This window comes from Aptenodytes patagonicus, chromosome 16 (assembly GCF_965638725.1).
Source record: "Aptenodytes patagonicus chromosome 16, bAptPat1.pri.cur, whole genome shotgun sequence".
Classification (NCBI taxonomy): domain Eukaryota; kingdom Metazoa; phylum Chordata; class Aves; order Sphenisciformes; family Spheniscidae; genus Aptenodytes; species Aptenodytes patagonicus.
In genome coordinates this window covers 36,214-97,161 of record NC_134964.1, presented here as the reverse complement: position 1 = coordinate 97,161, position 60,948 = coordinate 36,214, and the positions used below count along the sequence as shown (strand labels likewise).

General features: G+C 43.0%; 1 protein-coding gene across 12 annotated transcripts; it reads left to right on the top strand.

Annotated features, from left to right (window-relative positions):
• The first annotated feature begins 553 nt into the window (after positions 1 to 553).
• On the top strand, positions 554 to 34,408 carry LLGL2 (LLGL scribble cell polarity complex component 2). Of its 12 annotated transcripts, none has more exons than XM_076354065.1 (27): positions 554 to 631; positions 8,112 to 8,219; positions 14,626 to 14,723; positions 15,713 to 15,794; positions 17,055 to 17,170; positions 17,786 to 17,944; positions 18,742 to 18,904; positions 19,076 to 19,208; positions 20,005 to 20,059; positions 20,252 to 20,406; positions 23,747 to 23,964; positions 24,461 to 24,528; positions 25,554 to 25,707; positions 25,816 to 25,920; positions 26,215 to 26,507; positions 26,766 to 26,919; positions 27,258 to 27,408; positions 28,102 to 28,218; positions 28,739 to 28,905; positions 29,648 to 29,912; positions 30,627 to 30,780; positions 31,452 to 31,489; positions 31,917 to 31,964; positions 32,506 to 32,548; positions 32,786 to 32,840; positions 33,276 to 33,337; positions 33,731 to 34,408. In XM_076354065.1, the coding sequence occupies exons 2-26, from the start codon at positions 8,145 to 8,147 to the stop codon at positions 33,327 to 33,329; spliced, it is 3,120 nt and encodes a 1,039-aa protein (XP_076210180.1). In that variant the 5' UTR covers positions 554 to 631; positions 8,112 to 8,144; the 3' UTR covers positions 33,330 to 33,337; positions 33,731 to 34,408. The 12 variants fall into 12 exon arrangements, with proteins under 12 accessions (XP_076210180.1, XP_076210178.1, XP_076210168.1 ...); XM_076354063.1 differs by having other exon boundaries at positions 32,783 to 32,840; XM_076354053.1 differs by lacking the exon at positions 554 to 631 and adding an exon at positions 6,997 to 7,254 and having other exon boundaries at positions 32,783 to 32,840; positions 33,734 to 34,408.
• The last annotated feature ends 26,540 nt before the right edge of the window (positions 34,409 to 60,948 follow it).

Sequence of the window (60,948 nt, the reverse complement as noted above, 5' to 3'; positions counted from 1 at the left end):
CTGCAGCAGGGGACAGGCTGTCTGCAGCCGAGCTGTGTAGCAAGATAGCGGCAGCTGTGTGGCACTTTCCACCTAAGGCTTCAACTTTCTGTTAAGTCTTTCCATCTCTTTCTTTTTTGCAACTGACAGGTTGGCACCTTCCCTCGGCTTCATGCTAAGTCCCTGCCCCTCGCGGGGCTGGTGGACGAACAGAGCCGGAAGGAGGGGTCCTGACACGGCACGGGAGCCGGTTTTCCCGGCTCGCTACCCCGGCCTTGGCCGGTGCTCGGTGTCCGGCTCTCCCCAGGGCGGGCGAGGCTCGGGGTGGGGGGCCGCGGCGAGCCCTATCGGAGCCAGGCAGCGGGGGGCGGTAGCTGCTTTCTGATTGGCTCCAAGAGAGCGGAGTCCTGAATTATTCATGACCGCGGCGGATGAAAGGGAGGAGAGGCCGCAGCTCAAGTTAATTTGTATGCCATGCCCCGCCCCAGGAGGGTAGTCTACATATGCGGGGCACCGCCCCGCGGGGACGATTTGCATGCGAGGACCCGCCCCGCCGCGCCCCTCCCGGAGGCGCCCAGGGAGGGAGGCTGCTGCCGCGCAGGCGAGGGGAGAGCGGAGCGAGGCCGGGGCGGCCCGGCTCCAGGCCCCGCAGGTGAGTGCGGTTCGCTGGGGCTGTGCGGGGGGTGCAGGACCGGGGTCGGCCTGGCCGGATAGGCTCCGAGGAGGGGGTCCTGGCGGGGGGCCCGGCCAGCGCGGCCCCGGCAGGGCGGCACCCGCCCCTCCCGGGCTTTGCGGCTCCCCGCGGGCTTGCTCCCGGAATCCCTCTGGCGGGGCTGGCAGGTGCTCGCCGGTCCCCCCCGGTCCCCCCGCCCCCGGGGGGTCCACTTCGCCGGGTGCCCGGGCCTTCCGCGCTGTCCTGCTCCGACGAGCCCGGCTGCCGGCACCGGCCCGGACGCATTGGGGCTGCCCACACCTGAAGCCCCCGTGCCCCAGCGCACCCCGGGACACCAGCCTTGGCTTGCCCGTAAAACTTGAAGCACTGACGTTGAGGGGTTGGGTTTGTTCAGGGATTTTGTTTGCTTTTTTCTGTTTGTTTGTTTGGCTTATCGGGTTTGATGTATTGTGTGTGTTCTGGCCGGGGCGTGTAGCTGAGGGGTGCCGCGCGGGAGCTTTACATCCTGGGATTTTCTCGCGGAGGTCGCGGCTGTGGCCGCTTGCTCCGCAACTTCCTGGTGTAGCCCTCGGCGCGAGTGGGGCCGGGCTGGGGCCGCTCCCGGGGCGCTAAGCCGCCTTGGGGGGCTGCTGGGAACGGCCCCGCGGCGGAAGATCCCGCAAGAGCCGCGGCCGCTCGGGAGCCGTCCCGGAGCGGTCCCTCGTACTGCTTCTGCCTCGTCCTGCGATGGGAGATGTCCCTGCCCACAACCTGGCCTTGTAGGTCTCCGTCTGCTACGACTGGCTCGAAGCAGATGCGATTAATGAGAATAGCAATGTCTCCTTTGGGACGCTCTGTTAGCATTTTCTTTTTTTTTTTTTTCCCTTCAAACCCCTGCCCATATTAAATATATCATGTTTGTGGTGGTTTTTTTTTCCCCTCCCCAAAGTTGTAAGATCTTGATGGGTGAGGGAGCGTGTTACTTCTAACAGACAGTGAGAACGTGAAGCAAGTTGTTTAGCCTTTGTCTCATGTTGCCCTGCAGTTGTGGCATGGGAACAAGCTGGTCACTGACATCTCCTCTTCTGGAGGTGAGGCTTAACCTTAGCTTTGGAGAAAGTTTTGTGTGTTTATATTTAGGGTTGTTAATGGTGTAGAGCAGTTGAAGTAGACTTCTGGGTCGGTGTTTTTGCACTGTAGTGGCACAAAGCTTTACACTCGTGAGGATAGTGACAAGACAGGACAGCTTCACAGACATGATAAAAGTTGTCCGTTGTAATGTGTTACTTGATGGGGAATGCTGCTTTTTGTAGTCCTCTGAGAGCACGTCAGTCATCTGGCATATCTTGCTTTATCAAGTCCCAGGTGAAACTGTATGCCCAAAGCAGCTGCCTGGTGATTTTAGCTTTGATTTGGGAAGCTGGCACTTCTGGTGAGCGGAATGCAAAGTGGTGGTACATCCCAAGGCTTCTCCGTGCATCCTGACACGTTCCTTGTAAAGACAGCAAGGATGATCTGTGCAAGTCCCTAATCCTGCTCAGTGCTGCTTGTAGCCACTTTTGAGGGGCTCCATTTAGTTTATGGTATTGAAAAGGGCAAAGGATTCTCAAACATATTCATAGGATGGTGCTGAGGAACATCTTTTATTTGGTTTTGAACAAATTGCATCTGCTGTAACTACTGACTGAAGAAAATTATTGGAGGAGTTAAACCAGTTGAGAGTCCTACATCTTCTAGTGGCTTTTTGGTACAGTAATGTGATTATTACTGGGAATTGTTTATGGAAGAGGTATGTTTTTTTGTTGGCTGACATAGAGGCTTGAGAGATGTCAAAGAGTTAGAGGTTTTAAACATATATAATGTAATGCAGTTAGTACATGGCGATAAAAGTATGTGATACTACTAGTAGCATGATCTTTCTTTAAAATAATTTATCGAAGGAGGGACTGGTGGTAGCTAAAAGTTTGATTTCTGTGCAGAAACTATGGAAACTCCAATTCTCAGCTAAAAGTTTCTTTTAGCTAGATCTCTTTGTGTTGCTTTAAGAAGCAAACGCTTTCGTGGTTTACTCCATTGACCCACTATGTTTGGTGTAAAATGCTGTTCCAAAGTTACAAGCCGCTTTTCCATTTGAATCATGCTTCTTAGTAGAAGCGTACAAAGAGTTTTGCATCATGTGCAATAATGTTGTTCAGTGCAAAGACTTTGTTCTGCTGTAGCATTTTGAAACTTCATGTTGTCATGCTCCCATGACAAGGAGAACACAATAGGAGTCATAATGACACACAAGGTTTGCACAATTAGTAAATTCATTGCAAGTGGGCGGTCCCTGGTAACTCCAAGCACAACGCTGTGAAAGTACATGAACTTGCTTGATTTGTATGATTGGTTCTTAATTATTTTCCAAGAGTTCTTGGGGAATCTATCTCTGATCTTTTATTTAATATTTTCTGTGTTTTGGGAGGGTGGCCACCTGCACATAGTGTTCACACAGTCTGTTCAGTTGTTCATTTAACTGTCTCTCCAGGTTCACAAAAATAAATCATTTTTACAGGAGGATCTTTTTGGTTTACCCTTCTGCTAGTGCCTGACTACTGCATGCAAGGTGCATCTGAACACTCTCCTGTTATAAAACTGCGAGTGCTGGGGGACTAGCAGTTGATCAGCAGTTGTGTTGTGTAAGGGAGATCTCTGCATGGGCTCATTAAACTATGAGATTAATGTTGTTAGAGCATCTTCCCAGTGAAGCCTTATCCTGGGAAAAGGCAGTGGTATTTTACACTTCCAAAATTTCCACATACTGCAACTGTTCCTTCTCTTGCTCTAGCTGTTCTGCTTGGCTTGTGCTTTCTTCCCGAGTATCTGTCCTGATAGTGTGTTGCAGCCGAACACAATGGTAGAGATGAACTTTACAGTGACAGCCCAGTTAAAGAATAGCTAGGGGTTGTTTCATCGACTTCAAGCTAAAAGTGTTCTTAAACTTGTAATTTCACAGAGAGTCATGTCTGATGAGTCTGATGGCTCCTGTAATCGATAAACTTGATAAGACTAGTATTTAAATGATGCTTTGATCATTTTTGTTGTTGTGAGATCATTGGTGCTAAGGAATAGCTTTTTCCTGTGCAATTGATCCGGCCTCTGTTCTGTTGCTGCTGACTATGTTGGTAACAGGAACAAGGCAAACTTATGGGTGCAGGAGGAAACCTAGTTCAGACAAGGCCATGGCGGTGACTGTTTGTTATAGGAGCACTGCTTGTAGTTCAAACAAAGCTTGTTGATAAGGCCTCTTTTATTTTAGCAGGGTTCATAAAGTATTATCAGATGCATACATAGAAGTTCTCCCTTTAAGGACCTGTAAGCAGGAAGGGGTGATGAGGAAGGAATGAAAAGGACATCTAAAGCAAGGCAAGATCTAAGAGTTCTTGAGATACTTGATGGCATTTTGAAAAGAAAGCTGTTGGACCTTATCCCATTGAAAACCTGTTCAAGTTGAGTAAAGGTTGCCTAGGAAGCACACAGATGGTACCTTGCAACTCTCCTACATGAGCAAAATAAACTCATTATGGGTATGTTTTTGTTGTGGGGTTAACTCTGGACCATATCCACACTTAATACTGTCTATGTAGTAAAAACTTCTGACCTGGGCTTCCTCATCTTGTAAGACTGGATTAACTTGTGTGATTGGGATTTACAACATTGGTTCTTTTCTACTTTTGGCTGGAAATTCCACTATCATGGGTGGACATAAGCAAAAATTGCAACAAATTTCTACAAAGGGTAGTTCCCCCCATGCCTAGTTGATGGAGAAAATCCAGAGTGTCTCAGCAAGCTGTGCATGGGCATCAAGACACATTACTGTGTGCAAAAGCAATGAAGATAAAGCAAAACGTGGAGCTCTAATGGGATTGCTGACACAGAGCAGTGAGGAATAATTAATGCTTCTCCTAGGAAGAAGCATTTGGCCTTCTATTGAATATGGGTCTGTTGTGAGACGTGGCATGTGTACTTGCCATAAATCTCAACATCTAAAATGGACGGAGCTGAGCCAAGGAAGCCAGAATGAAATCTGGTTTCGACGTTAACTGCTCCTTAGTCTGTGATTGGAAATAGGATCATCTTGCAACTCATGCTTTCATTGCCTTTCTATATGAATAGTGAAGAGCTTTTGTTTTGTGGCTGGATCTAATCAAATGAGGTGAAAAAGGGTACCTCATCATATTTAGCTAAGCATTCAGCTAATGAAGCAGCAGGAGCTCAATGTACAGGGCACTCTGAGCTTTGCTGTCAGGTGTCCATGTTCTGAATATGAGCAAAATTGGGACTGACTCAGCCTGGGGCTATTGCCTATAAACAGCTGACCTCAATGAATCTTAGAAGAAGAGAATGTTGCACATAGTTTCTGGTAAAAGGCTCATCTTTGAAAGCCTAAAGAATTGTTTCCCTGGAAAATAAGAACATTAGATACATGCAGACCTGGCATAGCTTCAGAGGCTACTGGAGAATTCCTCTCTGGCTACTGGTAGCCGCAACTGTTACCATATGGTTGTAAATGCTGACTGGCAGATAACTGCAGAGCACATGGGATTGGAGTTTTATGTAAGACACCGAAGGTGTCTGAGAGAGAAACTGGTCTGCTAATATGTAAATGTGCATCTGGAAGATAAGATTATACAGATTGTGGAATCTTTTTGTTTTTCTAGAATTGGAAAAGGCACTTGCTTATTGTACTAAAAAGAAAATTCTTCTCGTTGACAAGAGTCTTGTAAACTTGTGATAATAATTCCTCTTGGACAACCTGTGCTACAGTGGATGCCATTCTCTTTGCTGTTCCTTCTTTGTCTTTGCTCAAAACTGCTTTGCCTCTTATCTCCTCCCATACTGTGACACTCGGGAATTCTTTGGCCAGGCATGAAACCCTGGTACAAGTCAATGAGAGATGACTTTTGTAGCATGCCTTCTCTGATCGTAATGGACACATCAGCTTGCCAGGATGACGTTTCTTCAAGTGAGTTACTGCTTGGTTCTGAACTACTATGCTCCTTAGCCAGTTGAGCAAGTTGTTGTGGGCTGGAGCGTGAATGCTAGATCTCTTGCATAAACAGGTAAAAACAGCATGCTTCTAGATGCAATTAATATTTCAGGATAAAACATTCTAGCAGGGTGTTAAATATAAAGTTGTGTGTCTCTCAAATCAAACCCACTTTTCTCCTTACTTTGCTTGTAACAGTGAGTTTGTCTCTGCTGTCACAGCTGAGGAGGTCTCTTTTCTAAAGTGGGGAGGATAATTAGTAGAGTTTCTCTGTGGGTTTGCCTAGTTTAACAGGTCCAGGATATTGATTGACAGTGGGAAAGGGTGCGTCTCTTTGGCACTTTCCTTTCCTTGTCTGGCTAAGGGCAAACTGTGTGTTAAACATGGGTGTGATATGCTCTCCTTGCATAGCACAGCAGCTTGTCACTGCTCTGTAGCTTTTGCTAACTTAGAGTAAATATAGCCTTGTGTAAATATGTCCGTCTTTCTCTCAGGAGTGTCTGGTGAAAGAAGACTTATGATCTGATACAACTTTTGAAATTTCAGTTCAAGTACCTAAATCATTGTAGAAGGATATACTTTCCAAGTAAACTACACTTTTATTCTTCCTCTCTTTTTTGGGGTCCCCTGCTGTATGTATTTCTGTGCATATTCTTCATCCCTGCATGTGCTGATGGTACAGTTCACGAACACAGATGCCTGTAGCTGCCTGCTCAGAGCCACTTTTCTCCGTGGTGAGTGGAGATGCTAGTGATTCTAGGTGGGGACCAAGTGACTCAGACTCTTGGTGCTGATGTGATCTCCTGGTCCTCTGAACCAGGACTGCATTGCAGTCCTCTTAGTGAGCTCTGGACAGTACTGCGTAGGTGGCTGGAGATTTTGGAGTGTGAGCAGGAAAGGTAAAAGAGGACTAATGCAACAAAGGGGTACAAGTTCTGGTTCAGGGAGTTTCTAAAGGGACTTGTCAAAATATGGCTATGGAGTATCCTGTTTATAATACCATTTCCTTTTTTTGGTCCTTCACAGCTGGTATAAGGCCTTGCTAGAAACCATGTGAAAAACAATTCAAGCTCCTCAGGAATGGCTGTCTGATTTAAGTCATTAACCAAAGACCATCGTTATTGGCAGGAGCACACAGATAGCCACTTTGTTTGCCAGCTCTGCTATTCCCATCTGTACAGATGGACTGCGAAAGCTCTCTTCCCTCAATCACCATCCAGCCCCACAGTGTGAACAAGGGCCCAAGGCCCTCTGTTCACTTGACAGTCCCTTTGGTGCTCCTGGTCCCTCTCCTTCTCTTGCGACACTAGCCTTCTCCCCCCTGCTCCCCACCTTGCTGTACGTGTGTATGTACGTCTTCTGATGACGGTTTACTGCTGATTCTTCATTGCACCTCAGAATTTCTGGCCCCCACTGTGCACATGTGTTGTGTACAGAGTAGCTGGTAAATTGCTATAATTTCCTGTCCAACAAATTAAAATAAGATACCGACTGGAGTGTCCTGTAGCTGCTTCATGAACAGCTGAGCTATCTGTACAGTGGAAACTGGAGCTTGTGAAAGATGGCCAGGGCAGGCAGGAGCTCTTATGCCAAGGTAAGTTGTCGGGATGCAATTCAAACCTTTGTTCTTGAGTTGGCAGAGTTTTACTTGCCACTTAGCACCTCTGCAGAGGGGAGATGTGACAAAGAAATCTCTTGAGCTGTACAGAATATGAGGATGTAGCCTGGTATCCCCAGTGTGATTGCTAGGTTGCAAGTCAGGTCTAATTTGTCCTGCTTGGATCCTCCTGCTACTGAGAGAGACACAAGGCAGTGAGATATACTGAAAGGCTTGTGCTTCTAGCTGCACATTGAACTGCAGGTGCAAGATTTCCTTCCCCTACCCCCACCTTGAGCAGGGAGTTAGGCTTGATATTTTACAAAAGCAAGTTAATAATTAATGCAGCTACCCTGCAGGCAGCACAGTGCCCTTTCTGCCGTACCCATGGAGCGAGCTGAAAATGTGATTCTTTCTCTTTTTAGCTTCAATAGCTGGAGGGTTACCTGGGGTGAAAACTGATACTAGTCAATAATGCCTGTGAGCCTGGGAGTTAGCCTTTAGATTGGGTTTGTCTAAATGTTTATGCAAATGCTGCAGTTTTGCTTGCCTCTTCTTTGGATAAGGTCAACTGAAGTGATTGCAAAATGGCCAAGTGTAAAAACTTCTAAAATCCTCTTGGCTTATCTGTACTGGTTTGCTCTAGAAATGTGAAAATGGTATTGTGTAAGTCCTGCACCAGAGATGCCGCTCTGTGGTGGTATCAGGTTTTAGTTACTCGATAGCGATGTTGTCTCATTTTGCTCTGGCTGATTTGTGTTACCTGCTAAACCAAAATAAATAATCTACTTCTGCTTGCTTCTCTTCTCGGCTGCTTTTGTTTATATGGCTTTGTTTGGTTTTTTTTTTGTTAGGATTTTTGGTGCCAAGATACTACAGTGAGGAAAATGAGAAGGTTTTTAAGACCCGGACACGATCCAGTGAGAGAGAGGCTTAAACGTGATCTTTTCCAGTTTAACAAGGTACAGTGCTTTCCTCAAGCTTCAAGGCATATGTGTGCAAGGCAAATCTATCCTGAGCCACTGCACAGTGTAAAGGGAAGGAAAAACTACTTGAGTGTGGGTGGAAAAGTTAAAATTATGAGAGGTGGTTTGTTCTCTTTTTCAATTCTGTCCTTTTTTTCCCCAATGTGCCTGACTAGTTGTCTTTAAGCTCATGAGCATGTTCTCAATTCTGGCTTTCGTTTTTAAGAAAAAGGATATTATCACGCTGTTGAGTGGCACTTGCTGAAAGAAGAGATCTTCGCAGCAGCTTTTATATACTCTGAGTGTTCTGTAGTTTGCCCTGCTATGTGCTGTGACTACTTATGTTATAGGTAGTCTTTGCAGTACCACTGTGAAAGTAAACATTTTTCTAAAGATACACAGGAGGACACAGCTTATGATGCAGCTGAAGCCAGAGTACTTTGTCCGTGATTATACTTCGGGTTTATTAGTATAGCTCTGTTCTTTAAAAGTGAATTTAAAAGTCTGTGGTAGAAATGTGGTAGCACCTAGGAAGCACAGTGGCCATTAACAATGAACTTGCTATTATCTTACTGTGTATCTAGTTTTTTTCCTTCCCTCTGTGAAGAGGGAATGGCAATGGCTGTGCTATCTATCCAACACTCTGGGCATTTTCTTTTGAGCCCTGGCCAGGAACATAGTGCTTTCATCTTTGTAAATGCCTAGTATTAATTCATTGCTAGGCTAATGGCTACTTACAAACACCTTCACTGGGTATCAAAAATATATTTGTAGGTTTTGTATTTCCAAGGCTTAAATGGAATTTTGCTGAAAAGTGTAATGGATAAATGAAGTCAGCCTAGGAAATAACCTCCTTGATTCATTAAAATTCTAGCGTAGATATATACTTAAAGTGGAACTGTGGATATTTGAGATGAATGATTTAATGTAATTTGGTATTAAACCACACCATTTCCATGCATACCTCCCTCCCATTGGGGAGACAAAAAGAACTCAAGAGTGCTTCAGGCTTATTTTCTGCTTGCTACCATGAGAAAACGCTAGGGCAGACGAAGTAAAAAGTTCAGTAAATGAAGACCAGGATTGAGTTGCTTGCATTTAGCTGAATGCAATATCAGCTTCGGGAGACATCCCAGGGATGGGTCAGAATTGCTTATAAGCATATAAAATTGTATATACCTTGGAAAAACCATTGCTATTTCAGGGATGTCACTTCCTTGAATATGCCTTTCTCTTATGAGAATGTTTGGCCAAACTTTACCTGCCAGAGAGAGACTAATTTGGATGATGCAAAACAGGGTTGAAAGAACCTGCTTTTGCAGCAGAGGGAACCTTCCAAATATATTAGAAGTTGGCATCAGGATTTCTGACTCCATTTGATTCAGTCCTGAAGGTAAAAATTGCATCTTGTTTCTAGGGAGGCGAGTGCTTTGGACGCTTCCTAATGGTTTACTCTCGTTAACAACTTGGTAATTAAAGACCTTGCAAAATGCATTTACGCTTTTAAGCCACAGTAACTCGTTCTTTTCTAACAAGAATTGGAAAGGGAATAAACATTATACCGTTACGTTATAGCAGAATCTTTTACATTATACTTTTCTCTTGCATAAAGTTTTTTTTTTCCCAAGTCTTGTGTGTCCCATTCCAGTATTTCCAGAGATAATGGATCATTTGAAAGCCTCTGCCCTTTGATACAATAAACATCTACTCACAGCTAGGTAGACTGAGAAGATCTGGGAAGGTCAGACCTTAATTCTGGCCTGTTGAAGGTTGTGGCTTCAAGGAGCCAAGAAACATAGTACTTTCTGTGCCAAGACTGTCCTTGTCTAATGTGCTAGTAAAGCAAGCACATTAGCGCCGGTAAGCAAGTTTTTAAACACTTGTTATTGGAGGTCTTTGAAACACTTCTGGTTAAGAACCTGCTTGGGAAATATTTTGTGGGACTAGAAAGTTGCTGATCAGAGAAATTGCATGGTGTATTTGCACCTCTTTGGTGTGTGACTACCTGTGGTGCTGGTAGTGACTAAATGGAAGGTCTGTACCTTAAAAGTGCTGGGGATTCCTGCCCTCATTTTATTGTTTACACTGAAGTTGAATATGAACGCATGATGCCACACAAGTTTAGTGTTAATATAGTGGAATGTATTTGGCCATACTGACCTAGTAATGGACTTCAATTAAAAAAGTCTTTTTAGTTGGTGGTGGTGGATTTTTTTCTTTGTTTGTTTACTCCCTTAAGTATAAATAGGTTTCGATGTTTTTACTGTTTCCCTCTTGCTTTTCTGTTCCAGATAAGAGGTGGTCCAGATGGTTTTAAAGGACTGATTGACCACTGGACTAGCTCTTCAAACTGTCCTCAAACTTGTGTTTGTTTCAACAAACACCTTCCTAAATTCTGCTAGTCACTTAGCTTTGCATATCTGTTTCTCTGTATGAGTAAGAACTTCCCATACTTGTGTGTACCTGTTGCAAGAATCTGTTTTTAGCTCAGTGGATAGAATGAAGGATAAGGTATGCGGACTTGGCAGTCTACTTCTTTAAGTTTATCCTGCTTTTGGAAGTACTATTTGGATGCCTTTGGCTCAGTCCAAGCCCTGAAGAACAAACATGTTCAGGCTGGCATTGTCAGACTAGATGATGGGTAACACACAGGTGAACCAGCCTGTCTTACAGCTGAATGTTACCAAACTGGGAACATTGCATTTAATTTATGGCTTTGTGTGTTTTCCCCTCTTTTCAGTCTTCCTAACCCTTTGCTAATGGGTGTGATGGATAGCTTACCTTAAACACTGAACTAGTGTCTATGCAAAGTAGATTTAACACATACAGGCTTCATTGTTTCTTCAGAAGACACATTAACAAAGGTACAGGGTTTGTATTGCCGGTGGTTGGCTTTGTCTCTGCTTTGTCATAAAACAATCCGAGAGGAGAAGCAGAGAGAAATGGAAGGAAGAAGACAGCACTGAATTTCATCTGCACAGCTTTAGTGTGGGCTGGGAACAACTGTTAAGTTTGGCTGCATTTTTCCTCCAGTAAATATGACTGACATAAAGCATTTCTGTTAGTTAATGCTGCTGACATCGGGTTTACTTTTACTGAGTCTGAAAAATCTGTGGTCTGAGGAAAATGAAAACGAAAGCTCCTACCTTTCCTCAAAGATACAGAGGCCCTTTTGAGGAGAGAGGGCACGTTGTGGGCACTCTAGTTTCTTATTTCAGCTCTGCTGAAAGGCTCCATTGTAACCTCTCCTGCCTTCTGCCCCCCTCACTCCCCCTTGCTGGGTTTACCTGCTGAGCAGGTGAAAGGATTGGCTGATGAAAGCTGCCCGAGAGAGGGGAGGAAAGGAGGCCAGCTGAAAAGCTGACTTGATGTGATTTAACAACTGGGTGTAAATAAATGCAAGAAAAAGATCTGGGTAATCGGTACAGTGAATGTGAATGCCTGGCCCTGGTGGTGTCAAATACAGCCAAAAAGCCACCCCAGTGCCTTCCTGCCTGGCTGTGGGCTGTGAAAACAAATGAACAACATAGGAGGGAGATACCTTCATTACATCTTACGGGCATCTTGGTTGAAGATTCAAAGCTCTCAGAAACCGTTAGTACATTTACTTTACTGCATAAGCAGTTGTGTAACGCTGTGGTTGTTACTGATACTCTCTTCTTGTGCTTCTGCATGTGGTACTATTTTCTGCAGTGGCCTTCTGTTACTTACAGTTTACTCCTGGATGTAATAGTTACTGTAGCTTTTGCAAATTTGTTTATGGGATGGGAGGGTACTTCAAATTTTCTATTGAAGGAAAACCCAGGGAAAAAATTACCCTCCTCTTCTTAGGACTGAATGGTACACACTCGGTTACGCAGTTCATAGGTCTCATACTTGAAAATTAAAGCTTTTATTGACTTGTCTAATGTGTTTACAAATTAACACATCAAAACCAAGATACAATTAGGCCAATATTAAGGCTAGTATTGACAGCATCCTAACAGGCAGTACAGTATTGTGTAAGTCATGGTTTTCTGTTATAAGAACTATGGCTAAAGCCTTATCTTCTGGGCTGGAAGAAATCTCAGAATAAACAGTTTCTAATTGATGTTCATTGAAAATGGCACCTAGTTGTGCTGATGACGTGACAGCACAGCGACTGTGAACAAGTTGAAACTAAAACTAACAGTGGAATTATACTGGTGTCTCCCTAAAAAGTTCCTCACTGTTTCGGGGGAGAGTGGCGTGGTGTCTGTTGCCCATGGTACACCTTATTCAATTTTAAATGTCTGATTTGTTGTTAAGATAACTTGTTATGTTGAGTCTTCTTCCCAGAATTGTATACCATGGCTTCATACTCCTACAGCTTTGACAACTAGGAAGCTTTTCTGTGTTGTCTCAGTAGCTATCATGGTACAGAGAAATTCCTCTTTGACTGTGCTGGATTAGAAAACCGCCCTGTTTCAATTCTGAGTCCATAGATAAGTTCCTAATTTCATACAGTCTCCTCTAGGAAGTTTTATATGTGCAGCTAAGCAAAGGTTGGTAAGCAACGACTTCAAGGGTGACATTAAAAAGATTGACTTCTCAAAATGTGTTTTTAATGATACAAACTTAACACTTAAATTACCCTTAGAATATAAATAAGTAAGGCTGGAGATTAAGTTATCATAAAGGGAAATAAACTCAGTAGTCTTAGAGCCAGTAGTACTAATCTTAATTTACTACATATAAAAGGTTAAAAGTTAGTAACTTAATTACTCCTTTGCCCATATGAGTTGGCAAGCAGAAAATTGGGAAATGCTCCATTTTCCAATTTTATGTCTTCTGAAATGGCTCATCTTCCCCTAATAGGCCTCAGACTGGCGTAACTGATGATTTAGAGGAAGGAGGTCTATTTTTAAAATTTAGGAATTGTGATCAAATGGCTAAAACTGAAGCAATCTGGCAGACTATGGAGTCAGCCGTATCCTCCTATGCCTGTGTCTTTGAGCAGGAACAGAAAAAGGGCGTTAAACTACTTTGTAGCAGCTGGGAGCACCTCAGGCTAATGGCATGACCGCAGAAATGAAACTGGCTTTATTTGATTCTCCTGCAAGGGATTGAGTTGGGAAATCACTACGCAGGAAATAAAGTCCAGGTGTTACTTTTGGGTTGAATAAACCATAAAGCCAAGTGATGTGGTAGCTCTGTCTCAAAGACATGATGGAAATGACGATGGGAGTGAGGTGCAAGTGCTTACTGTAGATGGAGGGTCCTCTGCTTACTCTTTTTTTTTTTTTTTTTTTTTTGCGTAAGTGGTCCTCAGGCTGTTTTGTAACAAATTCCTACTCTGTAGCTGACCAGCTTGCCTTAGAAGAACATATTTTCCAGAAGCTGGGACTGTAAGGATAACAGTGTTTTCCAGGAAGTAGCCCTATTAATCTTTGGGCACACAAATCCCTCTTCACATGTTATTGAACACTCATGCATATTTGTTTTGTCTAAACAATGATAATAGCTGTACATTAGCACTTCTAAAAACTTGACTGAGCTATTTTACAAGCAGCTTGGTTGCATCCTCTAAGTATGGCAGAATATTATTCCATAGTGTGTAAATGCATCGACCATGCTAAGTGTGGTGTGTACAACATGCTCCAAATCTTCCTCTTGGTGCAGCGTAGATTGTACTTTAGGGAAGCCACTAAGGCCAAGCAACATACTGCTCCCCACGATAGTGACTGACATCTTTTTATTACCAAATGGCTTTGAAGTAGTCTGAGGTGGCCTAGCAGGCTCCTGCTCTCATTAAATTCCAATGTTCCTTGTGATACCTCTGGAAAATGGATATCAGTTACTTGAGTTTTCCTGACTACCCCATATGAAATCTGTTTAGTTTTCTTGATGAGCACTGATGTTCACTCAGTAGTTCTTCATAGCTTTGCACCATTTCTTGATGTCAGTCAACAAGAGCAGGTCATGAAGGCTGACCTGTGTGGAATTTGGCAGATAAAGCTGACCTTACAATACGCAGTATTTGTGTCAGACTTTGAAATTGTGCTGAGCAGTTGGTTTACAGAAGTAAAGTTGATGTGGAGTGATGGAGTGTATTGTGGTGACTGAGTAAGCTGTGCTTATGCAGAGTTATTTATAATCTTAACATAAAGAGCTGCTTGGGTTGCTGTTTTCAGAATATTTCTCTTTCATTTCTGTTACACTTCTGCATATCCTGGCTGCAGAGCCAGGGGTTCTTGGAATAGATTCGTCCTTAGGCTATTGTTCAGCAAATCTAACCTGTGTTTGAACACTTTTCAACAGAAAAAGCTGCCATTAAGTGCTGTAGTTCAAAATGCCATGCCATATTTATCTTTTGTTTTTTATCTGTATACAACAATGCCCATGAAGCATGCTGTTGATCATGATTTTTCTTTCTCTCTACCAGACCGTGGAACATGGATTTCCCCATCAACCCAGTGCACTGGGCTATAGCCCATTTCTCCGCCTTATGGCCATTGGAACGCGATCAGGAGCCATCAAACTGTATTCTTTTGAACAATTTTGGCTAGATTTCTCTGACCATATCAGAATGTGCAACTTTGAAGACACTGTAAAAAGTTAGACTAAGTATAAATTTGCAAGCAAGGGTTACTGGAACATTGGAACAGTTTGCCTAGGTTTGAAGTGATTTTGGTCTGAACAGAATGGGATTATCTTGCCAAGAGCTGAACTATAGCTCAAACAGAAGCTGAGCTGATGCAGATATTAGACAAGACTCTCTGCTCAGAAAGCCAGACTAGATCTGGCCTAAGTTTAGCAATCCTTCATGTTGTAAATTCCAGGGTGGTTTAAATATTTGGGGCAGGGTTCCTTTTTTTTTTTTTTTTTTAAGCAATTCTATTTCAAAGGTTAAAACTGAAGTCAGAAACACTTTCAGCTTCCCGAGTTTTTGACCATCCAGGCATTAAAGACCTAAACATTGAAGGTGGTGACTTTTTTTTAGCTAATGATGTCCAGTCTCATTTTTGTGTATACACAAGGCACTGAGGTGATTCCCATGGCACAGTACCAGCTAGGCAAGCTGTAAAACAGGCATATCACTCAGCCCAGAAAGGAAAAGTTGGTGCGCTCTCTGCCTGCTTAATCATTCATTCCTGGTGGTGTTTGTGTTCAGAGGCTGGACTCCACATGCAGGCGGTAGCCATCTGTCTCTTGGTTACAAATTAGTTAAGCAGGATTGCAGTGTCTGGGAAACCACGAAACAACTCTGAGAAAAAACAAGGTCCAGGCACCTCTTCTGCATATGCTCAAAGGATGAAGTTAACTTGCATGTTCTCCTGTAGTGTGTGTAACCTGCCACAAGCATATGAAATCAAAGTAGATTTGCATTGGTTCTTTTCAGTCCAGGTCACTAACGGTAAAACATGGTTTCAAACTAATCTCTTTTCGTCTTGCTTGCTAGCAAGCTTCTTATCAATTAATTATAACTGTGGGTCATCTTAAATACTGTAGATCCTCAACAAACTCTTCAGATACGGTGCTCCTGGGGTGGAGTTCATGGGTTTACATGAAGAAAACAATACTGTAATGCAAATTCGCTTTATACCTGATCAGGTGAGTGTATTTCCAGTACCTCTGCGGCTTATGTAGACCTCTCTTAAACAGGTGTTGAGTTTGTTCCAGGCAACTGGGCTCCTATTACCTAGTATATTCAAATGCTGCTTGGTCGGGAATGCTTATCCCAGTGCATTTTGTGCTCTCAGCAGCACTTGTTGCTGTGGAGATGCTTGGTAAAACTTGAGAGTAGCTTTATTGTTTGTAACTGTTGGTCATTTATCTCAAGCAACATATTGGGAAAGGTAATAAGGCCAGAATACTTTAGGCAATCTGTTGCAGAAGCGAGAACTTCCTTTTCCAGCCCCTGTTCTTTCAGTAGGACTGGGTGGTGTTTCTTCTGCAGAACAAATAGAACAGTAGCTGCTGCTGAACTGATTTAATTATTTTCAGGAGTTCAAAACAGTACTGCTAACCTCGCCTGCTGTTAAGCTTGTTGCCTTTGTGTTTTGGGGTATAGAATCTTGCTCCTGGGGATCGCTGAACAGTTATTGCCACAAACTAAAAATAGGAAGGCAGAATTTTCCAAATGTCTGGTGGCTGTCTAACCACTTCCCTTCCCTTGACTGGCAGACTGGTGTCTTGGCCACATACTTTGTTGCCTGATGCCCCCAGTATAGCACGAGTGGCCTCTTTATGAGCGGGATTTAATTCTTGAGGCGGTTTTGGGTGTCTGCTTAACTAATGGTATAAGCTGAAACTCCCATGGGGAGTGTTGCACCAGGTGTGGCTTCAGCAGGTAAAATGCTTCAATTTGAACATACAGCCAGCAGGGCTGGGCTTATAAAAGGACTCTGACACAACCCTCCAGAATGAGGTTGGACACAAAGAATGCAAGGAGTGTGGTGTAGTAGACTGTATCAGCCCCACCCAAAGCTGGGGTGTGTTGCAGCAAACCATGCTGAGCGAGAAGGTGGTGAGCTAACAGCCTGCAGCTGCCTTGCTGAGCTTTACAGCATAGGCTGATCTTTTTCAAGAGCCTAAATCCCTGTCATCCCCCTCAGTGATAACCTGTGCCTTTGTCCTATATAAAAGGGTTTTTAGATTTTAGGCTACTTCTTGTCTCCCCCCAACTCCCAAATCCCTCGCCGTTAGCTAACAGTGTTGCTGCAGTATATATTTACTGCTATGAAGAACTGTGACTGGCTCCTCAGTCCTGTTTTAGCAGAGAATTATGAACAGCAGCAACTTTATTGCTAGGTTTACTGCGTCGTATTTAATATTGTGATTCTGAAAAAAGCATATTGTGTGGTTTTGTAGTGCCAGCTGGTGACATTGCTAGATGATAACAGCTTGCATCTCTGGAGCCTGAAGCAGCACAGTGGGGCATCTGAGCTGCGGGAGGAGCACCGCTTCACGTTGAAAGGGCCACCTGGGTAATCTGCAAGAGTGTTTTTGAGCTAGTTTGGGGATAAGCAAGCAAGCAAGAAAATTTTGCTATTTTTCTAGCTAGAGCTTGTCCTGTTCTTACAGACTCTCACTCCTGTGAATCCATGAGAGGGGCATCCATGAAAACCAAACAGGAGTTGGCTAGGGCCCAGGAAACCACCTTTTAAGAGTGTTGTACCAATGTAAAGGGTGACATCTTTTTTTAATATTGTGCATCCACTTCTGTCTGTACAGGAGCTGTAAATCTTAAGGATAAGTAAATCTAAGCATCCCTTAAGTCAGAGTTTAAAAAACTATGGTTCTAGTTTCACTTGATCTTGCCAGTTTTGGGTGAGCTATTTTTAGCTCCTTTCGGGGCACTTAATAAGAGAGGCTTCTGTAAAAAGGCATCTGGGTCTTTGTCCACGCACTTGTCAAAAGTCTTTTGATGTAATTTATCTTAAAGCTAGTGTTTTCCTCCTTCAAAAAAATGCCTGGCTCAAAACCTCTGCCTATAAAACAAATGACACTTGTAAATATCCCTGTTGAGTTGTTAGTTCTCTCAAGTTCAGTAACGATAGCCTCTTTGCATGCAGTTGACAAGAATCTCTTTCAATCCCCAGGTCTCCACCAAGTGCCACACAGATAACAGCTGTCCTTCCCCATTCCTCACGGGAACTCCTGTATCTTGGCACAGAGAGTGGCAACATCTTTGTGGTGGAGCTTCCGTCATTCAGAGTGCTAGAGGACAGGACCATAACCTCTGAGGCTGTGCTGCAGCGGTGAGTGAGCAAACAGGCACTGCTGTGTAGAGGCGGAAACCCATTAGCAGACATATCCTTTGTTAAAATGTCACCCTAGATTATGTATTGGGGCCTCACTGTTGTGTTAAGCATTGTCCAAATGCGTATGACTCCTGTGAAAGAAAGTAACTTTTGGTCCTGGTATGTGTTAAGTAACAGTTTCTATCCTGGTCAACCCAGTACTGTCACCGTGGAGGTATAGCATATAGGCAGAACTATACAGGAGACACTTGGAGTAAATCTGCAAACCTTGTGCTCTGTCCCTTGTGTTTACTTTTGCAAAAAATGTTATGCTTAGCTGTAATTACCCATTTATTTTTTTTAACATTGGCAGAACTTCTGATGCTGCTTTGTCCAAATGAGGATTTTGCCACTTTGGAGATTGAAGTGCTGCTGAAAACTGTCCTACTTCATGTCATTGTTGCTTCGTACTGACATTTCCATGTTACCTTTATTCTGTAAGGGTCACAAGAGAATAGGGCAGGTGATTCAGACTGTCTTTATGCTCCTGGGATCCAGTCCTGGAATTCATTGTAAACCGTGGGTTTTCCCTGAAGAAAATGAGACTGGATGCATGTTCGTGTGGCAGGCCTGGTGTGATGTCTTACATAAGAATTTTTCTGCTGCTGAAGGATTTGTGGAAAGATCATACTTATTCTCACCCGTTTGAACTTTTTGTTGCTTAATTTCTCATTCTTATACCTTAACTGTTATTACAGTCATATTGGGTTGTACCTGGAATAAACTTTTCTTGGTTTTCTCTTCTGCTTCTGTAGGGTACCAGAAGATTACTGTAACAGGCGATTATGTGAATTGGTGGAAGCCCTTCAGGAGCATCCTAAGAACCCTGACCAGATCCTGATTGGATACAGCAGGGGCTTGATTGTCCTCTGGGACCTGCAGAATAACAAAGTGACACACCATTTCCTGGGCAGCCAGGTATTAATTCAATCCAAAGTCAGTTCAGCAGGGGAGGAAGGGCTCTCTCCACTCTGAAGACAAGTAGGTGCAGGGAGAGCCTGGCAAAGCTTCTTTTTTAGTAAGAATGCATTGGTTTTGGGGGGCTTAACAGCTCTCTGGAGAGCAGTCATTGTGTGTCTTCCTCTTCAGCAACTGGAGAACCTCTACTGGCAGAGGGATGGCAGTAAATTCATTAGTTGTCACTATGATGGAAGTTACACCCAGTGGCCAGTATCCAGTGACAACAGGCAGCCTGAGCCTCTGGAAAACCTTGTGCCTTATGGTCAGTAAGTGAGGTTTAATTGTTGCATATTCATCTAAACGCAAACTCATTTTGAGCTTGTGTGGGATATTTAAGTCAAGTTCCCCGCAGTGTTTAATCCTAATGGCAAAATGCAGAGCTGCCTTTTGAATGGGTCGTGAGCCTAGAGTAAGGGATTTCAGTCCAGTTTTTTTCTTGGATTTTAAACTCCTTTACAATGTCAAGGTCTGTCGTGAACATGGAGAGCAAATGTGTTGAAGAAATCAGTGTCCCTTATGAAGAAGGGTGTTGGTGATTCAGCTCTTTGTTTTAGTTCAAGTGTCCTGTTCAACAGGAGTTGCTTGGATCTTCTGTAATGAATAGTGAGCTAAGTGTGCTTTTTGTTGACCTGAGCAGTGATGAAATGATGCCTCTGATTTGCTGAAACCCATTAAATGGGGATGACCTCATCTTTCAAGCATACAGAAGCTTCTGAAGCTATATCACCTTTACATTAGTTTCAGGAATGCCTGTGTTCTTAAGAATCCTTTCTAGTTAATCAGCTTCCACAACAGCGCTTCCACTCCCTGTTAGCCATCAGCAACATGGTTCAAAACTTCTCCTGAGTCTATGCCTTGTTTTGCTGAGGAGTACCATGGTCAGTGTGTCCCAGAAGACTTGTCTGATGTGGCTTGGTCTGTGGAGGTGGTGGTGGTGCCTACTAGTTCAGGTGGCTCCCCTTGACTTGGAGGCTGAGGTGACCGAGGTGAAGCAGAATAAGAAGCTTCTGAATGTAAAGATGCGCTTCTTGAATTATGACAAATAACTGTTTTCTTAGGTCCTTTTCCTTGCAAGGCCATCTCCAAGATCTACTGGCAAACAACAAAAAATGGGTAAGTTCATGGTGTATCCCTTCAGTCTCACCTGTTTAAAGGCATTTAAAGGATGCAACGCGCAATACCATAGAGCCCTGTAGAGTAATGTTACAAGAATTTTTTGTCAAAGTTTGACTTGTTTCATGTCTTTGAAATTTTGCTTACTCTTCACTTCAGCATATACCACTCTAACTCTGTCTTTCTCTTAAGGCTTCCTTACATTATATTCCAAGGAGGGATGCCCCGGGCTAGCTATGGTGACCGGCACAGTATCTCTGTTGTCCATGGCAGTCAGCAAACAGCCTTTGACTTCACGTCACGGGTGATAGACTTCTTTATAATCTTCAGTTCAGAGCCTACTGCAGGTATGTGATGAAAGGGCATTACTGAGGAATTAGAATAGCTGTGTATGCATGTGAAATCTACCTGGTATAAATAGCATACTAAATGTGAAGGAGGTCAGTTTTTTGGGCGTTTTTTGAGACTTTTAACAGAGAATCATAGAATCATTTAGGTTGGAAAAGACTCTTGAGATTGATCCCAACCATAAAAGAGATTTGTCATTTAAAAGTGAAGTGTAAAATACTGGTAGAAAGAATGGGCTGGTTATAAATGCCATACATTCCTCAAAAAATTAAGCTACTCCATTAATGAGAAAAGATCTCTTAGACTCATATGTCTGTGAGCTAGACACTGGACATAACCAGGTTGTGAAATGAGGATCTGAGTATTGCTGTTTGGAAATAGCACTTCAAAGGAGGCAATAATTAAAAACAGAATTTACTCCCACTGAGACATTGTTTCTTTTAATTACTGCTTGGATTTATGACTAGGGCTCTGGGTAACAAATCAGCAAAGGGTGACATAGAACCAAGGGTCAGTATATGGAGAACTTACTGCTGGTGAACATGAATGTAAACAGTTCTAAAACTGAAGAGCACTCATTCCACGGCTTGCTTAGAGCTTGTCAGATTCTTGCTTCTGTTGAAGAGCTTTTTTGCCCTTACTTCCACAGTAGCCGTAGTATTTTTTCTTTTCATGGAACTGTAAAGGATTTTCCCCAAGAAGTTTGTCTAATGTTGGTGTAGTTCTTGCTTCTGGTTAACTTGAAGTAACGTGAGTATAAAATGCTATTTCAAGCTCCACAAATGTGCCGTATTGGAAGTTGGGTCAGACCAAATTGCAGAAGTCTAGATGCTTTTTAGGAGCTTGTAGGCAAATCTTCTGTTACTGAATCTTCCCAGGCTTTCTAGTTTCTGGTTTGCCTAGTAGACTAGTTCCCAAACCTATTTGTCTTGTGTACTGCCAGTGGTGGTGGTGACGGCTCCCAGCTACCCACTATGCAGGTGTGGGCATTCAAATGCATAGATGCAGGTTGGTTCCCCCTGGCCTATTGTGCAAAGATCCAGGGGAGGACTGTCTTGGGAAAGCAGACGTAAAGAAACAGCTGTTGGATTCCCCCCCCACCTCTCTCCCCAGACCTTAGCAGACCCTCTCAAGTCACTGAAAAACCAGTAAAGAAATAGGCAGAATGTAACTGAGATGAAGTGCCTGTATATGTTTGTTGTTACAGATTTTCCCTACACAACACTACCTTTTATAAGCATCTTCCAAATATGCAGAACCTATAGGTCTAAACCTTCAAGCTTAACAATGCCATTAAACTTGAGGTACTGTTTAGCTTTTATCATTAACTTTCTACGAAGTTGTCAGAGCTGTGATTCTAGATGATGGAACAAAAGTCTTAAAGATGAAAGAAATCTGAGTTTTTTAGGTAAGAGACTGACTACTTGAAATTCAATTCCTGGATATGATTAGAAGTCCTTTAGAATGAAGTAACTGAATTGAACAGGTTTTAAATTTATACTTCTCAAGGATTGAATTATCTAGTTGACACGACTTCTAGTGGGTACAGACAGGAGCTGCTACAGGAACCTGAAGCTTTTGCACTTAGATGGGGAAGTTTTTTTACAATAAAATGAGGTTCCTGTGCTTGACAGGCTTCCATGTGGCTGATTGCCTAAGCTTAGTGGATCTACGTAGCTTGCCTTGTTTGCCCTTAAGCAGTCTTCCCTGCAATGGCAATACGAAGGTATTAATTGTGTACCAAAGCCACTTAATTTAATAAGCACAAAGCTTATGCATTGCAGCATGGTGGTAGCTGGTGACTTTCCACTACCCTGAATATGCTGTGGAAACAATTTTTAAAAGGCTAGCCCTTCCTGTTTTCTTTTTCTTAAATTAGCAGGTGGATGAGTGTATGGCAGTCATGACAAATTCTAGTATGTTTGCTACTTCAGCAACTTAAAATAGGTTCTTGCCATAAGCAATAAGCTCAGATCTGTGCTTTTGCAGGGAAAAATTATTGTTAAAACAGAGTATATTTGGTTAATGTTGGCAGCAGCTGTCAGAGTGCAGGGCTGATCATGCATAATGTAGTACAGGTATGATATTACTTGTTCTATTCAGAAGTCCTGTAGGCAACTGCAAGTGACAGCACATAAGAAAGCAAAATAAAACTGAATATAAAACATTTTTTTCATGAAGAAACTGAACTGATTAGTGGTGTGTTATGGCTGTGGCTAGTCAGAGGTGAAACTTGGGGTGTCTAACTAGAGTGGTGCCAAGTACCAATTACTTGAAGTTAATTTTGCTGAGTGAACAGCCTTGGTATGTGCTTGCTTATAGACGTGCCTTCTTGCAAGTGTATTCCAGGTAATCAAACAACTAAAGAAGGGAAGTAAAAGTACAGGTTAGCAGAGAAGGTCAGTGAAAAGCTGCTAGTTTGCGTATGGCAAACTGTTTATCACACACACACCCCCGACCCCGATGTGACACATTACAGCTGCCTGTTCACTTAGATTTCTGTAGCTGTGTTGATCATTATTGGTGTGAACTGATTAGTGGTTTTGGTTTTCCCGACCAGTTGCTATTGTGTCTGTCTCGTGAACATTACTGCAGTACTGTCCTTGTAGACTAAATTTTTTTCACTTCTAGTTACAATGAAAAAATCTTAACTTCTTGATTGTGTCAGGTGTCATCTGTAAAGTTACATTAACAGATTTGTTTGTAATCTTGTCTAATATACGTATGAATATATATTAGATGATGTACACTCTTTAAAAAAGAAAGTCCAGAGGATGTGTCACAACATATGAAAAGCAGGGAAAATTAAAAGTAAGAGAGCTGAATTGTAAATACTTGTCAGTTCAAGCAGAGAAGCATTCTGCAGAACCCAAGGCATTACTGTGTTTAAGCAGCTTAGCCTAGAGGGACTGTGGTCCTAACACAGTACTAAATGGGTCACTGCTGGGGTGTATGCATGTCTGTCCACCCCATGCTGTTAATTAGCTGTAGGTAAAGTCCTTTGAGTTCTGGCTGTTACAACGGTGAATATGAACTTGTGTTATTTAGCCCTGTATGTTGTTAAATTTTTTATTCTGCAGTGGAATCTATAAAAAGTCACTCTGACAGTCCTAGGAGTCGTGTAAAGAAACATGAATTTGCAGCAAATCTGTTAGTATCTTGAAATCTATTAATATTAGTGCCTCAATAGGCCCAGTTAACACAGAAGCATTTAGAGGTTTTGCCAACAAAAATGTAGAGCTCTGTGATAACAGTTTTCAAATAAGCCTTACAGGAAGCTTGTTTCTATTAACCTTGGATAGTCATTTTTGTCAGCCTCAATGAATCTTGTTTCTGCAGAGTTTGATGACCCTTCTGCTATGGTGGTGCTGGCAGAAGAAGAGCTGGTAGTTATAGACTTGAAAACTGCAGGCTGGCCAGCAGTCCATCCTCCATACCTGGCTTCTCTCCATTGCTCAGCCATCACCTGCTCACACCATGTCTCCAACATCCCACTGAAACTGTGGGAGAGGATTATCAGTGCTGGGAGCAAGCAGAACATTCACTACTCAAATATGGTATGGCAGCTTTAAATGTACATGTGTTCCCATGCATTTAAGAACAGCATGATTGCTCAGAATGTGGGTGGTCTGTTCTGCTGACTCTGTGTGGAGGGATGAGTCCCAACAGACGTTGTCCTGCCTCTTAATAGGGTCAAGAAAGGCTTTTTCCCAGAGCACCACCAGAGTTACTCACACTGGGGGATTAAAATGTGATATTTTTTTCAGGCTTTGACAAGCTAGCAGGAAAGTTTGAGTGTTCCCAGCTGTCAGTGGTAACAAACTTCTCGTTTAGAAACACGAAGCTTTCGGCACAGCTTCTTGAGGAAATGTGTAGAATATCTTCTAAAAAGCACAGCTGGTGTCAGAACAGGAACATCTAATCCAAACAAAAGCTAACAACATGGATTGTTTCACTGCCACTTGCACTGAAGTTCACTCTCCTGCTGACTGCATGTTCTCTTCACACTGTCACTGCCTAGGAAATCACAGTCTTCCCTTAATGTATTTGTAGCCATGGCCGATTGATGGTGGCAGCAACATAGCTCCAGATCCTCCACAGAGGGACTTGCTTCTGACAGGGTATGTACTTAACTGATAACAATCAAGGAGACCTTTCCAGTTTCTGTTCTTCCTTTTGAATTAACTGAGGCTTTCCCGTGGGATTAAAGCCTGCTCATCTTGAAGGGAGAAGGCTGCAACTTTACAACACAACTTCTCAAAGCTGGGCTTCTAGCTTTGTAAAGCTAACTGATTCTACTACTTCTGAGCAAACAGGTCGTGATGTCCACAGATAACCTATAAAATTGGCTTATTTGTAGTTCTGACATGTTACCATTCCCCCCACAAACATCAGTGTAGAAGTGCAGGCAGTAATCCAGACTGGTTCAAAGGGAGCAATGTAGAAGTGGAGCTTAATCTTGCAGGTTTTGAAGCTTTTTTTCCCCTCTACCTTACACTGTTCTGAATCTCAGAAAAGAGGTTAGCTTGGAGTCCTGTCTGCTTTGATCAGCACGAACAGATCTAGCCTAAGCAGTGGAAGTAGTTAGCAAGAGACTGTCTCATCCCATAAAAATGTATCATTTTCTTTTCAAAGCACTTTTAAGAATTTCTGTGGGCTGTTCTTCAGACTTCGTTCTTGATGCACCAAGTTGTTAGAAGTCCTTACCCTTATGTTGGAAGAATGTTTCCAATTTTCACCTGGAGAACTAAGATTTAAGCTTGATTTCTTTCTCCCCCCTCCTCCTTTTATCCCTCCCAGTAATAGTATTTTTGTCAGGATGAGTTGTTCCTTCTATATGCTAAGCTTCTTTCCTTTTCAGTGCTTTTTGGAGTAATCTTAAATTGTACACTGGTATCAGATCATCAAGAACAAACTAGATTAAAAAATAAAACAACCCCCCAAAAAAAACCCCACCCCACAAAACCCCAACAAAATACCCCCAAAAACCTTCATCTTGAAGCTCTAAGTTGCCACAGCTCAGGGCTTTGTGAACAGTGTGGTTTAATCTTTGGTTGTGTGTTTTTCCCTCTGTTTTATCATCCTCATCTGGGTGATTTGCTCTTCTCCTGTATGATGTGTGTTTCTGTAACCCTGCCCCGTACAGGCATGAAGATGGCACTGTGCGGTTTTGGGATGCATCTGGTGTCTGCTTACATCTCCTTTATAAGCTAAGCACAGTGAGAGTATTTCTCACAGATGCTGATCCCAATGACAATATGAACACCCTGGGTGAGGACGAATGGCCTCCACTTCGCAAGGTAAGATAGCTATTGCTTGTAGAAGCTTTCTGAAAACCTGAGGAGTTTTGATTCTTGTCCAAGTTAATGCATCTGCAAAGACCAGCCACTGTGTATTCTCTCGCCTAGGTTGGTACCTTCGACCCTTATAGTGATGATCCTAGGCTTGGGATCCAGAAGATCTACCTGTGTAAATACAGCGGATACTTGGCTGTAGCTGGTACAGCAGGACAGGTATTGAAATATAAACAGTCATCATAAACCTTGCTTTTAGTGCAGATTGTCACAGTGCAACTTGGAGATGTGTTAAAATTGGAAATACTCATTTCTATAGTGGTAAATCGATCCAGTTGCTGAAAATGTTGTTTCATGGTTCTCTGCTTTCTCTAATCTGTATTTTAGACTTTATCTAATGCTATTTATCATCCCTGAGAGATGCTATAGTTTTGCAGCTGCTGAAAAGGCCTGCAGCTTGGAGGACTGCTTGCATTGTAAAAGCTGTAGCACAGTTTGGCCTGTTCCTTGCAGGTACTGGTGATGGAACTGAATGACGAAGATGCAGAACATGTTGTGGACCATGCTGAAGCAGATCTTCTGCAGGACCAGGAAGGCTATCGATGGAAAGGTCACGAGAAACTAAAGACTCGAGAGGGACCTGTTCGATTTGAAGCTGGTTTTCAGCCGTTTGTCCTTGTACAATGTCAACCACCAGCTGTGGTCACCTCATTGGCCCTTCACTCTGAATGGAAGCTTGTGGCCTTTGGTACCAGTCACGGTTTTGGGCTTTTTGACCACCAGCAGAAACGACTGGTCTTTGTCAAGTAAGTATCTTCTTTCCAGGAGGTCTGTGGTAATCCTCTGTTAAAGATGGCCTGGAATTGCTAACAAAGCAAGTCGTGATAAGCAATTTCTCAAGAGCAGTCAGTGTAGCAAAAAGCCGTGCCTCATTGGACTCTGTCCCTGAAGATCTTCAAGAATATATAAGCATGTTCTGACATTTGTGTGTGTCCTGCTGGACTCTTGGGAGTGATTGCCACCCAGCAGAAAGTGACCATGTGCCTACTGTCTCCCTCTTTCAGGTGTACACTGCACCCCAGTGACCAGTTGGCCTTAGAAGGCCCACTGTCTCGGGTGAAATCCTTGAAGAAGTCCCTCCGTCAATCATTCAGGCGGATCAGAAGAAGCCGGGTGTCCAGTAGAAAGCGACGAGGAGGTAGTGGAAATGCCTCAGAGGTGAGGGGCCCACCTTTTTGGGGTCCTGTCTGTTTACAGCTTGGAGCATGCAGAGTCCTGATTAGACTGCCTAGAGCAGGAGGCGGTCTGCAGTCCTGCTATGGTATCAGTAGCTACTGGTATAAGGGCAAAAATGGCAACTTCTGATGCTGCTATCTGTTAGATAAAGTAGTCACATTTTTAGAGAAAACGTACTGTCTGTAGTTGAACATAAGATGCAGAATATGCCTGTTCACTGGTATGATGGTGCTTTCCCTTTCTATTGCTGCCACACTTATTGTCTCTCTCCCTCCACTATGTCTTTGCCTGACTGACAAAATGTCTCCTCATCTTTGAAGGTGCAAGAAGCAAATGCCAAATTTGACCAAGACGCATTGCAGGAAATGGAATTGGCTCCAGTCCAGCGGAAGATTGAAGCCCGGTCTGCAGAAGACTCTTTCACTGGCTTTGTGCGCACCTTATATTTTGCTGATACCTTCTTGAGAGACAGTGAGTAGAAAAAGCATCTCTCCTTTCTTCCAAATGGGTTTTTCCTCCTCCTGCCAAGGAATGTATTGGGATTTAGTGCCAGGAAAATTCGGCACCTCCTGTGTCCTAGTTTGTGCTACGCTGAAAAACTAATATAGAACAAGAGCATATGTTGTCATGCAGAATTGTTATTTAGCCATTCTGGCTGCTGGCTAATTCAAGGCAAGTAGTAGTTCATCTTTGGATGCAGCCTTTATGTGTGGTTTTCAAGTGTGCTGGAATGACATCTGACTTTTTAGTATAAGCTTTTCCTTGTCTCATTACTCTAAAGTTCACCCCTGCTCCCAGCAGAGTCTTTTAATTTTGGTGAGGGTGGTGGCTGGTTGTGCTTTAGAGCCCAAACTGATATCATGCACAAGTTTACTCTGCTCATATGTGATATAAATACGTGAAAACTGGATGCAGCAATTGTGGTGTCTGATGGAAGCAGCACTCTGTTCCCTTTACTCACATGCCATGTCCTTTATCAGGGCTGCTGATGGACACTTGTTGGGAAAAGAAGTGCTAAGAACCTGTAGTTTCCCTGGCAAGTCTGCCCTAATATAAAGATATTTAGAATGTAAACAGAGGGAGGATGTGTATAACTAGTAGAAAGCAGTTATCCAAGGATATTCACAGATGGTGCCTTGCTCATGAGCCTTCTTGTTGCTCCAGGCTCCCGCCACTGCCCGTCCTTGTGGGCAGGCACCAATGGAGGTACAGTCTACGCCTTCTGTTTACGTGTTCCTCCAGCAGAGAGGAGGGTGGATGAACCTGTCAGGGCAGAGCAGGGTAAGTATGCCTTGTGAAAGCAAGGTCCTAATGGATCTGAGCTATCGCCAAGAGTTACATACAGAAGAGCAAGGTAGCTCGATTACTGCTGTTTATCAGTGAGAGTGGAGCTAAATGTAGCAGTATCTGAGCTAAGCAATGCTCACTGCAGCGACTGAACTGATGAAGAGTAAGTGAGCTCTGGCACTGCTTGACATGCCTTAGCCTCATTTCCTACTGACTTCAGAAATTTAAATTTTTGTCAGCTGTCATTGAAGTTTACCATCAAGCCTCAGTGCACATGTACCTTATTCTGACAGCTGGACCTGCTATCTTTATGTAATAATAGTTACTGTTTAACATGAACCTGTTCAGTCCAAATACCCTTTCAACTACTAAATCTTTTTAGGCAGGGTTTCTATAGTCACATTGTATAGGTCTCCAGCTCTGAGAGGATGTGAGTGAAGTTCTAACAGAGTGTCTCTGACTAGACTCCTGTTTGGTTTTTCTGTTCATTTTCCTCCTTATCTCGATTGTCTAGCCAAAGAGATTCAGCTGATGCACAGGGCTCCTGTTGTGGGTATACTTGTCTTGGATGGACGCAGCACTCCCCTCCCAGAACCTCTAGAAGTAGCACATGACCTTTCTAAGAGTCCTGATATGCAAGGCAGCCATCAACTGTTGGTGGTGTCTGAAGAGCAATTTAAGGTAAGTATCACCCAGGAGGTGCATATGAACTGCGCATAAAATCTGCTAAAGCACTGAGCAGTGCTCAGTGGAAGGATAACTCTTGGGAGTGCTTATTCTTCTGGACCTGAATAACAAACTTGGGACAGCGTTTCTGTTTGGTGCAGTTCATAAATCAGGTGTGTGCTGACAAATTGGGTATTCAGCATAGTGGTGCACATGCTGATCATAGAAATTTTATTCCTATATTACATTATACTCTTTGGACAAGTTTGCTTCTGCTTTTGGGAAAGAGCTTTTGCTGTGGTTGGTACGGAAGCAAGAATTGGTAGGCATTTCTATGAAGCAACTAAAAAACTTCTTGTTTTGCACGCTAACTAATTAGCATAAAAGAGAAGACTTGAAGTAGCTTGCTGTAGGCTGGCCCTGGCTTTTTAATGCAGAAGAGCACACAGTGTAAACCCTGTTCTCTTTCTGTAATAATTTGTAGCCAAATATGGAGGGGTTTTGAAAGAACCAGGGGAGTAATGCAGTTTGCAGCCTGAAGGGTAAAACTGCTTGATGTCAGAACAGAAACAGACGCTAATACTGTGGCCGATTACTTCTTGTCCCATGAGCAGGGAGCCAGGTTGACTCAGATTACAGCTCTGTGTATTCACTGCTAATGAAAACATTGTTAAAGGAGGGAGCAGCAGATGTCCTGGGGGTGCGGCTCCTGCCATTGTGCAGGAAAGAGATGTCATTGTTTTGTTTCTATTGACAGGTATTCACATTACCCAAGGTTAGCTCCAAACTGAAGCTCAAGCTGACAGCCCTGGAAGGCTGTAGGGTACGAAAGGTGATGGTTGCTAACTTTGGCAGCTGCAAGACTGACGATTACAGCGAAAATGACCTGGCTGTCCTGACTAACCTGGGAGACATTCAGATCATCTCACTACCCTTTCTCAAGTTACAGATCCGCTACCCTTGCATCCGCAAAGAGGATGTGAGCGGCATTGCATCCTGTGTCTTCACCAAATATGGCCAAGGTAAGGTGTGCTTCTCCCAAATCATCTACCTCTATTGTGTGTTTGAGACAATGGAAAAAGGATTATAGGGCTTAGTTTAGAACTGGCTGTGTATATATGTGAATATTATGTAAATATGTCCATTACATGTTTCTGGCCAGTACCAGTTGCCAACAGGTGCTGACACGTGAATTAGCAGCAGCAGAAGCGAGTTTATTCCATTACTGTTAATGAATACACTAGTTTTCAGATAACAGGTTGGATGTGCCCTATAGGTAGCTTCCATCTGGCCACCCTCCTCTTGTCTGGAGTCAAGAGAATGGCTCTCTAAGCAGCAGGCACTGTGGAAGTGCCTGCATTGTGCTTCCTATACATGCCTGTGGCTCAACACTCAAATTGCAAAACTGGGATCCAACATCCTATGGCTGCTGAAGGTGGATCGCTGCTTTGTTGTTCAGTTTTTGCATCTTTCTATGCTGCTTTTCATAAGTGTCAGCAATGACAATACAGTTATCTCTCGGCATAATCTTAAATTGCCCAGTCTCTAGGCTAACCGGTCCTTGGGAAACTGGGGTAGTATCTTCCTCAGTGATTCTTCCTTGTTTAGACAGGAGGAAATGCAAACCCTTTCTGCCAAACATAGAGGATGCTTAGATCTGTTCTCTTTCGGATCACCTCTAGTTCTGGAACTGTATTCTTGGACTTGAGAATTGCTTATAAATTCCCAATCTGTAGGTTTCTATCTGATCTCACCATCGGAGTTTGAGAGGTTTTCCCTTTCTACCAAATGGTTAGTGGAGCCCCGGTGTGTTGTGGACATGCCAGAAGTTACAAGCAACAATCATGTGCACAACAAGTCTAGCGTGGAGAATGCTGTGAGAAAATCCAGGTAAAGTCTGTAAAACTCTTGCACACTGACAGTGTCTGAGTAGTGAGATCTACTCGACTGTTTCCAACAAAGTTTTGTATTTTGTAGGGAATGTCATCTTTCAAGAAAAAAAAAAAAAAAAGACTTTGAAGTCTTTGTTAACAACATTCCTAGATGGTTTAGCATGAGGAAATGTAACCTTCTCCCTGATGGTTTTCCTACTTGCAGTGCGGTTGGTGGGACAAAGTAGTGAAGTATTGCAATTAGTATCCCTAAGCTAGAGTCATAAAATGTAAGCTCTGGCTTGCTTTACTTGCTCCTTAATGATGTGTCTGACTGACACCTGACTCATGCATACTTCAGGGGCTGTGTGTTACTGATGAGGCTGAACTGTTGCTCTGAAGGGAAAGCCGGTGTTCTTCCTTTCCTCTTGGAACATCAGCAAATAAAGTAGATCTGACACTCATGGAGATCCTATAGGAATTTTATTCCAAAAGTTTAGAAATGTTCTCTGGTGCCTGCAGACTTCTGCATCACTAACATGTGATGAAGCCCTTCCTACATTCTTGCTCAACAAGCCATTTAGTTAGCATGCACTGGAGCTTCTTGTAGCTGCCAAGAGTATACATGAATTCTCTGCACCCCTATGCCTCAGAGTCAGTGTTTGTTTTCTGCCCCCTTTCCTTTTCTAGGGGATCAGGAAGGAGTTCAGGTGACTATGGAGAAGACGGTAAGCAAAAAATAATTGTACTAAATGTAGCATGCTATATTTTGCTATTGCTACAGTTGATATTATCTACCTAAGAAAGGGGAAAGTAAGGAGGGGCATGAGGGAAGCAAAGTAAGTTCCATGTGGCAAGATTGCTTTGAAAGGACAGAACGTAGTTTGTGCTGGAAGGAAGAGGCTGTGGGAAGATAAGGTCTGAAATTACAGATGAGATCTTCTGTTAGCCAAACTAGTATTGCTGGAAAATACAATTCAGTATGTGAGAGGCTTTAAGGATTAGTTGTGAAGCATTCAATAGTCAAAAGGTACTTAACGGGGGAGCGGGGGGGGTCGGGGAATCCAGTTCTATTGTGGGTTTCCAAAACTGCACGTATTTCATGAAAAGGGGAAAATATTGTTAGGTTAAAGCTTTTTTCCTACTCTTTTTTAGAAAGGAAGTCTGGGAGGCTGATGGAACATGCCTTACTCAATGACGAAAGTGAGTGAGGTGAAATCTTGCTACTGACAGGGCAGGTGCCTTTCTGGGTGGGAAAAGAAGAAAGCTGCTGGGAATTTTGTGTTTCCAGTACTCAGTTCCAAGGGATCTGCAATTACACAAGACTGGTAGAAATACTGGGTTTTCATGAATCAGTAGAAGTGAGGAGTTGGACGGATAGTCATGCCCTCAGGCAGGGGTTGTTCCACATAGCTGCATTTGCTGCTGTGATAAGAGAAGGATCTTTACTTTCCAACAGGACTTGTGTAAAATGACAGCTGGAACAGACTGTTCCTTTGGGGCTCTGGTACACTGGGACTGGCAACATTTCCTCTGGCAAGTGACTGCTTCAGTCCTTTATGCCAGCCTGTTCAGTAAAAACCTAGTACTGTTGAAGAGGCAATGATATTATAAGGTCTGACCTCTGTGTTGTGGGAAGCAGGTTTTAAAGGCTGTTCACCGAGGAGGTGGAATGTGGCTAGGCTGCTGCCTGAAAGCAGATCTCCATTGGTTTGGCTCACTGCTTTAACCCTCTGCTTTCCAGAAGTCCTGAAGGAGATCCAGAGTACTCTTGAAGGGGGCAGAGGGTGAGTATCGACCAACTTCTATTCCTAATGGGTGGGGCTGGCAAGGGAGGGCATTTCTAGCTGAAAGCAGGGGGATGCCCAACGTGATGGCAAGGAGCCTTATGCTGGAATCTGGTCATGTATGTATCCCACAAACTATCGGAGGGAAAGAGTAAGAGAGAGGCAGGTGCTCTTTCACATGTTGTCCCTTGACGTTTTTTATGAGTAATGCTTTGTCTCTTTCTCTCCGAAAAGCAGGAGAGATCACATTCCCACATCCCAAAGGAACAGGACTCTGAGTATTCGCATACAGGTTTCTATTTGTGTCAACCCATACTGATCTAAGGGCAGGCCACATGGGCTTAGTTGGTCGAGGATGGGACTCTGGAGTTTTAATCCTGGCTTGACACTGTCACTTGGACGTGTTCAGTATCTCTGCTCCCATTCTGTCTATACAATAGAGCTAAGCTACCACCATGGGTGCGGGGCTTTATCTTGTCTCCCTAGAATACTGATGTTCACGTGACAGGGGCTACGGAAGTGTAGACAAAGGACTACTGTTTGCAACGGATGCAGGAAGCTTGGTGGGATTGGTAACTGCTGGTGTGTAAGGATAATTGACTGCCTGATACGCTCTGCTCTGCGCGCTTCCTCTGGACACTACCTAATCCTGGTCTTCTGTCAGCAGCTGGGAGTGGATGGGATGATACCGCATTGCAATAATGAATATTTTCTTGTGTCATTGCAGGAGCTATGCAGAAAGAAATTTGGCAAGAAGTCCATTAGGACATGGACTAAGTAACGGAGGAGGTAGGTGAGGCTAAGGATATTTCAGGCCCAGTGAAGTAGCCAAAGGAAGCAGAAAGTAGAATGAAGTTTGTTTATAAAATTTAGCTTATTTAAATGCTTTGTGATAGTGCAGAACTCTGGTCTGAATTTTCAGGGTGGGAATCTGCTGGCTGTGTGATGTACTAGCACTGTTCAGCACCTTGTGCCACATGAGTAAATATGCTGCATCAGTTTTAAAGGAAGAAATAAAAATCCTTTGAAGGCTCCTGCCTGACTCTTAACCTTACCATAAAGCAAGCTGGAGAGGTAGCCAGAGCTCATAGCAATAATCTGTTGAGTATATCAACTCATTAGCTCTCGTTAGCTTTCAACTTCTGTTTTCTAAAATGGCTTTTACCTTCTTTTATCCCAAAGCAGATTGACCAGAATTCATCACTGACTTTCTCGCATTGGATTGAGTGCCATAACACTACTGATTGGGCAAACCGTCCCTGGGGAGAGGGCACCACTGCTCCCTGCCTCACAGGCTAGCGAGCTGCAACTTGCATGCATATGCATGCCTGCCTCTGCCTCCCCTTTTAGTGCCTCGTTAGAGACATCTCCTCTTGGAGCCTGCCTTGCATTAGGACAGAAGTGGATCACCAGGTCTGATGCACCACAAGCCTCTGAGTACATCTAACTTTTAAATGTTTGCACATTTCTCTTTTCTACTGGGCTGGGTTTTAAATTATAAATGTTACTGCCTTGGTGCAGGATTTTAATAAACGCACACTGTTACCTCTGACTGGTTTAAAATTATTTTTTGTACAATTTTTTAAAATCGTATGGGTATTTCAGTTTTAATGGAAATATTTTAGAAATTTACTTTTAAAAAAAAATAATATATGCTAGATTCCTGTGACTGCTGTATGTGGTATCTGAATGAGTAATTTTGGTTGTTGTTTGTTATGGTACTGTTAACTGGCTTTATGGATTTGGGTAGAATCTATTTTTGTAGCCGTTCAAATCAGAGGGAAACTAATTGAACTTGATTTCTGTTTCAACACTACATTGCTCTTTTTTGGAAATAAAACTCTGAATTCCCTTTTGTGATCCTTGTCTGCTCTCATATCTATTCTTTCCATCAGCAGCTTCTTTCACATTGGCAACAGGCTCATGCCCACTTACCCTTTGAAGAAGGTGAAGCTGTCCTGCTCTGAGCTGTAGAGGCAAAGAGCACTCCTGGAGATTAAGTGGCCTCATTAAGCAAGGTGGTGGTTTAAAGAGACACTTGGCAAGCAAGTTGATTGTATCACTGTCCTGCAATTCATACATCATGTTGCCAGAAAAGGGCACTGCTTCAGATTATAGTCCCCGGAAGGTCATCTACTAGCTTGTCCTGAAATAACTTGGGTGATAATACACTGAAGGGAGAAACAGTTGATCTGGCAATGCTGCTGTACTAGTCAGCCAATGGATTTTGAATTGAAACTGGTGAAACTCTGCATAGAGCAGTTTGTTACTCTTTAAACTTTTTGGTTCCTTTGTCCCTGACTTAACACTACTTTTTTCTTTTCCAGCTAAGAAAAAGAACAGAGTATTCTCCTATTTCTCTCCTGTAACTTGCTTGCAGCACTATGAGAGTCAGTGAGAAAGAACTAAATCCTCCCAGACTGGGTGCTGAGCTGTCATCCTTGGCATGCTTTGGAAACCTCTCCTTGGAAGCCCTCTTGTTTCAGGCTCTGTCTTTGTCTTCCTGAGCAAGGCAGAGGGATCCTTTATTTCTTAGAGTACTAGGGTAGCACTTTCTATTCTGCAGGAGAATATGGTTGCAGAGTTGCTGTTGCTCAGGTGATGTTTCAGGCACCCTTCCTTCTAGAAGTATTAGTATCTCTTCTGAGACCTAATTTACTGCTAATGAGGTTTTAGAGAGCCTTCTGTCCTACTCAGCGTGGTCTGACAAACTAGTTTCCATTTCCTTAGTTCTACTAGCTTCATTATTTCCTTGTTTCTATTGCTGCAGGATTGAGGCTAACAGAAAGGTGGCCTGCCTGTTCCACCTCTTGTGCCAGGCACTGATGCTGCAAATTTACAAGAAGTTATGGTTTAATCAGCAGCTTCTGAGCTGGTGTGATCCTGTGCCTGCGCATCATCCTGGCACAGGGGCTGATTCTAATGCCTTTTCTGAGTATTTCATTTGCTGGCAGGCTTGGGGTAAGTGACACGGCAGTCCTGCTCAGAAAGGGCAAAAGCAGTTTATGACTTCTCCCCATTTTCACCCACATAACCTGAAAAATCCAAAAGGTCCACTGAAAGAGTTGGACAAGTCACAAAAATGCTATCATAATTTGTACACCTTAAAGTGAATTTAGATTTAAAAACAAAACAAAAAACCTTCATCCAGGCTTCTTGTTATTTTCCTGAAAGCATAAGGCAGATTATTAATGGGATTGAGTAGTTTAGGATGTGTGCTGATACATGGCAGATTTTTCCTGGCAATGCTTATTTGAAACCTACAGCTGAAGGATTCACTGGAGTAAGCTGCTTGGCTTATTGTTGTGAGCAAAAGTATTAAGAATCCTTTTAGAGCTGCCATGCCTAAAATACCAGAGAAATAGCAAAGGGGCAAAGCAGGGGAAGACTGGAACTCATGTTGTGCTTTCAATTATATTCTGAGCTGAGCAGGAGAGGATGGAAAGGCTCATGACATTCAGAATTAGGGTGTATTTTTTGTGCTGTCAGAAAACCACTAGCAAGTAAAATCAGTGATGGGGTGAGGTGTTTGTGAGGGATGGAGTCTTCAATGAATGTCTGTAAGGAGCTTTTGAATGTAATGGGAAAAATCCCTCTGCATCTCTCCCTTTCAGGAATTGCCTTCTGAGCCTTGCCGTTACCCTTAGTTTGCCTGTCAGCTGACAGTAACAATAATAGCCTGTTTCTGATCAGAGGATTCAGCTGCTGCCAAGCTCCTTGAGTTTTGTGCCTACCTCTACTTTTCACTTGAACTCCCCTTGTCTGGGATCTCATAGAAGCTTGCTGTCTCCAAGAGCTAATGCTTAATGCTTGGAAGCACTCTGAGGGCTTATTGGCCCTTATTAACATTATTGCCAGTCAGGCTTTGGCAGTGCTCTCCCCTTCTCCTGCTTTATGCAGTCTCGTTGGGGTCTGGCACCATAAAGTGCCCCTTCACTGCAGGAGCTGAGCTGCTGTTAACGCTGGCTGCCAGTGCTTGAAAAAATCCTGTCTTACAGCTATGCTGGCAGCATGTTCCCTAACCCTTGCAGACCTGTTTCTCTGCAGAGGGGGAAAGGCTTGGATCACAACTAAAGAACAGCCCAAATTTTCCACGTCTGAATACACATATTGGGTACCTAATATGGGACACTGTTTTATAGTGGCCTGAGTTTTAGGTCAAATGATTTCTTGTAATGTGAGCTCTTTTATAGGGTTGTATATTTGGTGCCAAAATTCTCTAGTCCTAGAAAAGCTTGGCCTGGGGCTCTGTGGTTTGGTGTTTGGTGCTTTTTTTTCCCCAGTAGTAATGCAAGCTCTCCTCATATGTTTAGCAACTGAATATTTGCTGAATTTGTCTAACAATTCTATTAGAAGAACATAATGTTGGAAGGAAAAGTACATTTCATCTTAGTCATAAGGCCTGAGGCATGTCTGGGTAGTGAGAGAATGAGAATTTTTTTACAGCTTAATTGGTCTGTTTCTTAGAATATGGTTTGTATCTATTGCAGCTAGAATAAATGCATGCCTGGACTGTAGTCCTAAATTCAGCCTGTAAAGCATGTCACTGCCTATGTGGCCTCATGAATTGGGATGTCTTTAATAAGAGCAGGATTGGGATCTGGTGTTGAATTAGCATGGCTGAAGAATGAGACAGACTTTAGTGGAAGTTTTCTTCAGTCCTTGCTAAGCCACATTATTTGACTTAGTGATCTCTCTCAAGCAAAGGCCAAGGTTGTGTTGCAACTGTAGCTGATTCCCTGAGGTAAGCCAGGTGGAGAAGACAAATTCCTTCAGTAGTTGCCACAAGCCCTTGGTCACAGAAAACTCAATGCCTTCACTAACAGCTGCAAGCCCCAAGTGCTTGGATTATTTCCATGAAGCACATCAACATCTTCCTCCGACATGATGGTGACTGGGAGTTTGACAAGCTTTCCAGAGTAGGAGCAGCTTACAAGAGGACCAGCAAAACCCTATGTGAAAAGGCTGCTGTAGCAGTAGAATGGCCCTTGAGGTCATCCTGCTGTTGATTAATTTGTTGGAACTGTTGCTTGGGTAGAAATGGTCCCTCTCAAGCAGAGCCCCTTGCCAAATGCATCTGAGTAGTGGTTTCTGGTCGAGGAAGGGCCTTTTCTTTGTGCTGCGCCTGCGGAGATGGGTAGACTGAGGTGGCCTGGCTTTCTCTGGTGGCAGTTGCAAGCTCTGCAATGATAATAGTAAATGGTTGCAGGGAAAGGGGATTGTTTTCTCCAGTTAACTGGTTTATGCTTTAGTTAGTCTTCCCCATGACATGGGAAGTAAACAATTGAAGTAAATCCTCTTCTCAGCGCGAGTGGTCATGTTCCACTGACTGGCTGTGTGTAGCTGCAAGGCTGCATAGGCTTTCGTATCAGGAAAGAGGGCTGAGGCCACAGCTGGGTGTCAGCAGAGAGGGCTGAGTTTCTTCCCTTCTTGGCTGGGTGCTCCACAGCCTCCTCAGAGGTGTCTTCGTTACTTTTTATGCTTCCTGTCACTACAACCTCTGTTCAGAGACACGATTCCAGAGCGGGAGGGCTGAACCTGCCCTCTCACAGCTGTTGACAGGGTCTCAGCCCTGTCCTGCTGCTTCACCTCCGAGCTGTGACAGCCATGAAGTAGGGGGTCTGGCGGTGCTTAGGGAAAATGCTCTGCCTTGAGTGCTGCCCACCCTGCTCCCTGTCACTCTCCCCGGTGGCTCTGCCCTCACCTCAGAGCGGGACATGGCACCTTTTCCCACCCTTTCACCTCACCGTGGCAGAGGGCACTGCCCGCCATGGCTGCTCCTGTCAGGCGGCTCAGTGGAAGGCCATGGATGTGCCCTTAGGACAGCTTTGCCGTGCATGCAAGCCCTGGCACAGCCATCTCTCTAGAGGTATACCACTAAAAAGTTTCTCTTTTGTGCTAATGGTGGAGCAAGGGTTATGGGAGTCCAGGGCAGTCCCAGGAAGCACCTTTGTTCCTTAGAAATATGCTGAAGTGTCCTGGGTGAGGTCCAGATGCTGTTCATGGCTGCCACCACTGAATGCCTTCTGAGCATGGCGTAAATGCATAACAATACCTCACCTTCCTGGTACTTTACCCTCTTGTTCATCCCCTGCTCAGCAGAGGGTCAGCAATGCTGTTCCTTATACTGCCTTTGCAGCAGCCTCTGCTTTTGCTGCCTAAAATAGGACTGTGAAAGCAACAAAGGTGGGAGATGGGAAATTCAAGTGAGCGGTCTCTTCCACCACCAACTCTGAGCAGAATAGGAGACCACCCTGGTGCTGGGGGAAGTCATACCCTGAAAGGTCAGTCAGCTTTGCCAGGGACTCCAGAGGGACTGATTTTCTTGTAATGAAACGTTGTGTAAACAAACTTCTCATTTTCCTCTTGCATCTCATGAAGATGTGCTTTTTATAAATGTTGACTGAACGATGGAGGTGGCAGGAGAAGGGTTGTGGGGAACACAACAAAGACAGGAGAGCTAAAAGGCTCCTTGCACTTGTGGCCTGTTTCAGTAGACAGGAAAGTAGCTGAAAAGGTACTTTGGTGTGTGGCTGTTACCACTGCACACCTCTTCCCCAGCTAAATGCGTAGAAACTGCTGCTCTCCAGCTCTTCGTGACAGCTTTTGTGTCCAGAGCTAAGTTGTATTTTAAAACGGCTTTTTGGTGAGGGAGCTCTTTTTAAGATGGATGGTCCTGAACACATACTGACAGCAGTCAGGGAGAGTCACCCTAGGTAGGAAGGACCTGTATCTCCATGGGCAGAGCCCAGCCTGTCACTGACTCTTCCCCCTTCAAAAGATACAGATCTCTTCTTCCTGTATGCTCCTGTGGCAAATGAGTCTGTATGTTATGCGCTTATTCCTAAAGAGACTCTGAATGTTGTTTGTTTGTTTAAAGTCAATCTCCTGTTCTCTGCTTATGCTTAGGGCAGGGACTTCAAAAAATGAAGCTTGGATTCTGATCACACTCTCCTTCCTTAAAGGGAACTTAGCTTTATCAGATTGCTGTGCCTGAGCCCTTGAAAAACAGGCTGAGCTCTTAAAAACCAAATCTGCTACACAAGGACATCTCTGAGCTGCTGAAACCACCCCAAAGTCAGATGTTACAGCTCAAGTCCTGATGGAGGTAATAGTCCAAGAAAGCAGAGAATATGCAGGTTCAAGTAAAGGCTTAAGTGTTATTTTAGGAGAACCTGGTAGCTTAGGTGGTATATTGAGTTGAAAGCGGTTTAAGCTATTGCTGAGGGAGCTTTATTCCAAACTGCAAAGTCTGAAGATTATTGGATTTGGAAGAGTGTCTGTCCTGTTAGCCACACTTGAATTTGGTGGAGGTATTCTTAAAGGATGCGATTGTTCTACAAGTACGTTCTCCTGTCTTTATTCTGACACAGATAAGAGCAGATGAAATGCAGGCTTGTGACCAAAGGCGGTATGATAGCTCTTAATTGGTTTGATAGCCTGCGATATTGTCACTGCTGTGATAGTTTGCTCACAGTTCAGACCTGATGATATTTGCCTGTACTTTCATTATAGGAAGACATTTTGAATGCCAATGAACAGTAATGAGGACTTTAAAAAATCCATCTCAAGGAAATTCAGTTCTGTCAAGTTAAGCCCATGAGGCACAGTTTCTGGAAATAATAAAACTTAAGCACTAAATGGTAGTCACCTACTATGGAATTAACCTTTAAAAAAGACTGGTTTAATTTTATACTTAGTTGACTTGCTGGAGACTCCACATGGACCCCTGCAGTTGGCAGTGCCTCAGTCCTAAAGGCTCAGGAAGCACAGAAAGAAGCCTTTACTGAAAGCAATCTGAGAGTCCAGGCACTATGACTTCTGTTGTGCAACATTCAGGGTCCATCCTTAAAAAGGCTTGTTTTGACTATGGTAAGTGGGACATAAGAATTTCAAAGTGAAATAATTTCTGAAGTGCACTGTGCTTTCAAAGACTAATCTTGGGTTGGATGGAAACCACTCCTACTCTGTTTCAACTGTTTAATGATGTTGCATAGGCAGATTCCTCCCTACTGTTCTCTGTGCCCCTTCAACTGTTACTTAGAGGTTTGTTTGTTAAACCATTAGAAAACCCTGCTTGAAGGTAAGATCTTCATCTAGTAATTTTTTTTAGTGCACAAGAAAAATGCTAATTTCTCAGTAGCTCACATCACAGCCATGAATGAATGTATCAGAGCTCCATGTGCCTCATTAGTTAGTAACATGGGAGGCAGGTGCCATTAACACTGGTAGATTTTCTTGGACAAGAAGCAACAAATAGTAGCTGTGATCTTTTCTTGTTTCATAAGACTGAATGGACTTGGTTCAGCAGGTTAATTTGCTCACTGATGTGCTTGTATTAGGACTGCTTATGCACAGAAAGGCAACTTTCCATTAGAATGTATACTGCGTGGAAGTGACTCAAATTCTATAAACCATTTCCTTGTTAAAATGATATCTGTTGAGAGGTATTTATTACTTATGAGGATATCTCCTGTACATAGGAAGAGATGAGACCTCTCATAAAATGAATAGGGATCTATCTTCAGTAGATTAAGGAAATTAAATATCTGCAGTGGAATAGAGCATGAGACACTGACAGGCTTGTTCATATTAAATGAGAGAAAATGTTCATTATCCTATAAAATAAATGGCAAGTTTTGGAGGCTAATCCCCTTGAAAAGAGTCTTTGAGTGTGTCTTCTAATGTCTGGCTAGGCAAACCACTCCGAGTGTGCCCCAGATCTTTGGTAATAAAGCATAATAAGAGTGCCTGTGCTTGTAAAACTGTAGAGACAATATAACGGGGCACAAAAAGCATGAGTGGCCCAATATCACACTAAAGTTTCTGTTGCTCCACTATAGGATAATCTGCTTTTGACAGAGCATCTGTCAAAGTTTCAAAACCAAACCTTCTTCTAGGTACTCTAACCTCCCTGTACTCTCTTCCTCATTCCCTCCCAGAGCTTAGGAACCCTAAGAGAGTTTCACATCTGTGGTGTCACTGCTAAGAGCTGTTCTGCCCTCCTGTGTCACTTGTTCCTGCTCCCTTTCATCTCCTAGTACATATTTGTGCTTTTCAATTTTATTTTTAACTATGTTAAAATTTTGCTGAATCAATCAACTGAACCAATGCCTTATGATCTTGCCTTATGATCTGGAGTAAGGGAATAACCAGCAAGAGCAGTTGCAGGCAAGCAGGCCCACTCATTTAAGACGAAGCTCACCATTAGATCAACTTACCTGTAAGGTCAAATCGCACCAAGGTGACCACCAGAACTGGTGCAAAGGAAACAGCTGAGGAATATAGAAGACACTGGAAGGAAGGACTGGCCCCTTTCAGATGGCAGTCATAAAGTCAGTTTAGCTGTAATATGAAACCTCACCCCTAGCTGCATGATTCCTTCTACCTTTATCTGTGTAAGCTTATTAGCATCTGCTGGGGATTTTCAAATACCTGGGTGTAATAATTTCAGTCTGGACAATCTAACTTTCCACTTTGATCCTTTGATTTATACTTCAGGGGCTATGACGCTTTCTGCAGAGAAGTCATTTCTCACGGGAGAACAGGCCCTGTGGGCAGCCACACGCCAGGGCTGTAGCCCACACAATTGGAAAGTCTCTTGCATTCATGTACAATTGGTTTGAAAACCAGTTCAAATCCAGGGGATTTCACTGACTCACATGAGTTCTGTATCAAACCCACAGTTCCCAGTTATGCAGAAAAGGAGAAGGGGAACAAGGACTGCTCCTTATTTGAGGCCACCCTGGCACCTCAGTGTGCCCAGTAAAAAGAAAGTATGATGGAAGCACAAAGATCACATCCTCTTTATACTCTAGCTAGCACAGGACACAACAGCATTGAAAATGCAGTAGAATGACACATGGGCCTGTTTGCTGGTTTCTAGTCATGCCAGAGTTCCTGCTGTTGTCATTACTCTGTTCACTGTTGTTACCTGCTCTGGTTACCAAACCAGCAAGATTAAAGTTAGTACAGGCTTGCCTGGCCTTGCATCTTCAGTTTGCTCTTTTTAGACACTATACAGAGGTAGATCAGAGGATTAAAAGGAAGAAGCCTGAGCTGTCTCTTAGCATAGTGCAGAGTCTTTTGGCTCAGACCCAGATGAAGTCCATCCCTCCAGTAGGGTGTGATACCATCTGTACTGTGTGTTGGCCTGTCGTTTTGGCTGACCTCTGGGTAGAGGCCATGGGATGCTGGCTTCCAGTGTAGCAGGATCATCCAGCCTCATTGAATGGCAGACAATTGGGCAACAAAGTGCTCCTGAAATACTGAAGGAGGCTGTTTTCAAATGTATGTAACTTACTGTTTTGGTTTCTTCTTGCAGTCGTGAATACTTTATTTGGCTTCCTCAGGTTATTGCTGGGGAAGAGGACCTTGGAGACCTTCTAGCTCATCTTAAAATAGCTGGAAGAAGGGAGCAGAGGCCTTACCAGTTTGAAGCAGTGGGAGGCCAGGAATTCTTTCTCAATAGCCTGGGGTACAGGCTCAAGGAAGAATGTTTTCTGTCAATATGAGGCAGCATGTGATATGGAAGGAACAGTGTAAATATTTTATATTAATGCAATGTGACCTGGGGGGGGGAACCAACCACAAAAAAGAGTAAGATATTTTTAAACCAGCCTTTATAGGCTGCAAGGTCCTGACTGGATTGTCAATTCTACTTGCTATAGAATGAAACCAAGAGGAGACCCTATTTATACATTTATCAAGTTTCATCTTAAAAATAGTTAGGAACAGCATTGACCAGCGCCCTTACCCAAACTACTAACAAACAAACAAGGTTGTTGTGAATTTACGCAAAGTGTCATTTCTCTGATCAATCATGACCAGTTTCTACTCTTTTATTCATGTGATTTAGCCATTTTTTTAAATTGAGTTACCTTCTTAGCTCTCTTTTCTGTAATGGCATCAATGCTTTTATTTTATGTAGTTGACTTAAGAAGAATTTGCAGTGGAAAGGTGGGTCTGATGTGTTATCACTCTCTAATAACATTTTAAAATAATAGTGGCTGAATACTAGCTGAAAAGACCTGATATTTTGCATAAATGAAGGAATCTTTAGGAAACTGGCGAGCCTTGTACTTTCTCAAGGTATGTAGCCTCTTTTTTAAAGCCTTCTGTTCCTTCCATCTGCTGCTGGATTCCCCAGTCAAAGCTGTTTCTCTAAGGTAAAAGAGCTTTTAAGTCGGAGGAGCTGGCCAGCTGGAAATTCCTCTTGGTACTGGTATCCCAGGGTAGCACATAGCCGGCAAAGACAGTATACGTCCCAGCTCCCTACCACACCCAGCACTGCCTTCCCAACTCTGTGTGTCTAGACAGAAATGGGCAGAGAAGAGCAGTGAAATTGGGAAGGTGCAAACAACTTTAGTTTGAAAGATGACTTAATTGTCATCGCATGTACCAAATGTTGAGGGTGCTGCGCATGAGGACAAGTTGCATCAGTATTCATACTCTTGTCTGAAGTGAATCTGTCTTTTTATTGAAGCAATTACTTGGGCAAAGCTACGTGGTATATCAGTGGTTGAGGTGGGCATTGAAGCTAAGTCTCGGGCCACAAACTCCACTGTCCCATCTGCTTGGTGATCTGGAGCTGAAATCTGGAAATGTTTCATCTTTCTTGTTGCTTACCTCCCTCTCCCTTAAAAAGATATGAACAAACTGCCAGCATCTTGCTAGGAGAACTTTAAAAGGCAAACAAATGCAGTGTTTAGTCTGTGCAGAGAATTCAGGTTAGAGGTGCTGAGGCAGACAGGCTTGAGACTGAGTGAAGGTGGAGAAGGGAATATTTACAGACTCAATTTAGCCTCTCTCATCTCAGCGTAGCTCAAAGCAGATAGTAGTTGATAAGAAAGTGAACATGATCAGTACCTTCATCTTGGCCATCCTCCTCAGGCAAAACCCAATCATGCCATCTGAGACTTCTGACAAATCAAAGAAACAGAGAGCTCCAGCTCTGCCTTGGGTATACAGAGCCTTGAAGAGGCTCCAGCTGATAACAACACAGAATTTGTTAGAGCCACTTCCTCCTCAGGAACTGTGAAGAGTTGGATTTTTCAGAGAAGTTTCTCCTCCCTGCCATGCACACATTAGAAGTTTAGAGCTAAGAGCCCCAGGGCTTTTTTTCAAGATTGGATAAGGAATTCGTGATCCAGATGACATCAGTCATTCTGGGCTTTACAAAAGGGATCTCTCTTCTCTGCAGAGAGGGATAGAGAGTTATTTATAAATAATGAATAAAAGAGCACGATGAAATAGTTAACTAATCTGTTGCTCTACAGCCTCGTTCTTATGAGCTAAGAGAAGAGGACCATCCAGTGACAGAAAGCTTAGGTAAAATGTGTTTCTTAAGTTCTCCAGCTCAGCACCCAGTTTTTACCTTTGCTTCTTAGTGGAGGAACCCTCAAAGTAAAGTACATAACAGCTAGAGGGTTCTTGGAAGGAGATAGGAAAACAGGCCCCACCCAAACTAATGCTGCTAAGCATCTAATATCTTATCTTAACAGCACTCGTCACATTTTATATAGGGGTCACTTGTTCTGGTTGCTGGCCACACCTGAGCTTATCTTGTTTAATCTCCAACTTTTCTGGAAAGCCTTTTTGGGAGGGGATAGAAGGGGACTTTGCCTTAAAGAACCAGGGTCATCCTCAGAGTAGTTAAATCCTGCACTAACCAGGCTGTCACTTTGCAACCTGGTGAGTGCAGAGGGAGACTGCGTGTACAGACGACTGTGTTCATTTGTGCTTGCTCTGTTACCTGCTTTCTTGAGAAAAACCTAGGAAGGGGAAAACCATCACTGAATTAGACAGCAATATTGCATGGACATAATCACCTGCTGTGAGTAACCTTGATCTGTCTGCAAAAGCTTTGTTTAAAGAGGAGCATGGCTATATTTGGAAATTCAAGTTGAAAGGAGATTTAGTCATTCTGCTTGATTTGGACTGAGATTTAGGCATAATGAGGACAAAAATGTTGCCAGTTTTGCTGTCTTTTCAGTGCTGAGCTGGAAACTACTTTCTTGTTGTCAGCAGAGAGCTTGGTATTGGCAAGGAGAAGAGGGCAGAGGCTGAGCTATCCATGCTTGGCTCCCTGAAATAAAACTCCAGGGATGCAAAGGAAAGAAGCCTATGATTTAATCCTTTTCACTAGCCTAAGCTCTTATTTAGGTAGTATTCACTGTGTCTTGTCCGGTAGCCTCTTGGATTGTAGCGGACATGTTTTGGTATTGGAATTGACCTCTCCTTTTCAGTCTTTCTTTGGAAATGTACCTAGTCATACCATGTCTGAGCTTGGCTCTTGCCTAGGTGAAATCCCACCTCTTCTCTTATCCAAAACTCCGCCAACCAGCTGGTGATATTGCTTGATGAAAAGTTCAAAGGTGCCATGAGAAAGCTTGAATTATTGATGCCGCTTTCCTTCCATATGCCTATAATCATCTGCTGTTTAGGCACAACCCAGCCAGAATTGATGTTAGACTCCACAGCTGGGCAGGCTTGCAAGGACGCTGGAACAGACTCTAGGCTGCATGGAAACAAGGTACAGGAGAGTGAATATGTTACCGTATACATGAATATGACCTATGGTATACAGTACTGAGAAGCTTGCTGGAATCAGGACGGATGACATAGGTACGTTGAAAAAGTTACTGTGCAGAGTGATGAAGAAGGAGTGTGAGCAGTTTGTACAGGTGAATGAAAACAGAATCTGTTAAGAATTAAGTTCCAAGCATTTCCCTTTAAGATTAATGATTGTACTTTCCTCTGTATGAGTTGGGAGAAACCACTGTGTTTAGGGAAGATGAGACTCGCTTCTCCACTGGTCTTAAAATAACAGCATGAGCTATGCGCTCTTCTTTTTGTCTGTAGGTTCATGCTGCGTTTCTTAATAGCATTGAGGTTCTTCTTTCTCCGTTGTAAAGTATTCTTATTTCTTCTAAAAAGGAAGAACAAAAATGAACTTTTATTTTTCCTGTAGTGATTTAGATGAAATTGGTATAGTGAGGGGAGTTTAAAAACTGATGAGGAGGATCTTTCATCTCCTCCAGTGTATCCAGGAGGCAGATGGTCCAGGGCAGTTAATCAAAGCAGGTCTGATGTCAAAGGAATTGTTTATATAAGCAGTGATTCATCTTACCATTCCCAGTAATAACAGTGGTGTTACAAAACAATCTGCTCTAAAACCCTGTCTCAGAAGAATTGTGAACTCTAGGTTTTCACGTTCTAACCCAGATTTCAGAGTCTGGGGTCCTACCTTTACAGTGAGTCAAACCAAAGTCCTGTGTCTAAGCTCCCTACAAATTTGGGCAGTGTTCCTGATCTTCCTCATCATCCAAGTATTGCAGCATTTTTGTTTTGCGGAAGGCTTTAGCTTTCCAGACACACAACTATCTAGCAGTAGCGCATAAAAGCAGACTTTTAAATTTATTTTTTTTTTCTACTGCATTTGGCATTGTAGAGAAGCAGTATCAACTTTAAGACTCCAAGAGGATAGAATATTAACAACTATTCTGTACTGAGGATTTAGGGTCTAATTCAGCTACCATTAATCTCAGTAACAGAACTCGTTGCAGGATTTAGAGAGCTAGGCCACTAGTATTGGTGCATTAAGTGGGGAGGGAGGGCTGAAATAGGGTGACCAGACACCTACATATTATAGAGAGTAATGTTTAGAGAGGAATAAAAAAAGAGGATTTGATGTTAAGAGATGAACTCTATACTATGCAACATACTTGTCTAAGATGTTTTGAATAGTGTCAACTCTAAACCAGAGTAAAAAAGCAAGTTTAGAGGAAACACTAAAGACACTGATTGTTGAGGAACCCTTAACTGTACCTAACAGTGCTTTGAGGGCAGCAGCTTTTTGCTCAGTGTCAGAGTTACAACTGGGGAAAAGGGAGATACTGTTTTTTCCGGTTGTGGAAGATTGTTCTGTCATACAGAAGAGTACAAAATGGGTAGTACACACAAAAAAACCCATTTGCAATAAAACCATGTGCTTTACATACACCTAGTGTGCTTTTTTTAGAGCATCAGCCTTCCTGGACTGTGTAAATCTCAAATGTGGCTTTGCTGCCCTCCTTGGGGTGATTGAGGTGAGGCAAACTTTGAATCACTGAGTTGTTCTTTACCAGTTTGTTCCCAGGGCACTGGAATGTATTTTTTTTTAATGGCTTTTTTTTTTTCTTCTTCAATAACTCGTAAGGATGCTTGGACAAGTTTTAGTCTGCAAGCAAGTCATAAAGTATTCTGGAGAGTGGATGGATTTCCATCCAGCAGAGTAGGCTGCCTTCTTGAGGTACTAAATGTTAAAAATTCTCATTCCTTGTCAGACTTTATAGTAGCTGCAAAGATTTAAAGCTTTATGCTGAATTGCAGTCTTGGCTGCGTACTCTTCCCCCATCCCCCGACCCTAGGGCAAGGAAAGGCCTGTGAATGGAAGCAAGTTTCACCAAACCTTGACCAGAACTCTTTTGGTCTTGTAGCGTGTGTACAATAACCAGCAAGGGTTTACTTTTCATTATGGGGAAGAAAACACTTGTACTATATAGTATAGCTAATCCTCCCAGCTCAATGCCATCTCTCAAGAATTCCCCACCCGCCCTTGTGTCTTTGCAGTCCTCGTTACTGTTGGGTATGGCTGTCAGAGCTTGTACACTGCAACCATGATCACTGAGATGCAGGGTTCAGAGCTGTGAGACGGGTAAATATGTTGCCAGCATCCCATCTGACTGAAGGCTTCCGGACACTGTATTTCAGCCTTTAAATAAATAAGTTAATGATTTGTGGAGTTATGATGATGGTAGGAATTAGTAACAAAATCTTTACTGCTAGGTCCTCTGTTACCTATTGAGAGAAATGGTAAGGCTGTGATGGGTGGAAGTTTCTCTTCTGCCTGTAGAGAATCTATCGAGTTGGCTGAAAAACAAAGAGAAAGAAGGAGCAAAGGGTGACGGGAGTTTAACAGAGAAAGAGGTGAGAGGACAAAATATATAATGGAATTTCCCTGTCCTGTGTGCTGGTTTGTTCCTTGCCCATCATTGGCTAATGTAATCTCTAAGGTAGTTACAAATGCCCCTAATAGGAGGCTTTTTACCTTTCTTCTTTGGAAAGATGTTGCAGATTGTTGGGTTTCCTTGCTATAAGATTTTTTTTATTAGTCCCACTCTCCTCTTCCATTCACCTCCAAGTTCTCCTTTCTCTGGTCCATCGTTTCCTTTCAGTTATGTCCTTACTGTTTTCTGGTTTGGACCTTTGTCTTGAAGTATTTAGTGACTGGGGAATCAAAACCAGGCTCTGCCATTAGCACTTCATTCAGACAAATGGGTAGAAGTGGAATCTGGAGCCCAAGTGGTATTTTGGTCTGTCTGAAGCAGCAAGAGGTTGACTCATAAAATAAAGGTTCTTTATAACTGGAAAGGATAGAAGTGATATTTTCCAATGGGCTGAAAGGTCAGGACTAATCCTTTGGGCACTTTTACATCCTTTATTTCCTGCCTATGATTAGAGGAAAGAGAGAGAGATAAGCAATGCTGATTAACACTTAGAATACCGAACATTTCCTAGACTGTCAGCTAATAACAGTGTACTCAGGAGAAGTTGTGTGGAGATGCTTAGATAGTGGAGTAGTATTTGCTTTTGACTTCTTGCTCAGTTGAGCCAGATGCTGGAAGGCATTGAACACTTCTTCCTGGAACACACCATTCAAAACCAGCCCCATCATGCTAAAAGAAAAGATGGAGTCAGGCAATTCCACAGACATGCACCAGGTCTGTATTAAGAGTTTTCTTTGGCATACGAACGCCTGCCAGGATTTATGTTTTGCAGTACAGTTACGTATCAACAAAAATCCTGATGTAGAATCAATTATAATGATTTGAAAATCCTTTTGCTGTGGGCAACTAACATACACTATCCTAAAAAAAAAAAAAGCAATCTTCTATCAGTATTTTATGTCTTCAGAAGCAATTCTGAAATGTAGACTTATGCTACAAAGTTAATCCAGTTTCAACTGCCTTTTCCTACAGAGATTATCAGTTTACATGATTGGATTGTTATTGTTGTTGTCCACTCTATTATATTTCTTTTTCTACCACTTTATTTCTTCTCTCTTTTTCCCATTCTTCATTAATTCCCTTATTTATTTAGCCTTCCCTCCAGTAAGATTTCAGGAGAGCTGTTCAGGGACAGACATTATTTGCTATAGAGCTGGTTTCCTCATAAATTTTGCTATTTGGGCTAAACTGTTTTCATGATAGGTCAAATCTTGAGTATGATCTGTTCATTAATGTCCTTCTCTTGCACTGCAGAAAATTTAAAAGGTTATCCCCTGGAAAATCAGATAGTATTTAACTGTAATTATGATATATATTTAAATTTACCAAGTACTTATTTGCTTGTTAAGAGACAAGTGCTCAAACAAAAGGGGGAAGAAGAATAAATAAACACAAAAAATGGGGCTTATATTTTTGCATCCTTTCTACTAATTATGTATCGGCTCAGTTTGTACAGATTCTAGTACTGCAGTACCAATTCAGCTTGTACAGTTTGAGTTAATTTTTTTTTTTTTTGGTTAACAATCAGTTGTGGTCTTTTCAGTTCTACTCAGCAATACAGCATCTACTCAGTATTGTGTATTTTCCACCTGCAAGCCAGCATTGTTCATATAGGTCCAGCTGTGATTCTGGATACCTAGGAAACTGAGTTAACTATTTACTGTTCATTCATTTGATGTAGATCATTAGGTGCATTCCTTTCTAGTTCAGCACAAAGAAGGTTATTGGAGAAGCAAAAACCGAAATAAAATAATACTTCTTTCTTAAACTACAGTGTGGCCAAACCTTTGTCAACTGTGGAAAATCATGGACATTCGTTCAGTTGCCTGTATATGACTGGCCTCTGGCAAAAGTCCTAATAAAAGAAGAAAATAAGGACAATTCATGACAAAATAAAACAGAGATTAACCTGGAACAGGACAGTCAGTTTGGCACTCCTCAGCTGCACAGGTATGGTTCTGCAAACATTTGTTTGGTTCTATAGAAATGAGGTAAATTACTGCTTAGGAGGATCAGGCCTCGCTTTGTAGCTTATTTCGCAGCAAAATGCACAATGTTGCCTTTCGTAGGTGAATTGAAATAAGCCCTCACACTGGAGAAATGCCTCCTTTCTGATCCAAGACTCGGCACAAAAAGGTTGGAAAAGAGAAAGTGTTGAATTGTGAGAAAAAGGCAAGCTCCCCAGGAGATTCAAAGATCCACTGTGGCAAGCAGGGGTGGGAAGGTAAGAGTAAAGGCCAGCTGAAGGGCAAAGAGTCATTGCCTGAACAAGATGACACCCTTGAAGAGGACTCCTTAAAAAGCCAGAGGCTGGTGAGGCTTCAGAGAAGCAAAGAAAATGGCCACAAAAAGTTATTCCTGGGGAAACGAGCTTACAAGAGAAATTATAAAAGAGAATCTGGTTTGGGGAGAAAACACGGAGAACAATTAGTGTCCAAGTTGGAGGGGAAAAAAGGAAAGGTCTGCAAGCAACAGGAAATGACATCAGGACGAGAAAGTGAGGACAGTAGCGATAAGGAGGAAAAGGCCACCACAAACAGCAAGAAAAAGAAGTGTGGAAAGCGTCCTTCTGTTAGTGAAAAAGTCACCGAGTCAGAGTCTGTAAAGTCAATTGCAGTGCAAAGTGTTGAAGGCTCTCTTCAGAAACATGACTCGCCACAGAAGGCACACAATGCCAGGCATAGGGAAAAGCACAATGAGAATCATGGCTTAAGGAAGCTTCTGAGCAGAAGTCAGGTTCTCAATCCCAAGGCAGTATGGCACAGGGAAAATGTGAGAGAACTGGGAAAAAGCAAGTTGGAAAACATACCAGGATTATTGTCAGTGAAAGTGCAGAAGAAAATATCCTAGAAACCTCGGATAATTCCTGCTCTGACTCCAGCAATGAAAGCCCATAAAAAAGGTACAAAAGAGACTGTAGTGGACAGCACTGTGAGCAGTGAAGAAAAGAGCAGTTCTTCAGCGGAAGATGGCATCAGTGAGAAAGAAGCCATGCTCGAAGATCCTCCTGTGGCTGAAGGAAAAGGCTACAAGGAACTGCTTGATGAAAGCAATGAAACATCTAATGAAACTGAAAGGGAGCAGGTGACCACAGATGGAAGGAATGAATCTGAGGATGAAGGCACTGACTTTGCAGGATTGGAGGCAGAGGAGAAAATGAAGAAGCAAGATGACATGCCAAGACAACCAAAATCTATTCTAGCTTAGAGCAGTAAAGAAGATTATGATGTAAGCATTTCAGGATTCCAACTTAAAAGTCTTAAGAACAAAGAAAATGGCAATAATGAAGTAGGCAAGGAAAATATACTAGAAAATGACAAAGTTCAAGATATGTCAAAAGATGCATATGATAATTTTGACAGCAATGGGCAGAACAGCACTGAAGAGGAGCATTGACAAAGGAGAAGAAAATGCAACAAAACAACCACTGCCTAATGCTGTGAAAGCAAAACTCCACGTTCGCCTTAGCAAAGTACTTCAAGGAACTGAACAGGAAGAGAAGGTGAATGATGAAGGCAGCGCAGTGGAAGATAGCCCTTTGCTCTCCAAGCAGCAGATGACATTGAAAGAGAAATCTGGGAGGTGTGAGATTGCAGAACAAGGTAAAATGGTAGGACACATACAGAGGGACAGTTCATCAGACTGCAGTAAGCAGGAGTTAGCAGCAATGATGCTTACAAAGAAATGCCCTTCTCAATCCCAAAGCCTTCTTAATCTGAAAAACAAACATAAAAATGCTGAGACCAAACTATTAACAGGCTGTAAACCAAATCCTGTCCAGATGGCTTTGGAAACCAATTCTGACCTGAAAAATGTTGAAAGCATCTGTTCAAAACCCACGACTCTAGAAACCCTCAGTACACAGAAAGAACCCAACATAGCTCAGAGTTTTGGAGAGGAAAGATTAAGTCTTTCAAATATTTCAAGCTGCTGCACTATTACAAAAAAAATTATCTGATAAGCAGCTCCTTGGCAAGAAGAAGAAAATTGGAGAAGTTATTGGAAAAGTTAAGGCCAGTTCAGGCCAGACTTTAGAGGAAAAAAAGAGAAAGCAGAAGAAGTGGTTGCAGAGGCACCTTCTGAAAAAGAAAATGTGCATGGTGGGAAAGGATCCAAGTACTTGCACACCCGTTCTGCTTTTAGAAAAAGTCACCAGCTGGCTTGGTCAAAAACCTGCCAAGAAAGCAAGCCTGAAAGCTCGTCTTCTGAGCGTGACATGTGCAATTGGTATTTCAGGATGGCTTTTAAAGAAATTTGGGAAGAGGAAGAGGAGCAGCAAACCTTTTGGATTCAGAAGTAGAGTGGCAATCCAGATTGTAAGCACTGCTGGGTAGGTTGGTTGGTCTGGCAAAGCCTTCCCTGGTGCAGCCGGGCAGCTGGGGAGGGCTGAGTGGAGTGACAAAGAATCTTCTCCTCCATTAGTGGAGAGGAAAAGTGGTCCTAAAATGGCAGAGGAAGTGGGACACATTGATTTGCCTTCTGGTGATTCCCCTCTTCATAGAACCAGTTCCTTTCCATACTTAACGTAGCTTGGATGAGGAGAACAACAATGCTACTGATGCCAAGTTTGCTATAATATTCCCCAGAGTCCACAGCATGGTTAAGACAAAGAGCTCCTTATCCAGGGGCTCTGGGAATGGTTATTCCCTAGAGAAACTGAGATGTCTAACAGACAGAAAATCTGTGATGCCTGTACAACAGGGTTGCAGATTCAAATGTGACCTTCCCAGATCTTTGATGGATCAAAGCCCTCAGAGAAACAGTGAACAGGGCTTTCTTCATCAAGAAGAGGATCCAATATGTACATCAGATTATTCCAGTGAGGTAGATGTCAAAGAGGGTTCAGGTGTCCTCCAGACTGCAGGGTCCATAGTCACACTTTGTGTTCACCGGTCTCATCAGTAGGATCAAGGATGTGATCCTGCAGCATGGCTGAACTCCGAATTGCTGCTGCCACGACTAACCATTGAGAACCTAAGCAAATGGGCCATCTACAAGCACCCACATCTGGCCAACAGCCACGTGAAGAAGGTCTGCAAGGATCAGTGGGAGGCAGAAGACATCACTGACAATATGCCAGAGATGGAATTCATGCAGAAACAGGTACAGGTATTGTCTCCAGTATTGGAATGAAGCTGAACTTCTCCTGATTTTCAGTAATGTATCTATGCATTTCAGGTGTACATGTGTGAAGACCATTGTGTCGAAGTAGAGAAGACTGAAGATCAAACCAGACTGGAGTATGGGCTGCCAGTGGTATTCTGCAGCTAATTCAAGGTCACAGGGGCTTGCTTGTTATCCTTCAAAGCTACTGTTGGCTCAACAACAGAAAGCACATTATAGATCCTTGGCTACCATGTGAGCAAATAGAATTAATTTGATGCATATCATAGCTGAGTAACTGATGCGCCGCAGTAAAGCTAAGTAAAAGACTGAATTGCACTGTTTAAGTTATGGACCTACACTGAATCCTGTGGGGAGGAGCACGGCTGCAGAGGGAACTCCTGACTGTTGTGTATAGCGTGTTCCCAAGCTCTGCTGCACAGAGGGTGCACATTGAATCTCTGCAGTCAGACACCAGAGAGAGCAGCTCATCCTAGTTAGCAGACTTTCTTACAGATGCATCCAGGGAACTCTACCTCTCCTGTTAAATGGTTCCCAGTCCTGAAATGGGTTCTAAAAAAACCAAATATACTTTATGGGTAGGGGAAACAAGGTTTAGAGGCTGATGTGACTTTTGTGCTGTTGCAGAGGGACAGAACTGGGAATTTGACATACCATTCTTGTTGCATGAAGTGGGTGGTAAGTCAGGAAGACTTGCAGGATGAGAGGCACATTTCTCTATTGTTTGCCTGCTGACACTGGCATCTGTGGCTTCAGCGACTCCTGTTGCCTTCAGCTATGGCAAACTCAGGCCCTACATCTTCAACAGCTTTTAAATCATGGGTTCACTGCTATTGTTGAAAGAGAAGCACCTAACACTGCTTCTCACACATGTCCTGCACCCTCTACCCTTGCCATCCTGTTGAGATAAACAACTGTAAAGGCTGTGTGCAAGGAGTTGTGATCACATGGAGATGGGCAGGCTGGACGTTCTGAGCTTTGGCTGCTCTATTCTCTGATGTGTTTAATCCTGGACATGTTGGAACCACGTGAAGGCAGTGAATAGTTTCAGATCCCAGCCTTCTACAAAATCCTTGGGAGGGCAGAAAGGTTAATATTAACACACGCAAGTGAAGCTTATGGCTGACAAGTCCTTTCCTCCGTTTGTACGGAAGCCTGTGAGAGCTCAGTTCTGCTGTGTCTGAAGAAGAGGTTCCATCACAATCTTATTTATGTATGGGTAGTGGTGGTGTGTTTTGTGGTGTGTTTTTTTTTTCCCTTCGGTGCTTATTCATTCTGAGCAATGAGTTTTAAGAGAAAACAATTTCTATCATTCCATCAAGCTTTAATAATGCACCAAGTAGCTCAAGAGCTCACTCATTACTGGGAAGAGTGGTAAGAAGGATACTCACACTGCTTTTGCTCAGAAAACGGGTAGCATGAAATATTTGTGGTAAAATCTGAAAGTCCCAGAGTTTCTCTTTAATTTTGGTATTTGTTGCCAACCCAGAGTATACTTGGGTTCAGTTTTAGCCTCAGCTGCTCCTAGTGGAACTCTCCTGTCTTAGCAAAGCAGTTCTGAGTAAAAATTGTGGATCTTAAGAAGAAACCTCAGAGTTTCTGCAAACATTTCACAGTGTTGCAGTCCAGAGCTAGTTCTGGATGGCTAATTGTTCTCTTTTTCATTGACTGGCTCCGGTGTTCAAACCTGTGCCTGTAATTTCATGTGAAGCTTGGAGAATAGACAGTGACCAGTGAAGATGACCACGGACCACTGAGTGCCCACTTATCCCAAAATATTAATGACAGAGCTTTGAAAATGACCATTGAAAAAGTGTGCTATGCCCTGAATAAGCTGGCAGTATAGTCAGAATAGACAGTATTCCTTTAAAGGTCATTTTAATCTTTGTATTAATACATGTGTTCAGTTGCATTCCTCATTCAGAAAATTCTAAGAAGCCACCAGATTTTTTTTTCCTTTCTTATTTTTGTCCTAGACTTATATTGGGAAAATTTTGGTTTCTGTGAATCCTTTCAAAGACCTCAGTATCTACCCTGAAAATGTGGCTACCTAGTACCACCAAGGGACTCTCTCAAAAAATTCCCCGTATGTTTCTCTTTCTCAAGTAACTCCTTAAACTCTGTTCCGTTTGTGCTCCAGAAAGTATTTTATTTTCCTCCAGTTGTCTGACAGAGCAGCATGAATGCCACAGGAAGTGAACAATCCATTTGGCAAAGTTGTAGTTGCTCAGACCTGTAATGCTACAGAGCTAAACTCCTTAGGTCAAGTTTCTTCAGTATTGCTTGAAGGTCCTGAATTCAATGCATGCTGGGACTGTATCTGAGGAGTTTTGGCAGTGTGTGCTCCCCACTGCTATCACTGGTACTGCCCTACCAGAGCTAGCAATGTAGGCAGGTTCCTCTAGTGCAGATAATACTGCTGGTGTTCCTTACATTAAACACCATGGCACAGAGCATTACTCAGGTTAGGTTGAAGAGGTCTGGGAGGAACCTGAACTTTGCAATAGCTTCTAACAGTGGTATTAACCTGATGTCAGCAAAGAACAAAGCTCTGATTTCCCTGGTTCCTCACATTTCTCAGATCAAGATACTGGCCCATCTCTACTGTAGACCACTGATGAGTAACCTTTTGGTGCTGTATTTGTAAGGTAGAAATGTGAGGTCAGTTAACTGGCATTTTCTTTCTGTACATCTAGACACATCTTTGCTGTAGCAGAAATGGCCTACACGCTATCCCAGTCATCAGAGCAAGAGCAGTGTTTCATCATTGGGTAGGAAATAAGGGTACTTTTTTGAAGGCTTGTTAATTTCTTTATGTAAGACTTTCATCTTTGTATTTCACTGTCCGTAAGTTTATCATTCTGGCTCTTGTGTGAAGGCTGTCAGTAGAGAACATGAATAAGGTGGATTTTTACTTCACTCTATTCAAATACAGTTTGAATTTAGCTTCACATCAGTTTGGAGGAGTGGAAGAGGTGGTGTTTGGCATTCCACAGCAGAATCCTATTTGGGCCTATTTTGTCAAGTTGTCTCAGTGTTTCAAACAATACGTGATAGATCTTCATTTGTTGTAAATCAGTACAACTCCACTGATTTACTGTAACAGATCCTCTGATATATCTAAATTAGGTAATTCTGTTTTGATGCCAGCTTCCTTACCTCTTGTTCCTCCAGTGGACACAGTGGATCAGATAAAACAGAAGCTGCCAAAGCAATTGTGCAATACCTGACCATGCTGTACCAGAGATCAGACAGCCACAGGATCAGACAGGTAAGAGGCAACTGAGATTGGCTTTATGTTGTGATGGTTAAGCAAGGAGTAGAAGCCAAAGACAGGGTAAAGAGGCCATATCGTTTGTTATTTCTTTGTTCCTGTTTAACTGAGCTGGACTTTGGATGGCTTGTGGTCCAAGGTGAAGCTCCCGTAAAGACATGAGGACAGCTGATGTATTTGTTGTTCCGTATTTTAGTATCTGGGAGCCCTGATGCTGTATAGAGTGCTGTATCTGTTTGAACAGAGAGATGTTACCTGCCTTACAGACCTTATAGCAGTGTCTGGGAGGTGAATCTGAACAAACACAGAGCAGAAGTAAAGTGAAAGATCATAGCAGTGAAGGTAAAGAGCTCATAGAGCAACTCACCGATGGCTAGAGGTAATGATACCAAGATAAATGTAAAAAGAGACTCTTTAGCCAGGCGAGAATTGTTTCAGTGAAGTCCCATTTTTCTGGGATTTTCAAACTAACAGTTACTTGAGTCCCTTTTGGGTTTAAAAACATGTGATTGCTACTGAAGTGTTCTCTCCCTCTTTTCTTCAAGCCCTGCAATGTCCTACCCATCTGGGAGAGTTTTGGGAATGCCAGAACCATCCACAATGACAACTCAAGCCATTTTGGAAAGCTTGTGAATGTCCACCTGTGACAGTGAGTTAAAGGAGCATCTTGGGATGCTGTCCTTCCCAGCTGTCAAGGGGTGCTTGGATGAGAAAAGGTTTAGCAGCGCTTAGAGCTCATGGAATAGTCCTCCCTCCCCTACACTCTTGTTATCATAAGGATAGGAAGAGGGTGAGTTCACACCCCTATTTTGCTTCTAGGTTTCCTCCACAAAAGAATAGATCTTCACCTCTCAAGATGGGTGATAAATTAAGAACATAAGAATGGCTGAACTGGTTTATACCAAGGAGCCATCTAATACAATGTTGTGTCTCCAACACTGGCCACAAGCATTCACTGAGGCAACAGTAAGAACAGGCCAAATACATATAATGCTTTTCTCTAACACTCTGTTAGCTCTTAGCCATTTGCAGCAGCTCAGGAGTTTTTCTGAGACTCTTGTGGTTTTGCAGTTTCCTCTTGGACTCATATAAACTTCATGCCTCTGCAACAGTCTTTGGTAAGTGTTCTACAGGTCTAACCAGTTCCATGAAAAGCACCTTTTTGACTTTGAACCTGCGTCCTTTCTAACCTCTGGTTTCTTTTTTTTTTTTTTTGACTGTTGCCAAGCACCGAGCTGATATTTTCATGAAACTGTCTATCATAACCCCAAGGTCTTAGTCCTAAGCAGCAACAGTTAACTCGGAGCCTGTCAGTTTATATGTGAAGCTGGGATTACTTTGGCCTGTATGCATCACTTCACATTTATCTACAGTGAATTTCATGTGCCATTTTCTTGCTCACCCACTCAGTACTGCAAGGTCTGTCTGCATTTATTCACAGTTGGCCTTCATCCTCTCTGCCTTGAATAATTTCATATAATAAGGAAGCTTTGTCACATTGGTGTTCAGCTCCTCTTTTAGGTCACTTACCAAACCTTGAGTTACACTCACAGGTCAGAGCAAAGACACTTTGTAAAACTCTAGTGGTTGCTTCCCACTGTTAAGAGGATTAGCCATCTACTCCTACCCCATGTCAGGACCTTCCCTCTTACACCGTGGTTGCTTGGTTTCCCTGAAAGCCCCACAACTCTGTCAAAACCTTTTGGAAATTCATGTAGACTATATCCCTTAGATCATTTTTATCTGCAAATTTGTCATCCCCTTCAAACAACTTCAGGAGATTTGTGAGGCAGGATATCCTTTTACAGAAGCCATATTGACTCTTCTTAAATCAATTTTATATATTCAGGTGCCCACTAATTCAGCCCTTCGTTACACATCTGCCTAATCTGCACAGGACATATGACAGGCTTAAAGGCCTATAGATCTTTGCATACAGTTTAACTCCAGGCTACTGGCTGCATGGCCCACTTTTGTTCTAGTACTTGGACATCCTGGTTTTGGTCCACGATCACTTTGTGCAAGATGCAATTAAATTACAAAACAAAAAGGTGGTCCCTGTCCCCACAGGCTATGAGCCTGACATATGAAATGCATGGGTAAGGTCAGATGGGGGGGCGGTAATGCAACAGCAAGCACATGTGGCTGGAGGGAAGGGGTGTGGCATGTTCCCTGGACTATTTTCAGGACATATCCTGTGAGGATCATTCAAGTCCAAGCTCCTTTGTACTCTGGAGGCTGTTCAGAACCCAAACTTGAATCTGTATGTTTCAGAGCTGCTTTCTCTGTAATAGTCTGATACAAAACACCAGTGCTGGAAAGCTTCAAAATTCAGACCAAGTTGGTCAGGTCATACCCTCGTTTCTCAGCAACAACTCCCTCTGCTAAACCCTCAGAGAAATGGATCTACAGAAAAACTGTCACTAGCTTCTGACAGGATCTGTTGTCTTATGCTCAGTGGCATCATGGTGGGAACATCCATCTCCCAGTACCTGCTGGAGAAGTCTCGTGTGGTATTTCAGGTGGGGACCAATGAGCCCCTCCCTCCTAGAGACGTCCCTCTCTCCTTTATTCATAGTTAATCTTAAATTTACTGTTAAATAACGGGGATGGAAATAAGTATGAGAATTGCCTCCCATTTCATCTGTTAGCAAGAAATATGTCCCCTCTGTGTTGCACAAGGTGATCACTTATTTTATTTGAATAAAATAGGAGGTCGCTCTGTCTCAAACAGGTTGAATTAAGCCACTTATTAGGGATTACTGGAAGTTAAATCTTTCCTCAACTAATTTTTCTTAATGTCTGGGGTGTGGAAAAGGTCAGATATTGGAGCTGTGTGAAAGGGACTGCTCTTAGATGGAATGCTCTTAAGGTGTCAGCGAGAAACCCTGGACACTTTTCAAATGAAACAGTTCTTGGGTGGCTTCTGGCCTCATTTTCCTGACCTCAGAGTTTCAGTGTCCTGCTCTTTGAGTGTATTTTGTAGGGTTTTGGAACTGGGTATGAGTCAACTCTATGAACTGTTTCCCCCATCACGCTGATGGTGAGAGGAACTACCATGCGTTTTATGAGCTACTGGCTGGGCTGCCTGTGGAGCAGAAAGAGGAGGTGTACTTGCAAGAGGCAGAGTCTTACTTTTACCTGAATCAGGTGAGTGAGGCAAGGATGCTCTGCAGCAGCTGATAGAGTGAAAGGGCCAAGACATCCTTTCTGTTTGATTAGTGAGGCACCTAATAACTTTGCTTCCCTCCTGATGTGTCCCTCACAGGACTATGCTAAAGTCTGCTCTGCTCCTTCTCACACCTGACCTAAGAAGGAATACCTTTGTCCTCTTATGTGATCTGTTTCTCACCTTTCAGGCCCCTTCTGCTCCCAAAGAAAGCCTTTTAAAAAAGGAGTCATCGTGTAGGCCCATGGCTCCACCCTGTGGTGAAGAAATCCTTTTCTCGTTGCCTTTCCTTGCATTTGCAATTTATTGTGGGACTGAAAAGAGCAGGGGATATTTCCTTCTACCTTCGGCAAAACACGTGCTTCATTGACTGAGTCAACGGGTGGAAATTTTAAACCACTGAAATGTACTGCTGATTACAATCTATTTACATTGGAAAATTGTTTGCCAGACTTATGGCAAGCCATCACCTTGAAGCACGGTTTCTTTTGTTTAAGAATGTTTTCCATACTCAAGGAGTTCACAGCAATAGCAAGATATCTTTCCTATTAAAGCTGTGTGGGTCAGCTTTCCCAGGTGGGCAAACTCTTTACAGCAACTGTGGTCACGTGAGGAATCCTTGACGAATGATTGCTATCATCTTTCCTTCAGGCAAGGAATGGACAAGTACCGTTAATGACTCAAGGAGGGAGGCCAATTAAGGGCCCATCCCTTAATGGGGTGATGTTCCTAGTTGGCAAAGGATCTGTATTGTAAACTAAACTCTTCAAGGTGATAGTTAACA

Coding starts and splice junctions, on each gene's coding strand:
- LLGL2 (XM_076354053.1), top strand. CDS start 7,222: ATGGCCAGGGCAGGCAGGAGCTCTTATGCCAAG. Junction 19,209..20,004: donor GGAAAACCTTGTGCCTTATG/GTCAGTAAGTGA, acceptor CTGTTTTCTTAG/GTCCTTTTCCTTGCAAGGCC. Junction 25,708..25,815: donor AATGGCCTCCACTTCGCAAG/GTAAGATAGCTA, acceptor TCTCTCGCCTAG/GTTGGTACCTTCGACCCTTA.